The following is a 72,089-nucleotide window of genomic DNA, read 5'->3' on the forward strand; positions in this document are numbered from 1 at the left end:
GGATGAATACCTTACTACAAGACCAAAGGTCTCCTCATAGAAATCCCTTCAACCTACAAGTACCCCTTGGCCAATTTTTTTTTGTTTTAATTTTCTATGCTTCCTTCTATTGCATGCTTCACCTTGAAGATCCTTTTCAAACCCACGACTAATTTTTCTATTTGTATTGGGAACACTTCCCAAAAAATTCTATTTACAATGGATTTGTACTCCTCCACCATTGCATCAAGACATACAACTTTCTTTACTGCTGCTTCGAAAGAGGATGGATCAGTCTCTATAAGCACAGTCATTAGAGCAATGTAACCAGTGTACCGATCTAGTGAACTTCTATGTCTGCGCTCATTTGAAGGAGCACCCACCCCTTGCAGCCTAAACTAGTCTCTTAGCTTTCTTGGTCCTTTTCTTGCCTTCTCTAGATGGTTCTGCATAAGTGGTTGTCTCCACTCTCTTCTCCTCATTTTGTGGTTTCTCCACAACTTCCCGAGCTTCCTCCTTTAGAGCTAAATCTCCCTATTCTGGTGGAATTTGAAGCTCCCTTTCAAGAGAACACCACACATATTTGTCTTCATCAAATTTCACATCCCTTTTCACAGTTGTTAAAGATATACATAATATACTTTATTTTGTGTTCTTTTACAATCACGTTGCATTGCCTAAAGGACATAAACTAGATTGCAAAACATAGTATGAAAACTACATTTTTTTAATTTTGGATCAGTTTGTTATAAGAGCATGGTTTTTGTGAAGGTTTGAGAATTTGCATGGTTTTTTGAATGCTTACAATGCTTAAATTGAGAAGAGGAAAAGGATCACTTGAAGAACTAAACCCTCAAATTGGCTCAAGAGGGTCGCAAACTCCACAAGTCACACACATGAAGAAGGACAAGGACAAGAGCTCATGTCTAAGGATGAGAGAGATTTTATAACTGAGATGGTAAAAGTGTTGTATAATGAGAGAACAATAAGGTTGCAAGGAGAAGTTTCTAACAAACCAAATGGTAATGGTGGTAATGACAGAAAGCCTCTACCTCTTCCTCCTCCTTCACCTCCATCTACACCTCCATCCTCACCTCCCTCTACATATCCTTCATCCCATAGACCTACTCCTCCTACATCTTCAAGAGGACATGATAAGTCTCCTTTGATTAATCTTGACGTCAAGTTTGAATTGCCTATGTACAATGCGGGAATTAAGAGAAAAAATTGGATAACTGGGTTCATCAAATTGAGGTCTATTGCAGGATTCAAAGGATTGATGATGATGTCACAAAGATCCAATTTGCTTCTCTTCAGTTGGAAGGTGCAACTCTCATCTGGTGGGAGGCAAAATCTCAAGAAGGTTTGAAGAAAAGTGGTAAAATTATCTCTTCTTGGAATGATTTTATAGTTGCATTAAGAAGGAAATTTTATCCATTAGTTTATATGAAAAAATAAATATGGATTGGCAAAATTTTAGATACGCCAAAGGTTAGAGTGTCCAAAGTTACACACAAGAATTTAGAAGAAGAGATTTAATCTTGGGTGTTGATTTAACCTCACAAGATACTCTCCTTAAGTATATAGGTGGATTACATAGTTATTTGAGGCATACTATACTTGTGTTTAATCCCACCAATCTAGATGAAGTATGTTTTCAGTCAACTCATTTAGAATCAAGAGGCAAGAATGTTCCTCAATAGTCCAACAAAAAACCCTTTAAATCTCGAGACAAAGAAAAGGAGAAATGTAAAGGCAAATTAAATAAGAATGCTACTGTCAAGAAAGGGGGAGAGAAACCTACTTGTAAATTTTTTTCAAAAGATGGCCATGATGAAGGCTAATGTTGGAAATTGCATCTAGATTTGAGACCAAAGAGGCTCAATAGCAAGGAGAAATAAAAGAATGTTGGTACAAGTCAAGAAGATCTAGGATTTGATTCAGGTGATGAAACCAAAATCACAATCATGGGATTCAAAGGTATAGCTTCTAATGCAAGTATTAGTTCTTCTAGTAAGCCTATTGAATCTCAAAATCATAAATAAATAAGTGAGCTTTTCGATATGATGGTCATTACAAAACATACCAAGGTTGATACATTATTTGATATTTGATCTCAAGTCAATATTATCTCTGAAGCAATTGTCAAGAAACTTAATTTAGAAACTACACCTCATGCAAAACCTTACCCTTTGGGTTGGGTATGCGATGATGCCAAATTACAATTGACAAGAAAATGTAAAGTCAAATTCACGATCACTACTAATTTTATAGATGAGGTAAATCTTGATGTTGTGCCACTTAATATTTGTGGGTTTGTTTTACGGAGTCCATACTTATATGGCTGAAAATCCATATTTTATTTTCATGAGAAAAAATATCATTTTTTCAAAGACGGAGTTGAGTATATTGTTAAAGGAAGTTGCAAGAAGATGAATTTATCTCTTGTTAGTGTTGGTAAAATGAAAAGGATTATAAATGCTAGTAATAATTTTTTGTTGTTGATGATTAAAGCTAAAGATATTGTTGAATCTAAAACTTTCATGGGATGTGATTCTAAACACAAGCATGAATTGTTTGAAGCTGTTAACACTTATCACAAGTTGTTTCAGGAACCTGAAGGGTTACCTCCAAAAAGAGGAATCCAACATGAGATTCAATTGCAGTAGGATGCACCACTTCCATATATTAACATGTATAAATTGTCAGTTTTGGAGAATGTAGAAATCAAGAAGCAAATTCAAGAATTTCTTAGCAAAGGGGTCATCAGACCTAGTACATCTCCTTGTCAGTCTGTTATTATTTTGGTTCCAATGAAAGGTGGTACATGGTGCATGTGTGTAGATTTCCATTCTTTGAACAAGATCATGGTAAATAATCGCTATCCTCTTCCTCACATTGATGATTTGCTAGATTAGTTAAATGATGTTATTTATTTTACTAAGTTATATTTGAGAAGCATTGATCATTAGATAAGGGTTGTGGAAGATGATATTTGGAAAAAATATTTCAAGGAAAATCAATGTTTTTTGGAATTCTTAGTTATGTCATTTCGAATTTGCAATGCACCTTCCATGTTCATTAGAGTTATGAATGATGTATTGTGACCATTCCTTGATGATTTTTTCATAGTATACTTAGCTGATATTCTAATTTCTAGTAAGACACGTGAAGAGCATGTCAAGCATGTAAAGCAAGTTTTAGATGTATTGAAAAAGGAAAATTTGTATTTGAAGATGTCTAAATGTGAAGTTGGGAAAACCTCTTTGGTTTATTTGGGTCATATTGTAGGAGGTGGTGAATTGAAGACTGATCCATCCAAAGTTGATGTTATTGTAAATTAGCATAAACCCAACAATGTAACAAACGTTAGTCTAGAAATATGGGAATATAATTACAACTGCTCAAGAAATTTAATCTAAATCAAGAGACACAACTATACTCTACTGATATGTAGAGATTAATTTACAATTTAGAACAAAATTTGCAAACATGCAGCAATCACACACACAAGTACATGGATTTGTATAGGGGAAACCAACTAGTAAAAACCCCTTAAGCCTACTTGCATTAATCAGATGAATAGAGAATGTATTGCAATTTCTTTCTCACTCTAAGCACAACCTACAAGTGAATAACCTACATCTCTGCTCAATGAGAATCTTTGTCCCAGACTTAGTCATTTTCTACCTTTTCTTGAGCACCTATTCCCTTATGTAAATCTTGAAGAATTAGGCCCCAATGTTTTAGGATTTTTCCTCCAATTGATTGTGCAATTACCAAGGCTGATCCTCTAACTGCATGAAACACCTGTACACTCAAGACTAGTCTATAATTGGTGTTACACTACCTTGAAATCTCCACCACAGCCGGGAAACTCAAATTCTATGAATTCAATAACTATTTTTGATCAATCAGTTAACTAGATTATCACTGAGTTACATTGTTATCCCAGTGAACAACTCACCTCCAACTAGTTATATCAATAGTTAGAACAATTATAATTGAATATAACTAGAAATAAATCGATTGTATTGCTACAAATTAGAAATCACACATGCATAACTAGACTCCAAACCCTCTAACTCAAATTTACTGAGGTAACTGAGTGACAAAAGCCATGTCACCTTAGTTAACTACCTCTAAGTTGTCTGTTGATGTGGAAATTTGAATTTTCTCAATTTGACCAAGGCAAAGTCAAATTGAGACTTTCTTGCTACACTTCTTAACACTCCCTCTTGGCAAGAAAGGGATTTTCAACCACCCCTATCCAACAACAGTGGAATTTGAGCTTCCTTCTTGACAATGCCTTTGTGAATATGTCAACATCTTGTTCCTCTATCAGAATGTATTGTAGAAACATTATCCACATCTACATATAGTTTCGTAAATGATGACACCAAATATCTATATGCTTCGATAAATTGTGAAATACAAGATTCGTTGAGACCTTATTCCAACTCTGATTATCATAATAGATCACAATAGGATCCATCTCTTGACCAAAGAGTCCCACAAGTATCTTTCTCAACCAGATCACCTCACATGTTTCTTGACTTGCATCCATGTATTCTGCTTCTGCCAAGCTAAGTGCCACAGACCTCTACTTCTTGTTGTATAAAGAAACAACTACGGACCCCGCATTGAAAATTCCACCTGATGTACTCTTTCGGTTAGATGGAGTCCCTGCCCAATATGAATTTGTGAAGCCACACAGCTTCACACCCTCTGTCTATGAATACCATAATCCATACTGAGTAATTCATGTGAGGTACCATAAGACATGCTTTTCTACCTTCTGCTATAATTTGGTCGGCCTAACCATATCTTGGATCAACTGGTTTACTACATAGCACATATCTGGTCGCGTGCTCACAAGATATCTTAGCAAACCCACTAGCTACTGTAAATGGTAGCATCGACCTCTTCACCTGAAGTAGCATCCTCCTTCCTCTTATTGGTGGCTAAAAGTGCCTCGATGACCAGTCTTACAACTCTCCATGTTAAACCTCTATAGTATCTCAATGGAATACTTGCCTGGAGACACAAACAATTCCCCATCACATTGCCATACTTCTAGCCCAAGGAAGTTGTGCATGAGACCCATGTCTTTCATCTCAAATTCCCTTGCAAAGGTCCTCCTCGTAAGATTTGACCAACTACTCATGACCTATCAATATTCAATTATCAACATATAAAACAATGATAATATATTTACCTTCTACCAAAATATTATAGAGGTTCGCATCTACTTCACTTTTGGGGAAGCCTAATCCAGTGAGGTAACTGTTGATCCTCATGTACTAAGCTCAAGGTGCCTGTTTGAGACCGTACAATGCTTGCTTCAGTTTGCACACATGAGACTCCCAATAAAATGTCTCAAAACCTTCTAGTTTCTCAATGTACACTACCTCCTCAATAACCCCATTGAGAAATGTTGTTTTTACATCCACTTGATGGATCTTCCAACCCATCTGTGTAGGTAGTGTAAGAATTGATCTAACGAATGAATACATTGTTACGAGAGAAAATATTTCCTCATAGTCAATTCCCTCAACTTGAGAGAATCCTTTGGTGAAAAATATGGCCTTATACCTCTCTATGCTTTTGGATGTTGCATGCTCAACCTTGAAGATCCATCTCGAACCCACAAATGATTTATCTACCAGTCATTGGACCATTTCCCAAACATTGTTCTTCATGATGGATTTGTACTCTTCCACCGTTGCATCAACCCAAACTAGTTGCTCAACTACTTCCTCAAAATAGGATGGCTCAGTCTCTACAATATAAGTCATTAGAGCCGTGTATCAAGTCTTGTTGACAAATGGAAACAAGAAATTCTAGTTTAATTTGTCCTTGAATTAAACTGTGAATTAAATTTTAATTCTATTCTTATAGAAACTTAAAATAGTTAAATTAAGTTTATTAAACTTACCTAACTTAGGAAATTTGAGTTGGAAGTCTTTTGGAAGTTATGTATATGTTCTAACTACTTTGTAGGAGTCCAGCGTGAGATAATTGTGAGTTGTAAAATAGAAGACTCAGTTTCACAAGTCAGTTCAGTTAAGTTAGTTCTCAAACTGATTGAGAGAACTAATAGCGAGTTAACAGTCAATGCTCACACTAATGAACTCCACCAGTGCTACTCTAGTTAATTGAATATTTACCATAGCTTGGCTCAACTATTTGACTACATAGTACATATGTAGCAATGTGTTCACAAGATACATCAGTGAACCCACCAACTACCAATAAATAGTAACATCCACTTCCTCACCTGAAGTGGCATCCTGTGTAGGTTTTAACCCCATACATAAATTACCTGCATACAAATTTTAAAACATAGAAAATAAACAATGTGAGAGCATAACACATAAAACACATATACACAAAGAGCTTCCCGAGATCCCAAAACTGGGAATAACAGATTCATTTTTCATTATGTTCCTTTCAATGTTAAAATACATAATTATACATGCCGAAGCATCCAAAACCATGGACTGAAAACCATCGTGTCCAAAACCATGGACCAAAAACCATCGCGTCTAAAAGTATGTGTGCAAACCATGCACAAAACCATAGGTAGGTCCGCCCAACCTAATATAATGTCTAAAAAAATTTCCTCAGGGCACTACCACGAACCTTGTAGAGGGGGGCGGGTAGACAGGGGGGGGAATCTTCCCCCCCTCAAACCCCTAGACAGGGGGGGGAATCCTCCCCCCCTTAACCCCCTGGTTAACTACATAGGCTAGTCGTGGATGAATATAACATAACCCAACATTCTCCCACTTGTTGTTTTCTTTCCACAGGGGGCCACAGGAGAGCTTAGTCATTTATCCAGCCCTGAAATGCCCATTGTTTCTCTACACCCAGAGAACTTTTCAAAGCTCACATATTTTGTCAATTCATCTGCAGTATTCTCCAGTGTGTGCATCTTTACCAACAATGCCTTTTTGTCCTCTATCATAGCCCTCATAAAGTCATACTGAACATCAATGTGCTTTGTCTTTAAATGATGAGCAGGGTTCTTTACCAAGAAAATTGCACTTTGGCTATCACAGTCTATCCTTATAGCTCCCTGTACTAACCCCATACTTGAACACAATCTCTACAGCCAAACTGCTTCCTTGCTTGCATAAGTGGTTGCCATGTATTCTGCCTCTGTAGTTGATAATGCCACTACAGATTATTTCTTACTCATCCAGCTAACTGCACCTCCAAATAGGTTAAACACATACCCACTTGTAGATCTTCTCTGATCTAGATCTCCAGACGAGTCTACATCAACAAAGCCATGGATATCCAAAATTTTGTCCAATCATGGTCTTCCTTGATAGCACAAACCATAATCACTAGTGCCACAAAAATACCTGAAAACCCACTTCACTGTTGTCCAATGCTCCTTTCCTGGTTTTGACATAAACTTGCTCAATGCTCCCACTGGATGTGCAACGTCTAGTCTAGTACATACCATCACATACATTAGGCTACTGACTGCACTTGCATATGGAACACGGGACATGTCCTCTTCCTCTTTCTGTGTCTTGGGACACTGTTCAGCAAATAACTTTACACCTATAGGAATATGAACGTTTACCGGTTTACTGTCCTACATATTAAACCTCTACAATATTGTCTCAACATACTTTCTCTGGTTTAACAAGAGCTTCCTCTTTGCCCAATCTCTTTTAATTTCCATGCCCAAAATACAGTTTTGAGCACCAATATCTTTCATGTCGAATTTGGAGGACAATTGGGTCTTCAAATCCTAGATAATTTGTTTGTCATTTCCAACTAGCAACATATCATCCACATACGAGACTAGATAAGTAACACGGCCACCAATTAATTTAAAATAAACACAGTGATCTTCTTTGCTTCTGTTGAAGCATAGTCCCCATATAAATGTATCAAATTTCTGATACCACATCCTTGGTGACGGTTTAAACCATACAGAGACTTATTTAACTTGTTCTTACCCTTCACTGCAAAGCCTTCAGGTTGCTACATGTAGATTTCCTCTTCAAGATCCCTGTGAAGAAATGTTGTCTTCACATCCATCTATTCTACCTTAAAATAAAAAGCGGCAACAACACATAAAAGTAATCTAATAGAAGCTGCGTTGGCAATAGGAGAAAAAATATCACCAAAATCAATTCCTGGCACTTGGGAATAACCTTTTGCTACCAACTGAGCTTTATATTTCTCCACCTTTCCATTTGCATTTGTCTTCTTATTGAACACCCATTTGCTTCCAATTGGTTTCCTTCCATCCAGAAACTCCACCAGATCCCATGCCATATTTTTGTGCAAAGATGCGATTTCATCAACCATGGCCTCTTTGTAGAGTTTTCCATCTCTGAATCTACTGCTTCCTTCACAGTTCCGGGATCATCATCAGTAATAGACAAAGCAAAATTTGAACAAAAAGCCGATGGACTATACCTTTCTGGCTGCCTCCTTTCTCAAACTGATCTTCTCACACCTGAAGTTTGTGGCTTTTCATCTTCTGATTCCTCTTCTGCTGTAGAGTTTGATTCTTCCTCCTTTAGATCAAACTCTATCTTCTCAGGTTAATTTTGTTGGATTTCATGTTTAATAACATCTTTAACCTCTCTGAAAACCATGTCTCGGCTGTACACAACCTTCCTTTTTATTCATTTCCTAAGCTTATAACCCTTTAAACCATCCTTATACCCAATAAAGATGCACCTTTCAGATTTACTATCCAAATTTGTTCTTTTCTCCTTTGGAACATGTACGTATGCATCACATCCAAATACCCTTAGATGTGAAAGAGAGGACTTCTTACCAGTCCATACCTCTTGTGGAGTCTTATCCTCCGACGCTCATGAAGGTGACCTGCTGACTAGGTAACATGCAGTCTCCACCGCCTCTTCCTAGAATTCCTGTCCTAGACCGACACCAATGAGCATGCTTCTTTCCCTTTCCATCAATGTCTTGTTCATTCTTTCTGCACTCCATTTTGTTCAGGTGTATATGGAGTAGTCTTCTACTGTGTTATACCACACTTCTTACAAAATTCTTCAAATTCCTTACTACAAAACTATCCACCGTTATCTGAACTCAACACCTTTATCTTCTTCTCTATCTTGTTTTCCACTAGAGCCTTAAATTCTTTATACCTGTCAAATACTTCAGTTTTCTTCTTAAGGAAATATATCCATGTATTCCTTGAGAATTCATCTATAAATGATACATAGTACACAAACTTACCAAGTTATGGAACCTTCACATCTCCAAACACATCACTGTGCACAAGATCTAATATCTGTTTCACCCTCTTATCACCAGAGGAGAAACTCAACCGATTCTGCTTCCCATATACACAATTTTCACAGAAATCAAAATCTAGAGAGCTATTAGTTATATCTTCTACCATACCTTTACCATGAAGTATTCGAAGGCCCTTCTCTTCAATATGTCCAAGCCTTTGATGCCATATCATGGTCTTTTCTCCAGCAACCACTCGATTTTCTGCTCCACTTTTAGGAACCACAGAACTGTTGCACCCATCAACAATAGTGCTACCTTGCAGCTTGTACAAAGTTCCAATTTGAACTCCCCACATCAATACGAGTGCTCCCTAAACCATCTTCTAGGTATCCTTCTTGAACATTGTTTTTACGCCTACATCATCCAACTTACATACAGAAATCATATTTTTGTCCAATTCAGGAATATGCAGAATACCCAGAAGTGTTCTAACCCTTTCACCTTGAAACTTCGACTTTACTTTTCCGTGACCAACAATTCTAGCCATCCTATCATCCCCTGAAAGGAAATCATCACCATTGTTTTTCTCATACTCGCAGAACCACTCTCTATGGGGAGTGAAGTGAAAGGATGCATCTGAGTCAATCAACCATGCCTCATGATCTACATGTGTACTTGAAGAAGCCAAGTCAACATCCCCACCTTCATCTGAGGTGGTTTTTACCTCTGTAGAAGGAGCATCATCAGATCCCTTTCCTTTATCAAGAGCTTTAGATTTACATTCCCTTTTGTAGTGCCTTCCTTTCCGCATTTCCAATAAACTACCTTTACAGGTTTTCCCGGAGATTTAGATCTCCCTCTAGATTTATATCTCCCACTCGCTGAATTATTTTTTTTTCTATTCTGGGACTGTCCTCGTAGAGACAAGGCATCACCATTATGGCTCTCCATATTTTTCTGTCTCATCTCTTATGTCAGCAAGGATGAGACTATTTCATCAAATTGCAAGGCAGTTGCATTGCTAACTATTGCAATAACCAGACTATCCCATGAATCTAGTAGAGAACACAACAAACTGGTGCACTTATCTTCATCTTAAATTTTAATATCAATAGATAATAGCTAAGTTTCCACAGTATTAAATGCGTTTAGATGCTTTGTCACTGAGTCTCCATCTTTCATCCTCAGGTTATACATCTTTTTCTGTAGGAACAGTTTATTCACCAGAGACTTAGATTGGTACAAAGTCCCTAACTTGTCCCACAAAGCCTTAGTCGTAGCTTCCCCTGATACATTCAACAATACTGAATCTGAGACACACAATCGTATTGTGCTCTTTGCCTTCCAATCCCAATTCTCCCATTCTTCATCAGAAACTCTCGTTAGTTTAGTACCCGGATCTACTGTGATCCACTGATCTTTATCCCCCAATAGATCCTCCATCTTGAGTTTCCACAACTCAAAACTCCGACCATTAAATTTCTCGATCTCTATCTTTCCACTGCTTGCCATATTCTTTCACCACCAGAATTGATCCCACAGTTCTCCCACTGAACAGGGTCTACCACAGGCCTGAGCGAAACCCCTCAGCAATAAAGGCGTCCCCTTTAAGCCAAAACAACTCTGATACCAAATGTAGGTTTTAACCCTTTATATAAATTACCTGCATACGGATTCTAAAACACAAAAAATAAACAATGCGAGAGCATAACACATAAAACACATATACACAGATATTTTCCCCTAGATGCCAAAACTGAGACTACCAGATTGATTTTTCATTATGTTCCTTTCAATGTTACAATACATGTTTATACATGTTGAAGCATCAAATACCATGGACCGAAACCATCATGTCCAAAAGCATGGATCGAAAACCATCGCCTCCAAAACCATGTGCAAGAACCATGCACAAAACCATAGGTAGGTCCGCCCAACCTAATATAGGATCTAAAAAAAATTTCCTCGAGTTTCTCGCTAGATGTGTCTCCATGGGTTTGCATTTGTCCATGCAGAACCCCTGAAGCATCTCATTGGCATACTTTCCCTGAGAGACAATCCATTCCCCATCACCTTGTCATACTTTTAATTTGAGCAATTAGTACATGAGACCCATGTCATTCATTTAAAACTCTCTTGCATGGTCCTCCTTGTAAGATCTGATCAGTTGCTCATCACCAATCAAAATCAAGTCATCAACATATAATACAATAATCAATCTACTAAAATATGATAGAGGTTTACATCCGCTTCAAACCGATGAGATAACTATCGATCTTGGTGTGCAAAGCATGGGGTGCTTACTTGATACCATACAATGCTTGCTTGAGTTTGCACACATGAGACTCTTAATCAAAAGTCTTGAAGCCTTCTGGTTTCTTGATATACACCTCCTCCTCAGTAACTCCATTGAGTAATGTTGTTTTCGCATCCATCTGGTGGATCTTCCACCCCATTTGTACAACCATAGCAAGGATTGATACAATGGATGAGTACCTTACTACAAGAGCAAAGGTCTCCTCATAGAAATCCCTTCAACCTACAAGCACCCCTTGGCCAATTTTTTTTTGTTTTAATTTTCTATGCTTCCTTCTATTGCATGCTTCACCTTGAAGATCCTTTTCAAACCCACGACTAATTTTTCTATTTGTATTGGGACCACTTCCCAAAAAATTCTGTTTACAATGGATTTGTACTCCTCCACCATTGCATCAAGACATGCAGCTTTCTTTACTGCTTCTTCGAAAGAGGATGGATCAGTCTCTATAAGCACAGTCATTAGAGCCATGTAGCCAGTGTACCGATCTAGTGAATTTCTATGTCTGCGCTCATTTGAAGGAGCACCCACATTCTCCCTTGCAGCCTAAACTAGTCTCTTAGCTTTCTTGTTCCTTTTCTTGCCTTCTCTAGATGGCTCTACATAAGTGGTTGTATCCACACTCTTCTCCTCAATTTGCGGTTTCTCCACAACTTCCCGAGCTTCCTCCTTTAGAGCTAAAATCTCCCTATTCTAGTGGAATTTGAAGCTCCCTCTCAAGAGAACACCACACATATTTGTCTTCATCAAATTTCACATCCCTTTTCACAGCTGTCATTCTCAGGGATGGCAAGTACACATGGTAGTTGTGGGGAATTTCTGTGTAAACCCACCAATACCCCCAATTTTGTTGTTGACTCTAGCTTCTTCCTTGAGTCTTTGGAGACATGGCAGTAAACAGAGGCTCCAAAAATTTTGAAGTGTGACACATTTTACTTTCTCCCTAAGAAAGCCTCCTATGGTGTAATCATGCCCAGAATCTGATGAGGACTCTGGTTCTGTAAATAGATTTTTGTGTTGCATTCCTCAACCCACAAATGAAGAGGCATACTCATGTAATGCAACATCACCCTTTTTGCTTCCACAATGCTACAACTCTTCTTCTCATCCACTCCATCCTGTTGTAGGTTGTGAGGTGCTATCAACTGTCATTGAATGCCTTCTTTTTCATACAAATTTTTAAATTCATTTGACATGTACTCACGTCCATTATCGCTCCAAAGAGCCTTCACCTTCTTTTCTGCTTCTTTCTTGACCAGTGCCTTGAACTCTCAAAACTTGGAGAATGTATCATCCTTCTTCCGCATAAAGAAGATCCAATACTTCCCTGAGAGGTCATCAATAAAAATGACAAAATATTTGTGCCTGATAGTGGAGACTATTGAGAAAGGTCCACAAACATCAGAGTGGATCCTTTCAAGCATTGCATGTGCTTTTCTGTCTTGATCATGGAAAGTGGCTTTTGTGTACTTCCCCAAGGTACACCCTTTCCATGTATCCTTATGCTCTAGTGCTCCTTTAGGGATTCTTGTGGTTATCTACTACATAATCTTTGAACCGCGACAATGAAAATGGCCAAGTCTTCTATGCCAAATTTCACAGACATTTTGGTTCTCCACCTTCTCCACCTTTGTGCTCAATGCAACAAAATCCTCCATATCTAACTTATACAATTTCTTCACATGAACCTGTTGAAGCCCCGAAAATCGGGTCGACAACACGGGGGATACCCACCCGGTCCGGACCTTGGTTGGAAGCTCCTTATCTGTTTGGTATAGCGGGTCCGACTGGGGATAATGGGACTAGTTTCCCAATCTAAGGGGTGTGTGTGTGTGTAGAGTTGGATGATGCTGATCTAGGAGTATTTAAAGCTAATTTAATTCAAACTTCTAAACTAACTCTATGCTATTGTAATCTAATGAGAAACAACACATCTAATCTATGCTAACCCGGGGTGTATTTCTTCTATTATGCGATCTAAAGAGATTTCGAACAATAACTGGTAATAAAGATCATTCAGCTATCACAAGAATAGAAATCAATTAAGATAAACCACTTTGCATAAAAAGTTAAGCAAAACAGTTGTGAACAGCATATCGCATAGTAAGTTATTCATATATCAAACACAAATAAATGACTCCACCGTACAGAAGTGCCAAATGGTAACCCACACATTCATGCATTAACATATAAACAACTGAAAACTGTATATCACTTTAAGAATATAAGCAGAAATGGTCAAGAGATAAAAGTACCATTTATGACTGGTTCCACTCATAAGCTTCAAGCAACAACGATTTATCTCTACTTGTTCTAACATCTACTAAGAGTACAAAAGTGCAACATCAGTAGCAGATATCAAATGCAAACATTGATAAATCTTGATCCAACCATTCATCAAAAACCCCCTCCGAGGGTGCAAAAGCGCATGTTCTGAGGACAAGTTTTTTGACAAATTTCTGGACCCTTCTCCAAATGCCTGAGAAGGGTTTAAATACTGCTAACTAATTAATCTTAATTACATAAATTTAGGACACGGTTTTAAATGACCGCCCTTCTACTAAAGCAAAATTATTTCTAAAAATTGAATCTAATTCCTAACCGTTTCTATATTTGCTCCTTAGTGCTGTAAGCATGCAACATTCTCCTGGGAAGAGTCGGCTGGTCGTCTTCTCCTTTCGTTTGAGTTACGAAAATAGAAATAACAAGCGCTGGCACTGCTTTCTGGCAAACTAGAAGATATTTTCGAAAATCTTCCTCTCGCTCGGTGTACTCACTGTGTGTATACTTGGTAATAACCCAAATTTCTCTCAAACTGATTTTGCTTTTTCTATTTCGGTTTACGGCCTTGCGAATGACTGAATAAGTTAGGGACTTTGCTCTCTGAACAATTTTCTATATTGAAAACTGCCTACGTTCTTTGTTCCGGGCTTTTCTTGTGCGTTTTCCCTCTTTAGCGCCTTCTTTCTTTTTGCTTTACCGGGCATAAGCTTCAGGATCTTTTGCAAACATGCTGCTTTTGTGCGCCTTTGATTCTGAGTTTTGGATGGCCTATTGACATCAGTATCTGTTGAGTGATACTCTGGAATCTGTGGTCCTGTTGCATGCGGCATCCGTTTTTGAAGGCATCTCTTCTCTGTTCTCCGAGCATTGACGCTTTCCCCTTTTCCTTATATGTTTCCTGCACATTTCTTTATGTTATTTGCTGTCTTACAGTTTACGCAAAGGAAAAGAGTAATGATGAAAAGATTGACATGAGAGCTTTAAGCTCTAATGAATTCATAATCATGACACCCATAATGAACTGGCTCTTCGAAAAACACAACACAATCCTTCTTGGATACTTTGGCGTACAATCATTAATTTCTTTTAAGGCGCGTGCCCAATTTTGGTCTACAGACAGCTTTCCTTGAATACTGTGCCGAGGAAATTTTGCGATGGGTGATTTCTGTGACCCGCATCACAGTATCGAGGATCGCATCGTCAAGATGTATCATCACAGGAATTGATGATCGCATTCATCGCAGATCGCAACATCGCAGATCGCAACATCGCAGATCACAATATCGCAGATCGCGTTTAGTCATCCAATCATTGTGTGCTGCTTATGCGATGTTGCGATATGTGACGTCACATATCGGCCGTCGGAGATTCCTTTAGTTTTTCATTTAAGAGTGCTTCATAATATATGCGATGCGATGAATTTTGCGTCGCTTCTTTGCAGCTTATTGTGCGCATAGGAAAACGTTTCACTCTCTTCTCGCGATGCGATACAGCTTTAGGGAGTTAAAATACAAAAATTTTGATAAAATATTTTTTTGGATTTTTATTAAGGGTCCCCATTTGCTTGGTGTTATCACTAATACCAAACAAAGAGGGGGGTTGTTGGTGGCCACAACAATAGCGATTCACTGTGAAGAACCAGTTATCTCTGCTTTTCTATTGAATTTTAACTTCCAAAGCAGAAAAATTTTCATACGTCTAAATTTTGTTATGGACAGATAGAGTACATTACGCCTTATCCTATCAATGACATTTTGTCTCAACTTTTTCATATTCCAATTGTTTGTTTCCTCAAGCTTAGTCCTTGTATTCACACCAGACATTACTTGGTCTTTTAAAGATAAAATAAGGTCTTCTCTGCGTACTGGCTTTTAAAATATGCTCATTTGTCGTAGGTAGAGCCTCTGCTGCCCGCAAGCGTCCATAGCCTCGACAGGGTTACCTGTTACCCAGCAAGGATCCTTTATCCTGCTTAAGGCTATTTACAACTTTTCAGAGAAAAGACCCCTTTTGACACTTTTCCTTTTTTTATTTTTTTTTATTCTCTAAAGAACAATGTCTTGGTTTGGTGGCCAAATTATGACACAGTCATTCACTTGATTTACACTTTTGCTGAACAAGTTGGCTTGTGTTGAGACCCCTTGTCTTTTGATTGCAACAATCTTGAGTCGTTGCCCTGTTTTGGTGGATAGTATTAGCAAAGTCAGCAAGTTATAATATCTGTGATCATGATAAGCCGGCTCGTGATGAGACCTCTTATTCTTTGAGATACAGTGTTTTCTCGGATTGTTTCTCTGAATGCTACGATTTCCTTTAGCAGGGAGGAAGTCATTGTTTTTCCTTAAGAAAGCTCTGGACGACAATAATAGAGTTTGAAAACAGCAATTTTACAGAGAATATTTATTTTATTATTGATACCTTTCATTGTGTTGATATAAAACAATTTTTTACCAAAGGTTGCTTTCATCAAATTTTTTGAAGTTGAAACTAGTATCATATCTAGGCTAAGTTAACTCTACCTGTCAATAATAAAGATCAGATGTTTCGAAAAATTTTGCTACTTATACAAGCGAAAAAGCTCAAAATCTGATAGAGAATTGGTGTCTTTTTCATGAACCCCTTTAGTAACCATCTACAACTGGATTTATTTATAAGAAAGAGAAAAACAAATAAAAACTAAAACTATCCTACAAAATAGAAGAGTGATCTTCTATGGAAAATATATTTTAAGGATCTGTCCGTTAACAGGCAAAGAATCCCTTCTACCTGCTAAATCCTGCAACACAAACGTTGATGGGCCTATGACTTCTACAATCTGAAAAGGACCAAGCCACATTTTCTGAAATTTTGTATGTTTTCCCTTTTCTTCATGAGCCTTATCCCATTTCAAAACTAAATCTCCCATCTGAAAATTCTTTCTGGTCATTATGCTTGAGTCAAAAGAGGATTTTATTAGCGCTTGGTGATGAGCATGGGTTTTCTTAGCTTGTTCTCATCGTTCTTCTAATTTAATTATTTCCATTTGTCTTAGTTGTATGGAGGAAGTAGATACCTCATCGATGTGTTGTACTAAAGACAAAGAGGGGATGACTAAGTGAGTTGGAAGAACCACTTCTTTCCCATAAACTAAATTAAAGGGAGAAGTGCCGATTGAAGCTTTCTTCGTTATTCTATCTGCACATAAAGCATTTACCAACGCTTTGTACCAATTCTTTTGGTTCTGGTCAACTGTTCTTTTAATAATCCTGATCAGGTTTTTATTTGTCGATTCAGCCAATCCATTACCTTGCGGATAGTAGTTGGCCGAATATTTCAGTTTGAACCCTCTTTTAAGTGCAAACTTAGTCATTGTATTTCCAGAAAAGTATGAGGCATTATCAAACATTAAGGCCGTTGGCAATCCAAACCTAGTGATTATAAATTGATCTATGAATTCAATGATGTTTTCAGAATTAGCTGTCTTGAGAGGAACTGCTTCTACCCATTTAGTAAAATAATATGTTGCTGTGAGGATGTACCTATGCTGCTTAGAAGAGTGAGGAATGATCTCACCTATTATGTCCAAGCCCCACTGACTGAATGGTTTCTCGATGTTTACCGGCTGTAGTGGCATGGACGGTTTCTTTTGTCTCCCTGCAGCAGTCTGGCAGACTTGGCATTTCCTCACGTAACTATGTGAGTCTTTGAACAGCGTGGGCCAATAATATCCTGCACGTAAGATTTTATGTGCAGTAGCATCCCCAGCATAGTGTCCGCCTGCTGGTCCATCGTGGAGTTCCTGCAAAACCTTTTCGGCTTCAGTTTTCTCAAGACACCTAAGAAACACAGAATCGTAATTCCTTTTAAACAGAACATCATTTATGATCTGGTATTGTTTAGCTTTCAGTCTCACAGCTCTTTTCTTGGTGTGATCCAGGTGTGATGGAGCATACCCGTTCTTAAGATAATAAATGGTGTCAGCATATAATGATTCTGCATCGTTTAGGCTTACCTCATACGTATGTACCTCTTCAGATGAATTCTCAGGAATTTGCGATGCTCCAGCCAACATTTTGCAGAAGCCTTGACCTCTTACAATGCTTGCTGGTTTTATCTCAAGATCGTATTCTTGTAAAGCGGTGATCCGATTTGCTCTTTTTTCACCCACATCCTTCTGTATTAGAAGATTTCTTACCACTAGAAACGGTACTATGACCTTAGTATGGGCTTTAAGTAAGAAAGGTCTGAAATATTTGATCGCTTTGAAAACAACATATGCCTGTTTCTCCACGTCTGAATAGTTGAGTTCAGCACCTTGTAAATTCGAGCTAAAAAATGCGATTGGAGCTTCCGCTTTCTCTTGATTTTCTTGAGTTAGAATCACGGCATATGATTTCTCTAAGGCAAATGTGTATAAGATAAAAGATTCTGAAAAATTTGGGGTTGCTAAAGATGGAGCGTTAATGGTAGCTTGTTTGATCAGGTTGAATGCTTCATGCTCATCTTGACCCCATTTAAAATTTGAATTCCTTTTAATCATTTTTTGCAAAGGAGAAAGAATACATGAAAAATCTGGGACAAATCTCTTCACAAAATTGATTTGACCAAGGAAAGATTGCATGGATTTTTGGTTATGAGGCATGGATATTTCAGAAATTTCTTGGATTCTGTCAGGCTCAATGTGAATACCAGATTTTGACACTATGAATCCTAGAAGTTTTCCTTCACTTAATGCGAAAAAAAAATTCTTTGGGTTAAGTGAAATCCCATACCTTAAACATCGTTGAAAGATTTATTTCAAGTCTTTGAGATGGTCGCTTCTCTTCTTGGAGTATACTGTTATATCGTCCAGGTAAATCACTACAGATTTATTGACTAAACCCTTGAATGCGATGTCCATGGCTCTCTGAAATGTAGTGTCGGCATTGATCAAACCAAATGGCATCTTCCGATATGCGTATGTGCCCCATTTAGTTCGGAATGTGGTTTTTAACTGATCATCGGGATGTACCAGCACTTGATTGTATCCTGAAAATCCATCCAAAAAAGACATTAATTCTGAGCCTGCTACTGCCTGTAATATCTACTCCATAGGTGGGAAGGGAAAATTGTCTTTTTGACAGGCTTCGTTGAGATTCTGAAAATCGATACAGATTCTAATATCTCCGTTTTTCTTTCTAATGGGTACCATATTGGAGACCCATTTGGAATGTCTGACGGGGAAAATTATTCTGGCTCTTAATAACTTATTTAGCTCAGTTTTTATCTGATTTTTTAAATTGGGGTGGATTTTTCTGAGTTTCTGTTGGACAGGTTTTTCATTGTCAATCATAGGGATAGTATGTTGAATGATAGAAGTGTCATATGTCTTCAGCTCATCGTAATTCCAGGCAAAAAAAAATTTGTATTGTCTCAAAAGACAGATATACGCTAATTTTTCTTCAGGGGCTAGGCTGTGGCCTAGATTAACGTTTTGTGGTTTATCATCGGTTCCTAGGTTTACTAATTCGTAGTTCAGAGTTGAACTGTAGAGCTTAGAATTGGTAGACCTTTTAAACCGACTTTCCAAATCATATAAGTCTTCTAACTTAACCACCGATTTAGGTATAGCATTATCAGTGCTATTTTGTTGTATTTGTCGATCATGATGGTCTTCGTCAATTATTTGATTGGAGTAGGATCCTTCAGAAGTGAGGAAATTTACAATGTCAGGATCGTCATTGATACTCTCCAGTTTGTAATGTTGTCAGGGATGGACGGTCTAAAGATTAATTCTATTGAGAATCTATCTGGACTAAAATCTTCGGAGGGAATAAGTCTAGAGGCTACGTTAGCTAACAGGTCTGCACTCGCATTTTGGAGTCTTGGGATTGACGAAATATTGAATGCTATGAAATGTGCAGTTAGATCTTGTACTAAAGATTGATAGTGTTTCAAATTACCTGATAGGCAATGTATGGTGTTACGTACCTATTTGACGACAATCTCAGAGTCTCCGAAGACTTGAAGGTACTTAACGTTCAACCCGATTGCTTTGTATAGGCCTTGCACCAAGGCCTCATATTTCGCTGTATTGTTTGTGCAATCGAATTCAAGTCTGCACGTAAGCATGGTCTTATTTCCCTCTGGGCTAATCAGAACGCATCCTGCTCCTGCTCCCTCGTTAGATTTAGAGCCATCAAAATATAATTTCCAAACAAAGATGTATTTACAGGTTTATCTAAAAAATTAACACACTTTGAATTATCAGTTTGGGAAAAAATTTCGACTTTGGACAAAACTGAATTTTCTAAGTAAGGTGAGGTATGAGCATTGAAATTGCTGAGGAAAGAATCTACCGAGTAATTGCCTATGATACTGCTGTTGTATGCTATTGCTTCATTTTCTCCCTCCAATTCCGTTACTATGTACTTCTGGTGTAACTCTCGTTCAACCTTTATTTGATTCGGTTTACCATTGTAGGGTAACCACATGTGCGACCAGTCGGTTGAGAAGTATCCATGGAGTTTTTCGGACCAATCGCTGCTAAGAACCAAGCCATAGAATTCTGGGATATCAGCTACTAGAATGTCAATAACCTGACATACCTTCGGGTTAGACGACAATCTTATGGTCACTTGATTAAGTTCACCAATCACTTCGACTTGAGATCGATCAAGCTGAACTATGCACACTGCGGATTTTTGTGGTTGAACATTCAACTTGGCACATATTGATCTGGGTAAAATATTCGTTGAAGCACCAGAATCTACCAAATAATTGTGCACATTTTTATTGAAAATTTCATAAGTGAGAAGAAAAGGGGGAGTGTAAGACCTTGATCTTCCTCCAATCAAGGCGATGTCATTTGGGTCAACCTTATTGATTGTGTTAGTTGGAGGTCTTCCCATGTTGTGGGAAGCTACAGCTGTAGGCAAATATGTAGTAGGCACGGCATGTAATTCTTTCATCATTATCTTCTGTTGATGTTTCAATTTGCTCAATTCATGAAGAGTGATATTAGCCCTAGTCTTTTTCATGTCATCAATAATATTGTACTCCATTTCATCTGACACAATTAGTGTTCTTGATGGAGGTGTTTGATCTGATTGGATTGGGCTAGATTGAGTCGCTTTAGCGGTCGTTTTCTTTGGTGGCGACTTTATCTTTTGCTGCAGGGCTTGCGCCCTTCTGCTTAGGGGTAGTTTGGGGAGGATCAAGTTGATTTTTGCTTCGTGTGCTAACCAGAAATGCTTCTTGATCTTCTTCTTGCGGGAGGATGAAATCCCACATTCCTTGTAGTTCCACAACTTCTTCGTCATCGGTCTGCCCTTCAGTGGTATTCTCTTCTTCTTCCTCTTCTTCGGATTCGACGTTTGAGATAGCGTTGGGTGGTTTCACATCCATTGAAGGACTTCTTTTAAAAGCTCTATAGGGCTTTTTTGAAGAAGTTTCTGCTACTTGTTTTTTTTATGTCAATCATCTCATTGGACATGGTTTTTAACACTTTTTGTAATCCTTCCAAATCGAAAGGGTCTTTCGTTTGTTTCTTCTTGGGGTCTTCCTTGAAGGAGACTTTCTTAGATTTGTGTTCCTCTATCGCAGATCTTTTTTCCAGGGCTACTACGCGTTTCTCTACTGCTATCGCCTCTGTCAAGTTTTCAACTAAGGTTGTCTTATTTTCCATATCCACGAAGATTGCCAAGTTTGATGGTAAGGCTGTAATATACCATTCACATCTTACTTCTTCGCTGGGTTGGGAAGCAGCGGGAATTTTGTTGAGGATTTTATTGAACCGTAAATTGAAATCTTTGATGGGTTCTCTAGCCTCGGCTTTAAGATTGGATAGGTCATTGATTAACGTCGTCGTTGATCTGTCATCACCAAACTTGGTAAGGAATTGACTTTGAAAAATGTCCCAACTTGTGATAGACCCGGAAGGTAATGAAAAGTACCATGACCCGGCTGTTCCTTGCATTGTATAGGGAAAAAGCCGGACGACAGCATCCTCGTTGGTAACTCCGTTGAGATTGACAGAAAGCATGAAATTATTAATATGCTCTTCAGCTAGCATGCCTGCTTCTGGATTGAATTTGGGTAGCCATTTCTCAGGATGGGCCGGTATTTGGCTCAGGGGTGGAGGCATTAAAACTACCCCAGGATTGTTCCATGGAGACTGGGCCATCGTTGAGCTGCTAGTATATGGAAGTGCAGAGGATGATCCCTGATGTTGGGAAGATGAAGATATTATGATCTTCGATGATTGAAGAGGAGGGGTTGTGGAAGATGGATGAGTGGTTTGGAATGAAGATGTGGGTGGTTGACTTCGCGGTGATGGAGTTGAAATGGACAACGTAGATGAAAGAGTCTCACTGTCAGACTCTGGAGGTGTTTTCCTTGCTCTTTTCCTGGTGGGGAGAGGGAATTTAGTTGGCTGGATGCCAAATTTTTCACTCTTTAATCTGGTCAGGGGATGAGCAGGATTGTACTACAAAGTCACGCTGCTTTGAGATTTATCAGACCTCTGTGTAAAAATAGAAAATCCCCGGAGTTTGCGAATCAGAGTTTGAACTTCAGGGGGTACAATGGTAAATTGGTCTGAAATATTAGGGTATGTAGCAGCGGTTGATACTCGAGCGACTTCTGACTCTGGATTTAAACGTACTGGGGAAGTCGGGGGAGTTGATGAGGGCGATTTACTCTCAGAATGGTATCTAGATTTTGATTTAGGTGCCATTCATAGTTCAGGCCCTCCTTCTAGCGCCAAATATGTTGAAGCCCCGAAAATCGGGTCGACAACAAGGGGGATACCTACCTGGTCCGGACCTTGGTTGGCAGCTCCTTATCCATTTGGTATAGCGGGTCTGACTGGGGATAATGGGACCAGTTTCCCAATCTAAGGGGTGTGTGTATGTGTAGAGTTGGATGATGCTGATCTAGGAGTATTTAAAGCTAATTTAATTCAAACTTCTAAACTAACTCTATGCTATTGTAATCTAATGAGAAACAACACATCTAATCTACGCTAACCCGGGGTGTATTTCTTCTCTTATGCGATCTAAAGAGATTTCGAACAATAACTGGTAATAAAGATCATTCAGCTATCACAAGAATAGAAATCAATTAAGATAAACCACTTTGCATAAAAAGTTAAGCAAAACAGTTGTGAACAGCATATCGCATCATAAGTTATTCATATATCAAACACAAATAAATGACTCCACCGTACAGAAGTGCCAAATGGTAACCCACACATTCATGCATTAACATATAAACAACTGAAAACTATATATCACTTTAAGAATATAAGCAGAAATGGTCAAGAGATAAAAGTACCATTTATGACTGGTTCCACTCATAAGCTTCAAGCAACAATGATTTATCTCTACTTGTTCTAACATCTACTAAGAGTACAAAAGTGCAACATCAGTAGCAGATATCAAATGCAAACATTGATAAATCTCGATCCAACCATTCATCAAAAACCCCCTCCGAGGTGCAAAACTGCATGTTCTGAGGACAAGTTTTTTGACAAATTTCTGGACCCTTCTCCAAATGCCTGAGAAGGGTTTAAATACTGCTAACTAATTAATCTTAATTACATAAATTTAGGACACGGTTTTAAATCACCGCCCTTCTACTAAAGCAAAATTATTTCTAAAAATTGAATCTAATTCCTAACCGTTTCTGTATTTGCTCCTTAGTGCTGTAAGCATGCACCATTCGCTTGGGAAGAGTCGGCTGGTCGTCTTCTCCTCTCGTTTGAGCTACGAAAATAGAAATAACAAGCGCTGGCACCGCTTTCTAGCAAACTAGAAGATATTTTCGAAAATCTTCCTCTGGCTTGGTGTATTCACTGTGTGTATACTTGGTAATAACCCAAATTTCTCTCAAACTGATTGTGCTTTTGCTATTTCGGTTTCCGGCCTTGCGAATGACTGAATAAGTTAGGGACTTTGCTCTCTGAATAATTTTCTGTATTGAAAACTGCCTCCATTCTTTGTTCCGGGCTTTTCTGGTGCGTTTTCCCTCTTTAGCACCTTCTTTCTTTTTGCTTTACCAGGCATAAGCTTCAGGATCTTTTGCAAACATGCTGCTTTTGTGCGCCTTTGATTCTAATTTTTGGATGGCCTATTGACATCAGTATCTGTTGAGTGATACTCTGGAATCTGTGGTCCTGTTGCATGCGGCATCCGTTTGTGAAGGCATCTCTTCTCTGTTCTCCGAGCATTGACGCTTTCCCCTTTTCCTTAGATGTTTCCTGCACATTGCTTTATGTTATTTGTTGTCTTACAGTTTACGCAAAGGAAAAGAGTAATGATGAAAAGATTGACATGAAAGCTTTAAGCTCTAATGAATGCATAATCATGACACCCATAATGAACTGACTCTTCGAAAAACACAACACAATCCTTCTTGGATACTTTGGCGTACAATCATTAATTTCTTTTAAGGCGCGCGCCCAATTTTGGTCTACAGATAGCTTTCCTTGAATACTGTGCCGAGGAAATTTTGCGATGGGTGATTTCTGCGACTCGCATCACAGTATCGAGGATCGTGTCATCAAGATGTGTCATCGCAGGAATTGATGATCGCATTCATCGCAGATCGCAACATCGCAGATCGCAATATCGCAGATCGCATTTAGTCATCCAATCATTGTGTGCTGCTTATGCGATGTTGCGATATGCGACGTCGCATATCGACCGTCGGAGATTCCTTCAGTTTTTCATTTAAGAGTGCTTCATAATATATGCGATGTGATGAATTTCGCGTCGCTTCTTCGCAGCTTATTGTGCGCATAGGAAAACGTTTCACTCTCTTCTCGCGATGCGATACAACTTTAGGGAGTTAAAATACAAAAAATTTGACAAAATATTTTTTTGGATTTTTATTAAGGGTCCCCATTTGCTTGGTGTTATCGCTAATACCAAACAAAGAGGGGGGTTGTTGGTGGCCACAACAGAACCCTAATCTGCTTCACCTGTCCCATGGTTATGTGTCTTAGGAATGCCTTTCCTTTACTCAAGATCTTGTCATAACCACGGTCTTCCAAAACTGCAATGGAGACAATATTTTTCTTTAGACCCGGAACAAACATCACATATTTGAGTCTAAGAGGGGAGACAGACTCCCTCCGAAAGGTTACTGTACCAATCATGGTCACGTTGTACCTTCCATCATCTCCCATCTCGATGTGCATATGTAGATATTTCTCCTCCAAATCATTGAAATATTCTCCATCCCGCATCATATGGAGCAAGACACTTGAGTCTAAGCACCACACATTCCCTATCATTATTCTTGCCATGCATGCAATGAGGGTAAATTAAAGCTCGAACTGTGAAGTCAAGGCTTGACCCGTTTCTCCTCCTAAGGCCTTCTTTCTTGTCTTCTTTTGTGGACACTTTGTGGCATAGTGCCTGAATTCATGACAGTGAAAGCACTTGATTCTAGACAAGTCTTTCTTCTTTCTCTGTTGACTAGATTATGGCTTGTATTGTGATTTATTCCCTTTTCCCTTCTTTGCCTTTCCAACCAAGGCACAATTTTCTTCATCCTTGCCCCTGGATGAATTCTTGTCTTTGGGATTCTACCTTATTCCCTTTTGTACCAAATCGGACTATAGGCGTTCCCAATTTGGTTTTTTCTCCTCCCATTCAATAAATATTGGTAGCTGAGCCCACTATTGGGAAGACCTAGAATGGCTATGCTTACCAAATAATCTTCTACAACAATAACACTAACTTGACCAAGTTCATCATGAAATTGTGTGAACCTACTCATGTACTACATAATAGTATTGTTCTTGTTAATCTTGATATTTTGAAGTTTATCCTTGAGCGCCAACTTCCTGTGGTCACTACTATTATGGAACAAATATGTCATTGCTTGCCACATTACATACGGAGTCTCTTTACCATGTATATTTGAGATAATGTGGTCTCGTACTACCTCCAATTTAATTCTCCTCACCTTGGCTGCACACTTCTTCCACTCTTCTGGAACCTAAGTATAAGCTACCAGTCGTTTTGGGATGTCATTATTGATAAATTACTTCAATCAGTTATCTTCCAGCACTTCCTCCATGCGGTCCTTCCAAGCAACATAATTAGAGCTTCCCTCAAGGGAATACTTGAGTCTTAGTATATAGAAATTCATCCTTCTAGCTCGAAAGAACTGATCCTGCAAATCCGATCCTCCTCCTATGACAACTTTGAAATTTATACTCTACTATGAATCCTACTCTAATACCATGTAGAAATTATTATGTATATTTGAAATTTCTCACAAAATTTACTAAATCATGAGACTCGAAGGTACCCTATTGCTATGTGGAATTCAATTCACAATCTAGAACAAAAATCATAGACATGCAAAAGGAAACATCACACATGCACATAGATTTATGTAGGGGAAAGAAACTGCTCAAAACCCCTTCGTATTTGTATTGCATTAATAAAAGAATAGAGATGAATACATATGTTTTCTTAATCCTGAGCACATTCTGCAAGTGTATAGTTTATCTCTCTACCTAACTGAATAACTTTAGCCAACAATTAGCCAATTTTAAAGCTCCCCGAGCTCTTATTTCTTTGCATTGGTCCTTGAGGAAATCATCCCCTACTTTTTAGGAAATTCCCTCGATTGGATTGCGCAATTCCTCTAGGTCCTTCCTCTAACTGCATGCACCACCTGTACACATGTGAATAGTCTACAACTCATAGTACACTACCTTGGAATCTCCGTAGCAATTGGGTAACTCGAATTATCTGCATGCATAAATTATTTTCGGTTGATTTATTAGTTAACTGGTTGATGAGTGAGTGTGGTTGAAGTTCCACTTCCACAACTTGACCTCCACTAGTTCCTCTAATAGTTAGAACTAGTTTAACATGCGATAACTCAATTTAGATAAAATAGATTGCTATAATTAGTAATCAATCATACTGAACTAAACTTAAGCTTCCCCAACTTGAATTAACTGAGTTAACTAAGTGACAAGTGCCATGTTAACTCAATTAACTACCTCCAAGATTTTTGCTGAAATAAAAATTCAAATTTTCTCTAGTTTGACCAAGGAAAAGTCAAACTGGAATTTTCTTGCTACATTTTCAACAATTAAAATATATTTTCAATAACCAATATCATATCAATCACTATAACATAGAATGGGAAACAACACAAAAATGATAGGTATTAAACGTAATCCTTGCCTTTGCATTATCTCCATAGAGAGCTTTGTGTTTTCTTTAATGGGAGAGATAGAACCCCAAAATCAAATCTCCATATAGAGCTTAGTTGCATTTGTTAATCGTACATATAAATGCCAAAATTGAATCTCTTTATCAATAAATAATCAAATCTATTGTAATTAGCTAAGTGGGAAGAAACTCTTTATAGTTTGCTAATGTCACATTATCTTTTCCTCTCACAAATGTCACACAAACAAAACCATAAAACCCTAAAACTTAAAACAAGCATAGTTGATCATACAAATACTAATGAAAGTCATTTAAGAACTATTTGATCTATAGCCAATATTATTAATGTAATTTTTAATTACTGGAAATAAGAAAACCTATAAGCTTTCCATTTCTCTCGTAGCACCACGAAAACTATCTTAGAACTTGTAAACAACATTTCCTTAATCAAAGCTTTCCAAAGGTCAAGAATCCAAATTTCGTGTAGTTTGAACTAAATTTTGAAAGCCAAGTCTCTCCCTAGATATTTTATATAGACAATTTGACTAAAATTCAGTACTAATTAGAAGATGGTCCATTGCCTTTGGATATCACAACTAATGAGCACACTAGTAGTACATGTGCAAAAGTAGTTATGTGTAGGATGGAAGTGTGCAGAAGAAGTATGTGAAGGCGAGAATGTGTGCGTACATGCAGAAATTAGGATGTGTGTGGAAAGGGAATTGATGTGCAAGGGAAGTCTTTTGCAAGAGAAAGATGTGTGGAGAGAAGTGTCTCCAAACACCCTCTAACATAAATTAAAACGATGAAAGCCATTGAAAATTTCTCTAAATATAACTACTTTTAAAAAAACTCTCTTATAATATAATTTTTTCAAAAAAGATAAATATAAATACATAGAAAAGAAGTAAGATTTAAAGGTGGATAATTAAGAAGAGTGTCATCATTTTCCTTTTTTTAATATGATCTTCACATGATGTCAAGTAAAAAACTAAATTTTTGTATTTTATAAAAAAAAACATATTTTAAATATGATTATGAAAAATATACATTACTTGTCATTATAATATTCCACCTAAATTAATGCAAAAAGATACAATTATAAATAACAAAATAGTAAATTTTAACCGATATTAAACCAACATTTAAGAGAGTGATAACATTTAGCATAAAAACATTAAATATAAATTTGAAATAGCATAAGCATTCTCAAAAAGATATTAACTATAGCATAAGCTTTTATATATATATATATATATATATATATATAAAGGATTTAAAGCTCTGAGGTAGGTTGTTTTATTTAAAGGGTTTGTTGCCTCTAACCGGTTACTTCAAATAAGATACATAGGGATGAGCGGAATCCAAGTCTACATAGTGCAGAGGCTTGGTTAAAATTGTTTTATTGAAAGGGTTTGTTGCCTCTAACTAGATATTTCAAATAAGATACATAGGGATGAGAGGAATCCAAGTCTACATAGTGCAAGAGGCTTGGTCAAAATTATCAACAAATGTGGCTCAATCTTAAGATGGAATATACTATATTTGAAATATATTTTACAAATTAATCGAAGTTAAAACACAATCAATATATATTACAATTTCAACCAAGGAAAAACACGGTCAATGTATTCCATCCATAAGAGAATCTCCCTTCGAGGAAGAACTAAAATAATTCAAATAGAAAATATCTTATTGAATAGAAATGCCATATAGCACGAATTACCTCCGAACTACATGGGGAATCAAATTAACACTACAATGTTAGGCCATTACATGCAATTTTGAGCAGGACCCTCTCGTTGCAAATGTATTATATGCTTAAACTTCTTAATGAATGTTAGTTATTTTAAGAATTATAAGTCTCCATTTAAATAAAATTATTTTAATAAAATTTCACAATAATATTTAATTCTTAAATATAAAAACTAAATATCTATTTTTTATAGCTAAACAACCAATAAATCATATTAATCATGGCAACAGCAAATGAGAAACCATAAACACTTCGAAAATATTGAACCTAATCCTTTCGTTTATATTATCTCCATATATAGTTATGTGGTTTCTTTACTGGGAGAATAGTATAACAAAATAGAAGTTATGTTAGATTTTAAGCTTCTGTGGAAGTTTTTTGTAGTGTCATGATCCGGATTATCCATAGTTTCTAGTTCATTCTGCCGACGTTTCAAACCCCAAAGGGGGTCCATCATCAGGACAAATAAGAAAGAATACGAATGAAAGATTATTGAGAGAAGTGAGCCTTGCAACCTGGATATAAATAAACCAAGAACCCTAATTTTTTAGGGTTCTTGGTTTATTTATATCCAGGTTGCAAGGCTCACTTCTCTCAATAATCTTTCATTCGTATTCTTTCTTATTTGTCCTGATGATGGACCCCCTTTGGGGTTTGAAACGTCGGCAGAATGAACTAGAAACTGTGGATAATTGGGATCATGACACTACAAAATAGAAGCTCCATATAAAGCTTTGGTGCACTCTTTAATGGGATAGAAAAACACTAAAATTGAATCTCTTTATAAAACAATAATCTTATCATGTAAGTGAGCAAAAGCTTTTAATAGTTTAGGATTAATGCGACTCTCTTGATCTCTTAGAGATCCCACACCAAAAACATTGTAATCAATCTTAAAATTTTATTTTAATGTATCATTGTCCTCTAGTTAGTAAATGATGACAAAACTTGAGATGTTGATTACCTTTCTTAATATACATTCATGGGTGCAATCACCATGGCCAAGGCCGATGTAGCAATAATTGGTGTCACTGTTGCCTTTGTTGGTAATGGGGTTAAAACTAGGCAATCCAACAAAACGATGATCCTTAGTAGGACCAAATATATGGGGTAGTGTCATGAGAATTCAAAAAAAATATAAGTTATTTGTTTAAATGCATGAACTTTCACTAGCGTCTTTGAAGTTTCTAATGACGACACCTTAGTAGAAATTATTAAGCAACAAACACAAAATTATATGCTTAAGTAAATTATTCTTGAGGTAGCATGAAATAATTGCATAAAATATGCATAGGGTTCCTAGTTCAATTCCCGTGTGTTAAAAGATTATAAAGTTTAAAAAAAAATTCAAGCTATAGTAGAGTAATACATCTACCTAAGAAAGTGCCACCATGATTAATGGCCGCATCATTGCATCATTATAGTTTTCTACATGACATCAAAATCTAAAATTTTAAAAAAATAATATTAAGAATTGAACATATCTTACCTCGAACCCGGAAGGACATTAAAATATTTCTAACACCTACATACAACACAAATAAAGCCAACTTAAATAAAATTCCAAAAAAATTAAACAAATTTCCGCTAAAAACTAATCCTTTAAGAAAATATGGGGAAAAACCAAAATTAAAATTTTAAAGAACAAACTACACAACAAAGGCCATTGTTCCTCTCCTAAAAAAACCAAAGAGAGGAAAACATAGAAGTTATAACATTTGGCCTTAATATATTTTATTCCTTGGATATTAGAATTTGAAGACACTCCCTCTCTTTCAAGTCGGTGTTCGAGGAAAACATGAACTCGGAAAATATAATTTTCTTTAAATAAACGAGAATTCTGAACTTCCACAAAGATTAAATAATGTTCAATCGAAGTTGCAAGTTGCCTATCATACATTGTTTAGTAGTTTGACCAAATGTATTCTATGAAATGAGACATTCCATTTTTGTCTACATAGAAAAATGGATAATCTAACTTAGTACTCCAAATTAAAAGCAACCTAGCCACACTCAAACCTATAAATCTTTCAAAAATATTTGACAATATTTAGAAAAAATTTCAAGGTCGGATTTTTCTCTTTAAATATGGAGGTAAGTGTTATAATAAAACTTTGAACAACTTTATAATATGGTGTGAGATGTAGAAATGTGTTAGGATATTCTCAAAGATATGAAATAGTTAAGTATAACTTGGTCTAGTATAGGGTTAGGTAAAGTGTGTTTTTTTATTATGTCTTTTTGTAACTTACAATCTGACGGTCACGACATGTTCTAGACATGAAGGGATCCAACAGTTCATACTCTCCTTGGTATTACCGACATTTGATCCGTGGCATAATACTCGATTGGCCCATGATCTCTATTTAAAGAGCATGGACAGTCATTTGTAAGGTGATTGTTCAAGAGAGAAGCTTATGTAAATTTTCTTTATTTTATTAATAAATTGCCTGAAGTGGCCGTGTTGGCTCAAGTCGTGGACTGTTTCCCTCTTTGATGGTTTTAACCACGTCAGGAACACTGGTGTGTTGATCTGTGATTTATTTGTGAGCGACATCCTTTGGTGTTTTATTTGAGGAACTTACCCTATAAATTCCCACATGGTATTGGAGTTATTTGAGGGCCGCATATGTTGGTGATCCAAATCTGAAGGCAGTACAACTGCATCCGACTGTCATTTCCTAGATCTGTTGTTTCTGACTACTTTCGGGCTGAGAGCACTGCTCTTTTTTGTTAGGAGCATCTGTTCCAGTGAGGAACCCCTTTTGTCTCATGCGAAAAGGTTTCTGGTAGCCCTAGCTACGTCATTATTAAGATCTAGAAGTATACAATTTTTTTTGCAGTTTTAGTTATTCATCTCTTTGTTTATTTCGATTTATTTAGCTCTCTGTTTTTTTATTATCGGATTTATACTTTTAATTTGTGTGTATGCTCTTTGCCTCGTGACTCTGTGCGTTCTGGGAAAATCAAAAATAGAAAGGAAGGATTTTTCTCATGCGTAAGCTCTTTTCCGCCACGCCTTAGTGTAATCTCGAAAATCAGAAACATTGAGGAAAATATTTAGTTTTCGGTGAAAGCTAACTTGAAGCCATAAGGTTTGGTTTTTTTTTTGCATGTCCATGTTGGGTTGTGTGGTTTTTTGTTTTGTAGGCAAAAATAGTTTTTTCAAGTAAGCACGCACCCCAAAGCTTCCATGATGAAAAAAAACACTTCCTCTTTTCCAAAAAATACTAACCTTTTAAACTAGCTCACTTGGTCCAAAATTACTTTATGAGAATAGAGATCTTGGGTTCAAGTCTTTTTCTTTGTTGAGTTACTTTTTCAAAAATCACATGTAACTTATGTTTTAATGTCACCTTATGTAAAAGTGTTATCACCCATTATAAAATGTGAGTCACCTATAATTCTAAAGTCTCTTTATGTTTTATTTAAGTTTCAATTTAGTGGGTAGCTCATAAAGTGCCATTGTAAAAGTGACTTTCACTTATTTATAAAAGTGGGTCACATAATTTTTTTTTTAAAGTGGGCTAATTAGATTATGTTTGGAAGGGGGGAGGGAGGGATTTTTTTAAATATAACATTATCATTTATTTTCGCACATTCACACACTTCGTTGGCATCGTCAACAACTTTTCTTGAAAAAGACATAACTTCTTAATTCATAAGCCGTTTTCAGAGCCGTTTTTCTTTTAATCGACCTAATTTTTCGAGATCTTTTCATTGGAACACTTAGTTTCAATGTCTACAACTTCAGTTTCTATTAAAATGGAAAGTCCATGCCAAGTTATTCTTGACAACACCAACTACTTCCAATGGTGGTCCTACATTGTGGATTTACTTAGAAGTAAAGGTCTTTACAGAATAGCCTCAGGCCAAGAAACTAAACCTAAAGATGAAGATAACACAACCAAATGGGAAAATAGGCAAGATCAAGCATGTGGGTTGATAGAGATGTCTATTTCTACAGACCTTAGATTCCATATCACCAACTTGATACCCCTAGTGAAGCAATGAAAAAACTCACTAAAGTTTTTGGAATTAAAAATGAAATTAGAGCCCATGAACTCAAAAATGAGTTTCCTACATTGGACCCAAATAATTTTTCTTCCATTGAATATTTTTGGTCCAAGTTCAAGACCCTTAGACTTCTCTTTGAAGGTGTTAACGTTAGAAAAGAAGATGGTAGCCTTATCTATTCCATTCTTACTATGTTGGGACTAACCTACTCTGTGTTTGTTTCCACCTTCCATTCTACTAGAGAAGCCTTCATTTCTCAAGGACGAGACTACAAGTCCCCCTCTTTTGATGCCTTCTGTAATTCATTAATAAGAGAATAGGAAAAAATCTTACATCTTGGTCTTCTTAATCTTGGAAACTCTTCTAAGAAAGCATTAGCCACCCAACATCAACCAAATTGAAAGAATCCTAAGAAGCAGTATCCTAAAAATAATGGTCCTAAACCAAGCAAGGGTCCTAAGAAATTTCATTTTCAAAATGAAAAATCAATTCAACATAATGATAAGGCAAATAAAAGCAAACGAAAGAAGACTGATAGGCATTGCAACTTTTGTAATCAAGATGGCCACTTCGAATCCAAATTCTTTAAGAAGATGGAAGCCTTGAAAGCAGCAATTAAGAAGCATAACATCCATTTGGAGCACTCTTCAACTTCATCTTCAGGAATAACACTTTCTGTATGTGGTTATCAAGCATCTCGGTCTGGTTATGCACTAAATGTATCTTCTTCTTCTCATTCTCATGAGTGTGTCATTGATTCTGGAGCTTCTTATCACATGGCCAAAAACAAAACCATGTTTTCTTCTTTAAATGAGTGTAACACCAAAAATATATATGTTGGTGATGATAGATCTCTTAGTGTTGTAGGGACTAGAATTGTTCATCTAGACAATGGTCAATTTAATGATGTATTATGTGTTCCAACGTTATCCTGCAAACTTCTATATGTATATCAAATAACTCATTCAGGTGAAGGTAAAACCGTTGAATTTTCACCTCACGATGTTGTAATTAAGGACCTAAGAGATCCTAGATATATTTTAGCTATTGGCATTGATGATGATTCTGCAAGGTTGTATAAGTTTAACAACTTTGGGTCATCAACTCTTCCCTCAGTATTTGTTGCTCATAATAATGAAGTGAGCAAATTTTGGCATGAGTGATTCGATCACTTAAACTATTGCTCCCTTCAAAATCTATGTAAAGAAAATATGGTGATAGATCTTCCTATCTTGCAGAGATGGTGTTATGAAACCAGCTCACAAAAGGATAGAAAACAGAGATCCACACCTTAGAATTCAGCCTCTTCGAGGGGGCAACCTCCTTTACATTACATAAATGAGCAATTCTTGAATGATACAAATGAAAAAACCTCCTTTCTATATATAGGAGTCTAAGGAGTCACAATATAACCCAACCGACCTAACAATAATACTATAAAGCCACAAAAATAACAATAGAGGGTTTCTATGGGGCACAATAATAACAATATGGGGGAAATAGGGGCACAACAATATTAATAAGGGATACAACTACAATAGTAATGGGGTAATCACTAGTATTATAGGGATCTAACATGCCCCTCTCTTTCAAAAAAGTGTTGTCCTCAACGCTTGAGTAGTTCTGGATGCTTCTGTATAAAATTCTCACCCTCCCATGTGGAATCTTCAGTGGATAAGTTCTTCCACTTGATGAGATACTCTAAAATTAATCGATTTCGTAGCGGTCTAGTTCTTGTCTCTGTGACTACTTCCAGTTCCAATATAATTTTTCCTTCCTCGTCAAGTTCTGGCAATATTGTTTGAACGAGGATCTTGTCACCTATAACCTTCTCTAAACATGAAACATGGAAAACTGGGTGCACTCGAGAAGCTGCAGGAAGCTCCAATTTGTATGCCATAGTACCAATCTTTTGCAACACCTTGTACGGACCATAATACTTTGGTGATAATTTATTATCCTTCTGTTGAGGGCCCAGAAATCGGGTCAACAACAAGGGGGATACCCACCCGGTCCGGAACCTGGTTGGTGGCTCCTTGCCCGTTTGGTGTAGCGGGTCCGACTGGGGATAATGGGACCAGCTTCCCAATATAAAAGGGTATGTGTGTGTGTGTAGAGTTTGATTATGCTGATTCTAGAAGTATTTTAGAGCTAATTTAAATCTAACTTGTAAACTGACTCTATTCTAGTGTAATCTAATGAAAACAACACATCTAATCTACGCTAACTCGAGATATAACTCTTTTATCATGCGATCTAAAAAGATTTCGAACAATAACTGGTAATAAAGATCATTCAGCTATCATAAGAATATAAATCAATTAAGATAAACCATTCTGCATAAGAAGTTAGGCAAAACAGTTGTGAACAGCATATCGCATAATAAGTTATTCATATGTCAAGCACAAATAAATGGCTCCACCGTACAAAAGTGCCAAATGGTAACCCAGACATTCATATATTAACATATAAACAACTAAAACTGCATATCACTCTAAGAATATAAGCAGAAATTGGTCAAGAGATAAAAGTACCATTTATGACTGATTTCACTCACAAACTTCAAGCAATAACGATTTATCTCTACTTACTTCTAACATCTATCAAGAGTACAGAAGTGCAACATCAGTAACAGACATTAAAATGCAAACATAAATAAATCTCGATCCTTCCATTCATCAATACCTCCTCTGAGGGTGCAGAAGTGCATGTTCCGAGGACAAGTTTTTGGCAAATTTCTGGACCCTTCTCCAATGCAATGAGAAGGGTTAAAATACTACTTCCTAATTCTAATAATAGTATCATTACAAAATTTTTAGGATACGGTTTTCAAATGGCCGTCCTTTTTCTAATCTAGTTAAAAGAGAAAAAACAACATTCTAAATGAAATCACTTATGAACTTGGTCTTTAAAGTTGCAAGTGTCCAGCATAGGCTTGAGAAGAGTCGGCTGACTGATTTCTGTGCTGAGCTGGGCTGCGAAAACGACATCTACAAGAGCTGGCGCTAACTTCTCGGCTGCGTTTGTAATGCATTTCACCGTCATCCATTGGCTGTGTGGTTTAACCAAATACGTCCAGTAACATTCCCAATTCAGCCTGGCCAATGCTTGGATTGCCTTCCCTTTTGCCTGCGCTTTCTGCCTCCATTCTGTTTCCAGTTGCAACTTGTTTGGTAGGTACCCCGGGGTGGTCTCTGCAATTAAATTTTCCCTGTGTAAATTCTCATTTACACAGTCGATAAGAGTGCTTGCATGTGTCGCTGCTGTCTCTGCTGCTTGCTCCACCCGCGTGATTTGATCGTCCCATTTATTAAAGAGCAACTCTTTATGATTTTCATTAATCCTGGGTGCACCTGCTCTTTTCCCTTCCTCATCATCTTGCCAAGTCAAATATGATGTCACCCTCTTGTCGTTCTGATCATAGTCACTCTGCAAATCCACCACTTGACTGGTGATTTTGTCGCTCAGCGCACAATAGTGACTCCACTATGATATTTTACGTCCCAACTCTTCCTGTTGCTGTAGTAGTTGCTCGTTCAAGCCGATAGATTCTGAGATAAACTCTGCCAGCTTAGGCTCATCTTTATGCGTTTCTTGCAAAGTCTGCAATTGTTTTTCTTTTTCTTCGAGACTCCTTTGATAGCCTATCTGCATCCGTTGAAAGTCTTCTTGTAGCTTTTCAAGCTGTCTAGAAGCTTCAGTGTTCGCGTTGGCTTGTTGCAACTGTTGTTGTAGCAGCTGTATATGATTTTCTTGTTCCTTTAATAGTTGCTGAACTTCAGAGGCCTTATCAATAGTTGCAGAAGCATACACTCCTGCAATCTGAGACAGCTTCGTAAGATTTTCAGTCAGATTATTATTGGGGTCTTTCCATAAGACGTCCAAATGTTCAGCCTCTTGAGACAGTGTATTTTCAAGTTTTCTTTTCTTTCTCTGTCTCCTTACAACTGCTTTGTGTTGGGGACTATAGAATACATCTAGTGGGGGAATTTCTTCTACGTTAAGTAGAAGTTCTGAGGTTGGAGCGATAGGAAGGTGTTCAGCTTCTGTGGCACTACTGACCATGGTCGAAACGACTTCTTGCACCACCTGTGTATTATTCACAGGTGTTTTCGGGACTTGCCCTTCAAGATTGATCAATTCATTGAAGGTTTCCCACTCTTTATCTAGCTTTGTCATGACAAGTGGTGCTTCGATGACAGGAGGGGGGACATCTCTTGGTGGTGAGGCGATAACTTGCTGTTGAGACATTGCACTTGACTGAGCTGTGCCTTTGGTTGTTTCTTCGTTTTTTCCTTGGTCGTGAAGAGACTCTTCAGGATGCTCAGATACTTCTTGCGCGGCGTTGGACTTAGATCTGGAAGTGCTGGAGTTTTCACTGAAGCTGATGCTTGGAGTTGGTTCTCTAGTAGGTAGTCGCAGCCTCTCTAGTGGAATATTGGCCAGCCTTCTTTCTCTGTATAACGTGAATTTTTGGAGGTCATCTGGAGACAACCTCGACTGAGCTTCCCGAAAAAAAATTTTGAGCGAACTTTTACTCTGAAACAGATCATCAAACGGATCTTTCTTTCCAGAGAACACTCTTATCTTGACGTTCGTTGTGAATTCTTGGGCCACATCATTTGGGTCGAATGGCCTCGCTGGGAACTTAAATAATTGAAGACACGTCACATTCTCCACTTCGCCAAAAGCGTGTCCTACATCGAACAAAGAGAAGGCCCCACAAGTTACGGGAAATTGAGGCCATATGGCCTTCTTCTTGCCCTTTAGGTCTTTGGTCAGGCCGCCTTCAGAACAGGTTTGATAACCGATTTCCTGGGCCAAAAGTTTATCAGGGACATATAGGGGTAGGACATGTGGAGGTACAGTGCTTCCAAAAACTCTAATGTAAGTAAACCATTCTTCCCCAAACCATCTCGCGACAGGGATGATGTCAATTTGGGCCTCGGGAGAGCACCTTGGGGGGTCCTTATCATATATCATTCTATATAGGGGCAAAATAAGCCCATGGCAAATCTGGTAATTTAAGTGAGGGGTAAACTGGGAATCCCATAAGACCTTATGATAAACATGGATGGGCAATGGGTCTTGGGTAGTCCATTTCCAACCCATAATAGGGAATTCAGATACAACACAAACAGAATCCATAATATAGGCAGACAGATAAAAAGGAGGACAGACCCTTTGAGACAAGGATCTCTTAGACCGGTAATTGAGAACAGTTGTGTATAGAGTATCAGAAAGGATTTTGGCCCAATCTAGGATGTTGGCGTTAGTGGCAGCATCAATCAATGGCAGCCATTCAGATGAAAACTTGTTGATATCCGGCATCCCAAATAACCTACAGAGCATGGCCACAGCAAAACAATATGGAGAGGTGAGGGAACCAGTGCTGTACATACCGTTTTTATCCTTTTTTAGTGGCTCGTCTCTTCTAGACCATTCTTTAGTGGTGTCTGATAGATCTGGATTCTCTGCCGCAAACTTCTTAACAAATTGCGCATTATAGGTCGCTTGCGGTTCAGGAAGATGATACATAAGTTTCAAATCTTGCGCAGCAAAAGATCCCACGAGCCCATGTCCATGAACTTTGAATTGTCTGTTTTTCAATTCTGCATCATCCAGTATCCACTTGATCATATTTGTGTATGGTAGAATTTTGGGTCTTGCCACTATTCTGTGAAGGAACGAACATGCTAGGTCCTCCAAGGACGCCTCAGAAGAGCGTGGTGCACCCGCAACAGTAGTCACCTTCATTATTCTAAGCTTTTCTTCCTCTAGCAGCCTGTACATGCCTTCCCATGTTGATATCCCTGCGTCTTTGTTACAGGCTGTGTCTGTGTACAGGGGCGCCATCTCCTTGGTCTTCTCCCTCGCTTCAGAGCTTTGAGCTTTATTTTTCTTTCCCATTTCTCTTTGCGTTTCTGTCTGAGACGTCTTAGCGTTTTGTTCCTGCAGATTACGAGTGAAATGGAAATGACTGATCCAGAAAGGTGATGGGAGAGTTTTAAATGCAAGGGATAAATCAAATATTCCACCTTACGTGAAGCAAATCTCTACCAAGGCACGTGTCTTTAATCCATTTAATAACTGACAACTAATTCATTTACTATCATTAAAAGCGCATGATTTCGGGTCAGATTATAGTAAGTGGCTTTTCTTTGAATGGCGCGCCCGAAGGATTCGTACCGAAGTGATTTATGATTTGATGACGTAACCTCGCATGTCGCGCGATCGCTAATCGCATCATCGTAAATCGCATGGATGTGGCATCGCAGCGATCGCAATATTGCAGATCGCAGAAATTTGATGTTTACCAAATCTTGCCTGGCTCATTTCTGCGATATGCGATCTAGTGATCGGCGTTATCGCAGATCAGCGAATCTTTAAGTTTTTCTTTATGAACATTACTATTTTGCGATGCGATGTCATTATTAATACGAGGGTGGTGCGCATAAAAAGGGAAATGAAGGTGTTTCCTATCCTTTTGCAATGCGACCTTAAAGGTTTTCTCTTTTATCATAGACTTAGGCTTAAAATATCCAAGAGGCTTTTTCTAAGCGTATGATTGTGACTTCAAAAAGAAACTCTTGCTTTTCCTAAAAATTAACTAAGGGTCCCCATTCATTCAGTATCATGGTTGATACTTAATTGAATAAGGGGGGGTGTTGCTGGCCACAACAATTGGCGATTCACTTGGGAGAACCAGTTATCTCTGCTTTTATATTGACGCTTTCAAACCCCTGAAAAAAAAAATTCTTAAAGAAAAACTTGAACTTTATTATAAAAAGATAAAGCAAATGATACTTTAAACTGTCAATGATGTTTTGTTTCAACCTCTTTCTATTTCAATTACTTGCGTCTTCAGTTTGTCTTTGCACTTAAATCAGTCATTACTTGGTCTTGTAAAACATAAAATAAAGTCTTCCCTATGTATCAGCCCTTTTTAAATATGCTCCTTTGTCGTAGGTAGAGCCTCTGCTGCCAGCAGGCGTCCATAGCCTCGACAGGGTTACCTATTACCCAGCAATGATCCTTTATCCTGCTTAAGGTTATTTACAACTTTTTCAGAGAAAATCCCTTTTTTGACACTTTTTCCTTTTTATTCTCTAAAGAACAATGTCTTGGTTTGGTGGCCAAATTATGACACAGTCATTCACTTGATTTACACTTTTGCTGAACAAGCTGGCTCGTGATGAGACCCCTTGTCTTTTGATTGCAACAATCTTGAGTCATTGCCCTGTTTTGGTAGACAGTTTTGGCAAAGTCAGCAAGTTATAATATCTGTGATCATGATAAGCCAGCTCGCGATGAGACCTCTTATTCTTCGAGATATTGTGTCTTTTTGGATTATTCCTCTGAATGCTGCGTTTTCCTTTAGCAGGGAGGAAGTCAAATTTTCTTTCCTTAAGAAAGTTCTGGACGACAATGATAGGGCTGTTTTGGTAATGGTTGTTTCTACAGAGAATCTTTATTTTAATATTGATACCTTTCATTGTGCTGACCTAAAACAAATTATCCACTGAGATAGGTTTATTTAAATTTTTTGGCAGTTGAAACTATCATCATATCTGGGTTAAAGTTCTATTGATAATAAAGATCAAATTCCTAAAATATTTGTTGTTCATAGAAGCAGAAGTTTCAAAAAATCTTTAACAGAGAAAAGGTGTCTTCGCCAAATGCTGTTAACCAAAGCAAACATTATTATGGAGAAAAATATTTCACGCAATGAGAGGCAAGCATTCCCTAGGGTTATGTACAGAATCACTTTGCCTATCAATTATTAAAAGCAAACCTAATAACCTAGCTAAATTGCTCCTACTCCTATTCTAACTATATACAGAAAATCAACTATGTGAAATGATATTTCCAATGGAACCATCTATTCATTTTTATTCCTAGCCGTATGAAACTTTCAAACATCAGTGTAAAGAACCAAACTTTCCTTGGATCATAAATATTGGCTGTGGAATAAGAACATACAACCTCAATTGGAATTCTGTCTGATTTTCCTTTCTCATGAGAACTTTTTTCCAACTGGATACCTATTGGATCATAAAAATTAGGATGAATTTCTGTTATGAATTGATGATCTCGCAATAGGAAGGATAACAAGTCAGATTGTGAAAATGATTTTTTAGTTTCAATGGCTTGTAACCTGTTTTTTGTTAACATTGGGCTTTTAGCAATTTCGTTTGAAACGAAAGTTCTCATATATAAATCGCTAAAACACAATCTATCAAAAGCTTGAAAATTTAAAAAAAATCCGATTTTGTACAAAATGAGTTCAGGTGATAAAGAAATGAATGATTATTTGTACAAATATTGTTACGGCACAACTGGGATTTACTTGTAACATCTTGCTCCTCACAAGAACTGGCCAGATCTTATGAATCAGGGAATAAGTTATGATTGCGAACAGGAGTGGAGTTTTCCTCATGATATGAATCATAGATCGGGGTATTGTCTTGGATAGTAAAATCATCCAAATGATTTTTTACTTTGAAATGAGGGTCGTTTGATATGGTTTCTGATTCAAGCTGTTTCTCATTATCTGAACCTAGTTGAGTTACTTGGGATAACTCAACAACATCATCGTTGTCAAAGTAACTATCACTAAAGACTCTACAGATTTCCCTAGGTTCCTCTTTTTCATTATATATTTTCAGACAAGGGAGGCCAAGAAGCTCTTGTTTGACATTAATCAAAGGATGTGCTAAAGCTGTCTCTTTATCTTGAAGACCTAATGATGAGTCGTTTGAATAAACCTCTGTGTTTTTTGAAATATCTTTAATGTTGAGAGGGGAAAAATTATCATCACTAAAAACATCGGGATAAAGAGAAAAATGTGAATCTGGAATAATGCATTTGAAAACATCATAAAAAAAACTTTGTTCATCAGATCCATCATAAAGATCGGGCTTTAGATCATACCTTTGTGCGCTGATACTTTTCGAAAGAGAAATAGTTCGCTGTTCTAAACTTGGCATCTGAATTCGTTGATTCGTAATTATATTGTCTGACTTTGTGTCAGAGTCATCTTTTGGTTCCAAGGTATCTTCTCTTTCAGTATTTTCATTTTTGTTCTCTGGCATTAGAGCATGCATGACTCCTAGGCTTTGCAGATTTTCTTCATTACGGATGATTTGTGTATTTGACTTGAAATGCTCATTCATATTAGAAGAAAATGAAACAAAGGTTGAACTAATTTCTGCTTGATCAGACATAGGAGGTAGGGAATACTCATCATAATCTGAAGATTCTTCATCCGTGAGCTCACTCTCAAGATCATACTTTAGGCATTTAAGATGAAATCACATATTAAAATCCCTTACTGGTTCATCTTGCTTCCGTAGATAGTCAATTTCATCATATACCTGGTCGTAGTCATAACAATCAAATTCCAAAATGAAAGTCTTGACGAATTGGTCCCAGCTGTGGATTGATGCAACTGGGAGGGTTTTGCACCATTTTCTAGCTTCCGTTGTGAATGTAAGAGTAAAAATTCTGCACAAAACGCCTTCATCAATTCTCTGAATATCAGAACTTGAAACTTTCTGAATGAACTGAAGGGCATGATTAAATGCAGAAGAATTATTCTTACCGTTGAATTTTACCTGAGACAAGAGCCTTACCACATCTGGTGGAGTGTTGGAAGAGGTAGGAACATGGATGCAACTCCAAATAGGAATTCTATGAGCAGCCATCCTGTTTCAAGCTTTATAATTTGGAAAACATTCCAACAGACACTATGCTCAGGCCCTCCTTCTAGCGCCAAATATGTTGAGGGCCCAGAAATCGTGTCAACAACAAGGGGGATACCCACCCGGTCCGGAACCTGGTTGGCAGCTCCTTGCCCGTTTGGTGTAGCGGGTCCGACTGGGGATAATGGGACCAGCTTCCCAATCTAAAAGGGTATGTGTGTGTGTGTAGAGTTTGATTATGCTGATTCTAGAAGTATTTTAGAGCTAATTTAAATCTAACTTGTAAACTGACTCTATGCTAGTGTAATCTAATGAAAACAACACATCTAATCTACGCTAACCCAGGATATAACTCTTCTATCATGCGATCTAAAAAGATTTCGAACAATAACTGGTAATAAAGATCATTCAGCTATCATAAGAATATAAATCAATTAAGATAAACCATTCTGCATAAGAAGTTAGGCAAAATAGTTGTGAACAACATATCACATAATAAGTTATTCATATGTCAAGCACAAATAAATGGCTCCACCGTACAAAAGTGCCAAATGGTAACCCAGACATTCATATATTAACATATAAACAACTAAAACTGCATATCACTCTAAGAATATAAGCAGAAATTGGTCAAGAGATAAAAGTACCATTTATGACTGATTCCACTCACAAACTTCAAGCAATAACGATTTATCTCTACTTACTTCTAACATCTATCAAGAGTACAGAAGTGCAACATCAGTAACAGACATTAAAATGCAAACATAAATAAATCTTGATCCTTCCATTCATCAAAACCTCCTCTGAGGGTGTAGAAGTGCATGTTCCGAGGACAAGTTTTTGACAAATTTCTGGACCCTTCTCCAATGCAATGAGAAGGGTTAAAATACTACTTCCTAATTCTAATAATAGTATCATTACAAAAATTTTAGGATACGGTTTTCAAATGGCCGTCCTTTTTCTAATCTAGTTAAAAGAGAAAAAACAACATTCTAAATGGAATCACTTATGAACTTGGTCTTTAAAGTTGCAAGTGTCCAGCATAGGCTTGAGAAGAGTCGGCTAACTGATTTCTGCGTTGAGCTGGGCTGCGAAAACGACATCTACAAGAGCTGGCACTAACTTCTCGGCTGCGTTTGTAATGCATTTCACCGTCATCCATTGGCTGTGTGGTTTAACCAAATACGTCCAGTAACATTCCCAATTCAACCTAGCCAATGCTTGGATTGCCTTCCCTTTTGCCTGCGCTTTCTGCCTCCATTCTGTTTCCAGTTGTAACTTGTTTGGTAGGTACCCCGGGGTGGTCTCTGCAATTAAATTTGCCCTGTGTAAATTCTCATTTACACAGTCGATAAGAGTGCTTGCCTGTGTCGCTGCTGTCTCTGCTGCTTGCTCCGCCCGCGTGATTTGATCGTCCCATTTATTAAAGAGCAACTCTTTATGATTTTCATTAATCCTGGGTGCACCTGCTCTTTTCCCTTCCTCATCATCTTGCCAAGTCAAATATTCTGTCACCCTCTTGTCGTTCTGATCATAGTCGCTCCGCAAATCCACCACTTGACTGGTGATTTTGTCGCTCAGCGCACAATAGTGACTCCACTGTGATATTTTACGTCCCAACTCTTCCTGTTGCTGCAGTAGTTGCTCGTTCAAGCCGATAGATTCTGAGAGAAACTCTGCCAGCTTAGGCTCATATTTATGCGTTTCTTGCAAAGTCTGCAATTGTTTTTCTTTTTCTTCGAGACTCCTTTGATAGCCTATTTGCATCCGTTGAAAGTCTTCCTGTAGCTTTTCAAGCTATCTGGAAGCTTCAGTGTTCGTGTTGGCTTGTTGCAACTGTTGTTGTAACAGTTGTATATGATTTTCTTGTTCCTTTAATAGTTGCTGAACTTCAGAGGCCTTATCAATAGTTGCAGAAGTATACGCTCCTGCAATCTGAGACAGCTTCGTAAGATTTTCAGTTGGATTATTATCGGGGTCTTTCCATAAGACGTCCAAATGTTCAGCCTCTTGAGACAGTGTATTTTCAAGCTTTCTTTTCTTTCTCTGTCTCCTTACAACTGCTTTGTGTTGGGGACTATAGAATACATCCAGTGGGGGAATTTTTTCTACGTTAAGTAGAAGTTCTGAGGTTGGAGCGATAGGAAGGTGTTCAACTTCTGTGGCACTACTGACCATGGTCGAAACGACTTCTTGCACCACCTGTGTATTATTCACAGGTGTTTTCGGGACTTGCCCTTCAAGATTGATCAATTCATTGAAGGTTTCCCACTCTTTATCTAGCTCTGTCGTGACAAGTGGTGCCTTGATGACAGGAGGGGGGACATCTCTTGGTGGTGAGGCGATAACTTGTTGCTGAGACATTGCACTTGACTGAGCTGTGTCTTTGGTTGTTTCTTCGTTTTTTCCTTGGTCGTGAACAAACTCTTCAGGATGCTCAGATACTTCTTGCGCGGCATTGGACTTAGATCTGGAAGTGCTGGAATTTTCACTGAGGCTGATGCTTGGAGTTGGTTCTCTAGTAGGTAGTCGCAGCCTCTCTAGTGGAATACTGGCCAGCCTTCTTTCTCTGTATAACGTGAATTTTTGGAAGTCATCTGGAGACAACCTCGACTGAGCTTCCCGCAAAATTTCTTTGAGCGAACTTTTACTCTGAAACAGATCATCAAACGGATCTTTCTTTCCAGAGAACACTCTTATCTTGACGTTCGTTGTGAATTCTTGGGCCACATCATTTGGGTCAAATGGCCTCGCTGGGAACTTAAATAATTGAAGACACGTCACATTCTCCACTTCGCCAAAAGCGTGTCCTACATCAAACAAAGAGAAGGCCCCACAAGTTACGGGAAATTGAGGCCATATGGCCTTCTTCTTTTCCTTTAGGTCTTTGGTCAGGCCGCCTTCAGAACAGGTTTGATAAGCAATTTCCCGGGCCAAAAGTTTATCAGGGACATATAGGGGTAGGACATGTGGAGGTACAGTGCTTCCAAAAACTCTAATGTAAGTAAACCATTCTTTCCCAAACCATCTCGCGACGGGGATGATGTCAATTTGGGCCTCGGGAGAGCACCTTGGGGGGTCCTTATCATATATCATTCTATATAGGGGCAAAATAAGCCCATGGAAAATCTGGTAAAAGTGAGGGGTAAACTGGGAATCCCATAAGACCTTATGATAAACATGGATGGGCAATGGGTCTTGGGTAGTCCATTTCCAACCCATAATAGGGAATTCAGATACAAGACAAACGGAATCCATAATATAGGCAGACAGATAAAAAGGAGGATAGACCCTTTGAGACAAGGATCTCTTAGACTGGTAATTGAGAACAGCCGTGTATAGAGTATCAGAAAGGATTTTGGCCCAATCTAGGATGTCGGCGTTAGTGGCAGCATCAATTAATGGCAGCCATTCAGATGAAAACTTGTTGATATCCGGCATCCGAAATAACCTACAGAGCATGGCTGCAGCAAAACAATATGGAGAGGTGAGGGAACCAGTGTTGTACATACCGTTTTTATCCCTTTTTAGCAGCTCATCTCTTCTAGACCATTCTTTAGTGGTGTCTGATAGATCTGGATTCTCCGCCGCGAACTTCTTAACAAATTGCGCATTATAGGTCTCTTGCGGTTCATGAAGATGATACATAAGTTTCAAATCTTGCGCAACAAACGATCCCACGAGCCCATGTCCATGAACTTTGAATTTTCTGTTTTTCAATTCTGCATCATCTAGTATCCACTTGATCATATCTGTGTATGGTAGAATTTTGGGTCTTGCTGCTATTCTGTGAAAGAACGAACATGATAGGTCCTCCAAGGATGCCTCAGAAGAGCGTGGTGCATCCGCGACAGCAGTCACCTTCATTATTCTAGGCTTTTCTTCCTCTAGCAGCCTGTACATGCCTTCCCATGTTGATATCCTTGCGTCTTTGTTACAAGCTGTGTCTGTGTACAGGGGCGCCATCTCCTTGGTCTTCTCCCTCGCTTCGGAGCTTTGAGCTTTATTTTTCTTTCCCATTTCTCTTTGCGTTTCTGTCTGAGACGTCTTAGCGTTTTGTTCCTGTAGATTACGAGTGAAATGGAAATGACTGATCTAGAAAGGTGATGGGAGAGTTTTAAATGCAAGGGATAAATCAAATATGCCACCTTACGTGAAGCAAATCTCTACCAAGGCACGCGTCTTTAATCCATTTAATATCTAACAACTAATTCATTTACTATCATTAAAAGCGCATGATTTTGGGTCAGATTATAGTAAGTGGCTTTTCTTTGAATGGCGCGCCCGAAGGATTCGTACCGAAGTGATTTATGATTTGATGACGTAACCTCGCATGTCGCGTGATCGCTAATCGCATCATCGCAAATCGCATGGATGTGGCATCGCAGCGATCGCAATATCGCAGATCGCAGAAATTTGATGTTTACCAAATCTTGCCTGGCTCATTTCTGCGATATGCGATCTAGTGATCGGCGTTATCGCAGATCGACGAATCTTTAAGTTTTTCTTTATGAAAATTACTATTTTGTGATGCGATGTCATTATTAACACGAGGGTGGTGTGCATAAAAAGGGAAATGAAGGTGTTTCCTATCCTTTTGCAATCCGACCTTAAAGTTTTTCTCTTTTATCATAGACTTAGGCTCAAAATATCCAAGAGGCTTTTTCTAAGCGTATGATTGTGACTTCAAAAAGAAACTCTTTCTTTTCCTAAAAATTAACTAAGGGTCCCCATTCATTCAGTATCATGGTTGATACTTAATTGAATAAGGGGGGGTGTTGCTGGCCACAACACCTTCTTAGCTTGCTTCAGGGACATTTGTTTATATGGTTGTAGCCGTAGGAATACCCAATCACCTACATCAAAACTTCTTTCATTATGATGTTGATCTGCCTGTTGTTTCATTCTATTATGTGCCAACACGAGCTTATCCTTTAAGAGTTGGAGGACTTGTTGTTAATGTTCGATGTGATGTTCCACTGCTTGAACCTTATAATTTTCTCTTAAATATGATGTGATGGATGGTGGCTAATATCCATAAAGTGCCATAAATGGGGTCATTTTTATTGTCGTATGGAAGGATGTGTTATACCACCATTCAGCTAGAGGCAACCATTTGACCCATTGTGTTTGTTTATCAGAGACAAAGCAACGAAGATATCCTTCGAGACATTTGTTTACTATCTCAGTTTGCCCATCAGATTGAGGATGATAAGATGAGCTATGAGCTAACTGAGTACCAAGACAAGAAAATAATTCTGTCCAAAAATTTCCAGTAAAGATGGGATCTCTGTCACTTACAATAACCTTTGGATTTCCATGTAGCTTTTGAATTGTTTCCATAAATGTAGTAGAAACTGTACTGGCTTTAAATGGATGTGATAATGCGCAAAAGTGTGCATACTTGCTAAGTCTGTCAACTACCACCATGATGACATTCTTTCCCTCAAACTTGGGTAAACCTGTGATAAAATCCATTGAAACCTCCTCCAAATGTTGGCTTGGAATGGATAAAGGTTGTAATAGACCTGGGGTCTTAATTGTTTCAACTTTATTTTGTTGGAAAACCAAACATTCCACCACAAACTTTTGAATATCTGATTTAAGGCCATCCCAAAAAAATTCCTTCTTAACCCTGTGGTAAGTTTTTAAAAATCTTGAGTGCCCTCCTAAGGGAGAAGTGTGCAATTCCATAAGAATATTTTGTTTGAGTTTGGAATTCTTACAGAGGTATAAGCGATCTATGTACCATAACGAATCATTTTGCTAGCTAAATGTATCAGATGTATTGGAATCTTGTTGTAACTTTCGAATAAGTGCCCACACTTCTTCATCATTCTTCCATTCCTCCCTTGCTTCGTTTATCCAATTGGGTTGGATAATATAAATGGCACACAACAATGCTTCCACATCCTCATCCTTTCTTGAGAGTGCATCTGCCACCACATTTTGCTTCCCTTTTTATCTGATGATTTCAAAGTCATAACCCAACATCTTTTTGACCCACTTTTGTTTCTCTTCAGAGGATAATCTTTGTTCTAAAAAGTATTTAAGGCTATCATGATCCGTTTTTACCTTGAAGTGTCTTCCCATTAGGTAGGGTCACCATTTCATAAGTGCATGTAGTATTGCCAACATTTCCTTCTCATAAATAGCTTTGTGTAAAAACTTTCCCTTGATTGGACGACTTTCAAAAGCAATGGGTATTTCATCTTGCATTAAAACAGCACCAATTCCATTTCCTGAAGCATCACATTCCACAATAAAGGTTTTTGTGAAGTCCGGTGTAGCTAAGACCGATGCTTGGCACATTGCCTCTTTAAGATGTTCGAAGGCCTTTGTTGCTCCTGGAGTCCATGAAAATGCATCTTTCTTCAATAATGTTGTTAGAGGTGCTGCTATTCTCCCATAATTCTTAACAAACTTGCAATAATACCCTATCAACCTAAGAAATCCTCGCAGATGCTTTATGGATGTGGGGATTTTCCATTCCTTAATGGATTTAATTTTGCTAGGGTCTACCTTAACTCCTTCATGAGATACAATATGACCCAGATATTCCACCACTTGTACTCCAAAGAAACATTTGGATATTTTTGCATATAATTGTTTCTCCTCCAATAGTTGTAGCACCCTGTCAACATGTTCAACATGATCCTTCCAAGGCTTGCTATAGATTAGTATATCATCAAAAAGTACTAACACAAATTTTCTAAGGAAGGGTTTGAAAATGGAATTCATCAAACCTTGAAATGTAGAAGGTGCATTGGTAAGGCCAAAAGGCATGACCAAAAATTCATAATGACCCTCATGATTTCTAAATGTTGTTTTCGGAATGTCTTCAGTCTTCATTCTGATTTGATGATATCCTGAACGAAGATCCAACTTGGTGAAGTAAATTGATCCATGCAATTCATCCAGTAATTCATCAATGACAGGAATGGGAAACTTATCTCTAATAGTGAGCTTATTGAGCTCCCTATAATCCGGACACATGTGCCATGATCCATCCTTCTTGTGCACCAATACTACTGGAGCAGAGAAATAACTTTGACTAGCTTGAATTATACCAGCCTCTAGCATTTCTGCAACCATACGTTCAATTTCACTCTTTTGGGCATAGGGATATCTGTAGGGACTGATGTTTGGAGGAACACTTCTTGGAATCAGATGAATAGCATGATCATGATCACGAATAGGTGGGAGACCTTTGGGAGTCTCAAATACCTTGGAATGATTTTCCAAGACTTTTTGGAGATCTGGAGAAATATATGATTCCGATGTGGAAACATCTAGCGAACATAATTGTGTAATTACACCTCTTTGTTCCTTTTTTAGAAGCTTAGTCATATCGTTAGAGCTGATTATCTTTCCCGGTTTCCTTGCAATACCCCTTAATTCAACTTCCTTTCCTTCTACATAAAATTTCATGAAAAGTTCTTGAAAATTAAAAGATATTGTACCCAAGGATTGTAGCCATTGGACTCCTAGTACAACATCAACACCTCCCATTGGAATGGAAAGCATTGAGCTAGTTAATACATATTCTCCCATGGATAGCTTGATATTATGGCACTTTCCTGAGCAATTTATTGTTCCTCCTTTTGCAACCATCACTTGACACTCTGGTGCTGGATATAAGAAGCAATTCAATTCTTTTGCTACCTTACAATGAATAAAATTGTGGGTAGTTCGTGAATCAATCAACACTATTACCTTTTTCTTCTTGATTTGTCCTTCTATATTGATTGTTTGAGGAGTGGTAATTCCCGCCAATGCATTACAAGATATGGTCAGATTCATTTATTCTTTATCTAAGCTTTGTTCCTGGAGTATATCCTCGTCTCTTGACATTTCTTGCTCCTTTTCTTCTGTAGAAACTTTGAATAATTTAGCACATATTTGAATAATTTAACACATATTCAATGGAGATTATCATGATCGTGTACTATTGCAGAATACATACACAATACATAAGCTCCTCTACGTTGATCATCAATATAGCAGCATCAATAACAATAAAACATCAAGAGCATTCACACATTAACACAGTATGTAACCTGGGGAAAACATCCCGCTAAAAACCCCAACTATCTGTATATTAATGATTGAGACCATGTAACATTACAAAGTACAATGCTTATCACAAGCAATCCAGTACCAACTCCACCTGTTACACACAATACAGCTAAGATCTAATCTCCAAATCTATTCCACTGCTTGCCTGCCTCCACTGCTCAATACCTGCTCAAGAATGAATGAGAATGGTTTACCAAACTCGTATTTCACCTCCAAAGAATCACTCACACTGTGTAAGATGTGAGGAGAGGCTATAATACTGGGAAAATACATGAGCAAACTCATTGGCATACTCAATCCCTTGATTGTGCAAATCCTCATGCACAACTATAGTCACAACTGATAGCAATCTGATCCTCTAACATATGTCCCTGTTGAACTGAACATGCACTGACATGAAACTAAGTTAACTGATGTATTCTATAGTTGTATTATGAGTTAATAATTATTTTAACAACTCATCATTAGTCTATTTGCAGTTAGACTAATTACAACTAGTTTAACCAAGTCAAACTGAACACAACTCCATCAACTCCACAATCAATTCTACCAAACTCAACTGATTGAGTTCTAACTGAAGTCATGCATGCAACAACTCAACTGACTCATAAGAAAAGCGTACTTCCTTCTGACAGTTGCATGGGCCACATCTGTAGCTCAAACTGAAGTGCTCCAAGAGAATAAAATCAATTTTATAGTCCAAATATTATTATGAGACAATAATATTTGACTTTTCTATTTTGGACAACCAGTCTAAAAATATACTTTGATCACTCCTGTTGTGATCACTCCTACTGTGGTCACTCCTACTATGATCACTCCTCCCGTGGTCACTCCTACTGTGATCATCCCTGCTGTGGTCATTCCTGCTGTGATCATCCCTGCTAGGATCCAAAAATAGAACTTGTGCCATAATTTGCTTGCGGGCCCACTTAGTGAAGGCAACTCTTTTCACTAAGCTCCATCATCTTGTTGCAATCTCAACACTCCCTCTCGACAAGATATGGATTATCAGCAACCGCTATCCTGCCTTGGTGGTATTCGAATTTGCTCCTGGTGAGAGCCTTCGTCAGAATATCAGCATCCTGATCCTCTGTTGGAATGTATGAAAGCAACATGATCCTCTGCTACACACAATCTCTGATATGATGGTACCTGATGTCCTTGCTGCCATATACTAGGCCTCTTGAGCTCCCTGCCCAATCTGCATCCTCCTGTCTACACCAAGATCCATATCCCGATGTGCCTCTCAAATAACGCAATACATTCTTGCTCGCCTTCCAGAAGAGCTTGGTAGGCTTAACCATAGCTTGTGAAAGCTGGTTAACTGCATAGCATATATCGGGTCGTGTATTGACCAAATACATCAGCGACCCCACCAACTGTCGATAAACAGTGGCATCCACTTCTTCTCCCAAAGTGGCATCCTCCTTCCTCCAACCTCCAGGAAGAGGAGTATCAATAGGCTTGCAGCCATGCATGTTGAACTTCTCCAGTATCTCCCGAGCATACTTGCCCTGAGAAACAAACAGTCCACCACTGCGCTGCCATATTTCCAATCCTAGGAAATAGTGAAGGAGGCCCAAGTCCTTCATCTCAAACTCTGTAGCAAGATCCTTCTTGCATGACAGTATCAACAGCTCATCAATCATCAACATACAGTACAATGATAAGCAACTTACCCTCCACCACAATCTGGTATAGGTTAGGATCCACCTCGCTCCTAGAGAATCCAAGTCCTGTGAAATAGTTTTCTATCCGTGTGTACCAAGCACGTGGTGCTTGCTTCAACCCATACAGCTCTCTCTTGAGCCTGCATAGATGCGACTCGCTACTGAAGACCTCAAAGCCTTCGGGCTGCTCAATGTACACCTCCTCAATGACTCCATTGAGGAATGCAGTCTTCACATCCATCTGATGAATGTCCCATCCCATCTACGCTGAGAGAGCAAGAATCGTCCGTATGGAAGAATACCTTGCGACAGGTGAAAAGGTCTCCTCATAATCGATCCCCTCTATCTGTGAAAAGCCTCGGGCAATAAATCTTGCCTTGTACTTCTCCACACTCCCGTCAGCTGCCTGCTTAACTTTGTAGATCCATCTCGAACCCACCACTGATTTCCCTTCCGATCTAGGAACAATCTCCCATGCACTGTTTCTGACAATAGAATCATAATCTTCCACCATGGCATCTACCCATGCGGGATCCTCCATAGCTTCCTCGAAAGAGGATGGCTCAGTCACAACACACTTGCTCATAAGAGCCATGTATCCAGTGTACCAATCAGGTGACTGTCTCTGCCTGCATTGGGTTGTAGGTGGTCCTACAACTTTCTCTGCATCTTGAGCCAGTTGCTCAGCTTCTGTCAAGTGCTTTCTCCCTCTGATGGTTGGTTCTGCATGAGTGGTCTCTTCCACTCCATGAACCTCGTCCTGTGGCTGATCCACGTCCTGAAGCTCATCCTTAGGAACTAATAGCTACTCATCTGCATGCAAGTGTAGCTCCCTCTCAAGAGAACACTTCATGGCTTTCTCCTCCTGAAATTTTATATCCCGTCGCACGACAGTTTTACCACTGTCTTGCAAATACACACGATAGTTGTGGGGCATATCAGTGTACCCCACAAATATCCCAACCTCTGCGGTCGGCTCCAACTTCTTCTTGGCATCCTTCATCACATGCATGTAAACGCTAGCACCAAAAATCCTCAAATGAGAAAGATCAGGCTTCTTACCGGAATAAGCCTCCTCGGGTGTACTCATGCCATGTATCCTATGAGGACAACGGTTCTGCACATAAACTATTGTATTGCATGCTTCCGCCCACAAGTGAAGGGGTAGGCCCTGATCATGCAACATTGCCCGTGCAGCACCCACAATCATTTTGTTCTTCCGCTCAGCTACCCCGTTCTACTGTGGGTTATGAGGAGCTATGAGCTCTCTTCGAGTCCCTTCTTCCTTGCAGAAATCCTTGAACTCATCCGAGATGTATTCACCACCATTATCTCTCCTAAGAGCCTTCACCTTCTTCCCCAACTCCTTCTCGACCAGTGCTTTGAATTCACAGAACTTTGAATATGTCTTGCTCTTCTTTTGCATGAAGAAGATCCAGCACTTACGAGAGAAATCATCAACAAAAATCACATAATACCTGTGTTTTGATGTCGAAGCAACTTAGAAAGGTCCACACACGTCTGTGTGAATTTTCTCTAGGATTGTCGTGGCGCGACTATCCTTCTCGTGAAAGGTGGCTTTCACAAACTTCCCCAAAGTACACCCCTTGCACTAATCTGACTGTGCAAGTGTGCCTTTAGTAAGCCCTGTAGTGATCTGCTGCAGTATGTTTAAGGCTCCATGGTGAAGGTGACCCAATCTCCTGTGCCGCAACTTGCCATCATCCCGGCTCATCAATCCTTCTGCCTTGCCTGCCATTGTTGCGCATCCATCTACATGCAACTGATAAAGGTTCCTCACTAGAACCCCTATCTTCCGGGTCTCACCAGTTGTCTTGCTGCACAGGAAAGATTTTCCCTCGCTGAAAACAACATCATACCCCTTGTCTTCTAACATCGCCACTGAGATAAGATTCTTCTTCAATCCTGGAACATGCATGACTTCCTTCAATTTGAAGGGTTTACCAGACTCCCTCTCAAAGGAAATGGTACCAATACTGGTCGCATTGTATCTACCATCATCGCCCATCTCGATGTGCACTCCAAGATCTTTGTCCTCCAGATCAGAAAACAAATCTCTATCTCTCGTCATGTGAAAAGACGCACCACTGTCCAAGAACCACACCGATCCCATCACACTTGAAACGAAGCATGCGATCAATGAAAAATCAAGCTCAAACTACGAGGCTAGAGCCTCTCCTGCTGCCGATCCAGCAACCTGCTTGTTCTTCTTCTTCTGCGGACAATTAGTGGCATAGTGTCTGTGCTGGTGACAGTGAAAACACTTCACCTTGGACATATCCTGCTTCTTGCCTTTCGCACCAGACTGAGAAGTTTTCTTGCTCTTCCCTTTCTTTGCTTTGGCAACCAAAGTGAAATTCTCTTCATCAGCTCCCTTTGACGAAGATCCGTCCCTAGTACTCCACCTGATCTCCTCTTGCACAAGATCTGACCATAGTCTTTCCCATCCTGGCAATTTCTCCCAACCATTGACAGAGTCCTGATAGGAATGCCAACTCTTTGGAAGATCAAGGAAAGCTAAGATCACCAAGTCCTCATCATCGACAGTAACCCCCACACTTCCCAGCGCATCTCGACACTGAGTGAACTTTGTGAGATACTTGGGCATACTGTCACCCTTCTCGCATTTGATGTTTCTGAGTTTATGATCGAGCACCAGCTTCCTTTGATCACTCTTGCTTTGGAATAGATCTGTTAAAGCCTTCCACATTATATATGGAGAAGTCTTTCCATGTAGGCTGGACATAATGTGATCCTTCACACCCTCCAACATAATCCTTCGACATTTTACGGTCTTCTTTTGCCAAAATTCCGCTTTAGCAGCATCAGTGGTATTTTGGACATCCGTATCTATGAACTCCTTCAGCCCATTATCATCCAATACTGTCTCCATCCTGTTCTTCCATGCAATATAGTTGAGTTGCCCTCAAGGGCATACTCCAATCGCAATCCGTTGAAAGACATTGCTGCGTTGCCACCAAGAAAACACTGGTACAAATTCGAATTTCCACCAGCTCCAACTCAACCGCCTCGGATTTATGATTTGTGAGAACAAAATATTTCTCGTACAGAGATTGACTGTATGGGCATTCACCGGATATCTCACCTTCCAAAGGAAGGATGAATGCAGAGGCTACCTGGCCCGATTACAGACTCGGCCTGAAGAAATAGAATGTAAACACTTCCTGAATAGTAGATCTGATGATCAACAGCTCTAATACCATGTAGAAATTTTGAATAATTTAACACATATTCAATGGAGATTATCCTGATCATGTATTATTGCAGAATACATACACAATACATAAGCTCCTCTACGTTGATCATCAATATAGCAGCATTAATAACAATAGAAAATCAAGAGCATTCACACATTAACACAGTATGTAACCCGGGGAAAGCATCTTGCTAAAAACCCCAACTATCTGTATATTAATGATTGAGACCATGTAACATTACAAAGTACAATGCTTATCACAAGCAATCCAGTACCAGCTCCACTTGTTACACACAATACAGCTAAGATCTGATCTCCAAATCTATTCCACTGCTTGCCTACCTCCACTGCTCAATACCTGCTCAAGAATGAATGAGAATGGTTTACCAAACTCGTATTTCACCTCCAAATAATCGCTCACACTATGTAAGACGTGAGCAGAGGCTATAATACTGGGAAAATACATGAGCAAACTCATTGGCATACTCAATCCCTTGATTGTGCAAATCCTCATGCACAACTATAGTCACAATTGATAGCAATCTGATCCTCTAACACCTATCCCTATTGAACTGAAAATGCATTGACATGCAACTAAGTTAACTGATGTATTCTATAGTTGTATTATGAGTTAATAATTAGTTTAACAACTCATCATTAGTCTATTTGCAGTTAGACTAATTACAACTAGTTTAACCAAGTCAAACTGAACACAACTCCATCAACTCCACAATCAACTCCACCAAACTCAACTGATTGAGTTCTAACTGAAGTCATGCATGCAACAACTCAACTGACTCATAAGAAAAGCGTAATTCCTTCTGACAGCTGCATGGGCCACAACTGTAGCTCAAACTGAAGTGCTCCAAGAGAATAAGATCAAGTTTATAGTCCAAATATTATTATGAGATAATAATATTTGACTTTTCTATTTTGGACAGCCAGTCTAAAAATAGGCTTTGATCACTCCTGCTGTGATCACTCCTGCTATGGTCACTCCTACTGTGATCACTCCTGCTATGGTCATTCCTGCTATGATCATCCCTGATGTGGTCCTCCTGCTATGATCATCCCTGGTGGGATCCTAAAATAGAACTTGCGCCATAATTTTCCTGTGGGCCCACTTAGTGAAGGCAACTCTTTTCACTAAGTTCCATCATCTTCTTGCAATCTCAACATCTTCTTCCTCTTCACAATCTATGTAGAATAATTTCTTCTCAGCACACTTATGACCTTTAGTGTATTTACTATCACAACTGTGACAAAGCCCTTTTGCTCTTTTTTCTTCCAATTGTTGTGGTGTCAACCTTATAGGTTGTGGAAGACTAGGGGCAACAACACTTCCATCTTTATAGTTGTGAGTGGTATGCTTCCTGGTTGCCATAATTTTGCTTTCCATTTTTCTTGCTAACCTAAATGCCTTCTCTAATGAATCAGGTTCCCAAAGGTGAACATCATGTTGGATATTATCCTTTAAAGTCCCTATGAACACATCAATCCTATGCTCCTCTAGAATATTTTTTACCCTTATGTTTAATTTTTGTAACTCCTCAATGTGCTCCATTATTGAACCCTTTTGTTTAAGACTTATCAATTGGCTAAAAAAAATGTTGCTTTTTGTATCCTCATAATGTGCTGTCAATTCTTCTGTAAAAATTGCCCAAGCGATAATTTTTTTACGAGAGAAAAGCCATTGATACCATACAAACTGATTTGGTTCCAAATATAAAGTTGCAATACGTACCTTTTGTGTGTTTTGCACATTATTGAGATCAAAAAATTGCTCCATTTGTAATATCCATTTTGCGGGATCCTTGCCATAAAACTTCCTCATATCGATTTTTGGAATATGGTGGGTCTTCGATCCAACATTAGAGTCTATGAAATCATGCATAACATTTCTTTTGTTCTCATCACGAGTTTCCTTCACTACCCTTTCACCATTAGTAAGCATTTCTTCTAGAAACTTTGTCAAATCTGTCTTCAAATCTGTCTTCAAATCTTCCATGCCTATCTTCAAATCTTCCATGCTTGTATTTAAACAATCCATCTTAGCTTCTACGCCTTTCTTTAAGCCATCCATCTTAGCTTCTACATCATTCTTTAAACCATCCATCTTAGATTCTATTGCTTTTTGTGCAAGTGACACTTGTTGCACTTGGTCTCGTAATTTTGATATATCATGTTGCATTTCTTCCTCTTCTTCATGAGTCATGCTAGAGCTTTCAGGTTGCCTACTAGGTGTTTGCATTTTCTTCCCTCGGGTCATCAATTACCGATAATAATGCTTTACTATGCCCTTTGAATTCCTTCAAACTAATTTTTCAAACCAAGCTTATGCAAAAATTTAAAAAAACTACACACATTTTTTCACTTTGTAGGAGCTTGATATTGAAACTGATGTATCTCTGTAATTTCGAATCATTTAGTTCTAAAATTGCAACCTCCGAGATCCCTCTGTGTCCTCTTTCCAATGCCACCAGTCTGATCCAAATTGGATTCTCCACGGAATAGTTATGCCAAATCTCCCACAATGACCTGATTATAGACTAGTTCAGTAGAGCAAACTTGTATGACGTGCCACGAGTCACTGTTTCGACCTTTGGCTCTGAAAAATATATAAAATAAAACTACAGTCCATCCTCTTTCTGTGCCTTCTTACGAAATTTCAATCTGATGCTCAGAGCGAAAGTTATGATGATTTCCCCGGGTCACCTGTTTGGAATGTAATTCAGGAGTCTGCAAAAAGACCAACTTCCTCAAATCGTATCTCCACAAATATAAAGAGAAAAGCTTTGAAATTTGGACCCAAGATTTAGCGTGATGTCTTCTCAAATGGGTTTTTTTTAGCTTCTGAAACGTCGCAGAAAAAAAGTTACAGCGAATATTCCACGATGACCTGTTTGGAGCAGTGAAACCCTAGAATCCAAAGATCTAACACCAAATGTTATGAAACTAGCTCACAAAAAGATAGAAAAAAGAGATCCACACCTTAGAATTCAGCCTCTTCGAGGGGGGAACCTCCTTTACATTACATAAATGAGCAATTCTTGAATGATACAAATGAAAAAACTTCCTTTCTATATATAGGAGTCTAAGGAGTCATAATATAACCCAGCCGACCTAACAATAATACTATAAAGCCACAAAAATAATAATAGAGGATTTCTATGGGGCACAATAATAACAATATGGGGGCAATAGGGGCACAACAATATTAATAAGGGATACAACTACAATAGTAATAGGGTAATCACTAGTATTATAGGGATCTAATAGATGGTGTCTATTCCGGATGTGTACTCGGAAAACATCATCGGGATAGTTTTGAAAAACGTGCCTCTTAGCATGCCTCAGCCCCTTTACAGCTTGTGCATAGTGATTTATGTGGTCCACTTCCAGTTGTTTCATTCTCTGGCTACAAGTATTTCTTAGTTTTCATTGATCATTTCTCCAGACACAATTGGGTATACTTCTTAACACTCAAGCGTGAAGTATTTAAGATTTTCTTGGCCTTTAAGGCTTTTGTTCAGAAACAATCTGGACATCAAATTCTTAAGCTAAGATCTGATAATGGCGGCGAACATGTTAACAAAAAATTCATCAAATTTTGCACTGACCATGGAATTCAAATGCAACATATTGTTCCATATACTCCAGAACAAAATGGTGTAGCTGAAAGGAAGAATGACACCTTAAATGAAATGGCTAATTATATGCTTCAATCTAAAGGACTTAGTCTTAATTTTTGGGCAGAAGCAATTAACTACGCAAATTACATAGTAAACCACGCTCCTACTAAAATTTCAAAGAATATCACTCCAGAAGAAGCATGGAGCTCAATTAAACCAGATGTAAGTCACTTTTGTATTTTTGGAAGTGAAGCATAGGCCCATATTGCAGATGACAAACATAAATCTTTAGAACCTAAGAGTGAAAATGGTATTTTTGTTTGATATTCTGAAGATGTCAAAGGATATAGACTTATTCCACTTAAGTCCAAAAATGTTATCAATAGAAGAGATGTAAAGTTTTCCAAAAATATATCGGCCTATGAGCCTAGTTCGGTGGATGTGCCACCTCTCTCTATCCCTTCTATTTCCTCACCTTCTCAGGGTCCTCCTTCAGCTCCTTAGCTTCCAAAATGGTTTCGTTCTACTCAGGATGCTGTGGGTGCTCTTGTAGGTGATCCTACAGATCAGCGACATGCACGTTCTCAATTCGATAGAGCCTCTTCTTTACTGGCTCAAGCTTTAGTGAATCATGATCTTGACACCTTTGTAGAAGCTTCAGGTCATCCAAATTGGGACAGCTATGAATGAAGAATATCCTTCATTATTAGAAAATGATACATGGCATCTTGTCCCTCTTCCAAAGGGAAGAAAACTTAATAGATGTAAACGGGTTTACAGAACCAAGTTTAGACCAAATGGAAAAGTTGATAAACATAAAGCTCGTCTTGTTGCTAAGGGTTTTTCACAAGTTAATGGAATTGACTATACTGAAGCCTTCTCCCGTGTTGCCAAAATGAACTCTATCCGCCTTGATCTTTCCCTTGCCGCCTGTTTCAAATGGGAAGTCCATCAAATGGATGTTAAGTCTACCTTTTTGCATGGGAACTTTCATGAAGAAATCTATATGGAACAGCCTCATGGCTTTATACAACTAGACTCCAGCCTTGTATATTGGCTTAAGAAATCCCTTTATGGTCTTAAGCAAGCCCCTCAGGCTTGGTATGCCAAAATGGATAGCTTGCTTTTAGATATTGGATTATCTAGGTATCATTCTGACAATACTGTCTACACCAAGAAAGTGGGTAAGTCTCTTATCATTCTTGTTCTTTATGTTGATGATCTTATCCTTACTGGTAGTGATCCCAACCTTATAAACCATGTGAAGTCTAGCCTTAGAAAGGAGTTTGAAATGACAGACATAGGACACTTGCATTATTTTCTTGGTCTTCAAGTCTTGCAATCCAAGGAAGGTATTTCCCTTTCCCAGTCCAAGTATGCATGTGATATTCTATGCCACTTTCACATGTAACACTATAAGCCAACCCCTTCTCCCTTTTAGTGTGGAGCCAAAATTTTAGTCACTTGTACTTCCCCTGAAGTTGATGCTACCTTATATCTCAGCTTGTAGAAAAACTTTTGTATCTGACCCATACTCGTCCTAACCTTTCCTTTGTTGTTGGCCTTATTGCTTGGTTTATGCAAAACCCACATGAAATTCATTAGAAAGCAGCTAAAAGAATACTTCATTATGTTCGAGGTACAGTTCAATTTGGGATTCATTACAATGCTGAAGCATCTTCTCTATTGGTTGGTTTCACTCATTTCGATTGGGCTGGTGACCCTGATGATTGGAAGTTTTTCGTAGGTTATGTCTTCACTCTTGGTTCTAGACCTATTTGATCTGATAATCACCCTAAGAGTGACCTTAGTTGAAGATTTATTAAACAAAAGGTATTACAGACCCATGTGCTGGTGTGTGTGTTCTATGTTATTGAAACAATGGGTCGATCAAATTGCCAATACACGGAAAATAAATGGAAAGACAGCAGGAAAATATAGTAAGCAACACAAAGACACAAACACTTTTTAATAAGGAGTTCACCCTATTCTCCAGGGCTACGTCTCTGATCCACCTTCAGTGATGGCCTTGTTTTATTGTGTCTTTTAGAAGAGAAATTACATTACAAGGACTTAATACGAGTTTTCCTGAAGCAGATTTTGCTTGGCAGGGTGGTTCTTGGATTCCCCAAGCCACTCAGAGTACACAAACTCTTGTTCTTGCTACCATCTCTGTGACCCTTGGTCTACAGTGGAAAGAGCCAACTGTGATGCTCAATCCGGATAGATTCCTATATGGGAAGGCTTGATTCTTCAAGCTCTCTGGTTCTTGATGCTACTTGTGGTCAGCTCGGCCCTCTGTCTCCTCTGCTTGGCTTTACTATTCTCTGTGCTCAGTCCTCCTCTCAAGGTTCACTGTTCACTATCTCTCTTGGTTGCTTGGAATCTTCGCTCTCTCTCTTTCTGAATCTCTATTCAACTGTCTCTGTTCATGGCTTTATCTATTCGATCTCCATGACTGTTCGGTTCCTCTCCCGCCTACATCGATTCGCCTACCACCTGTGTGCTTAGAGTTCCCTGTTTGGTGTCAGCATGAATGCTTGAGAAGTAGCCACGCATCCCCATCGGAACTACGCTAGCCTGCTCATCATTTCATTTCTTTCTCCACCGTGGCGGTCAACGGATTCCAAATCCCCTTAAATCACGGCTTAATTCCCTGCCGATTCTGCTTCTGTCTATCGGGCGCAATCTCAGCCATCCGATTTGGGCTCCTCCAAATCCAACGTCGTAAGAACATCGAGCACGATTGACTTGCTCAACCGATAACACGTGATCATGGGGATTTTTCTCTCACCTCCCCTGCCACACGTCAATCATTGAGTGGGATCGCTCCGCTCTCCTCCAAAACCTCTTACTGTTCAAGGGCGCCCCAATCAAACCACCAGTTTCCAGGTCGTGGGTCCCACCTTCATACAATGGCGCTTTTCGTTTCTCCGCCCATGGTCCTCTGGCTCCCAACATGACCGAGTGCTTAAGGCTCTTCCATTCCAGCCCTGTTCACCCAACAATGTGCGATTAGTGCCAAGCACTAATCGCACATTGAAAATCAGCGCCTTTTCCCATTCTAGGGCTCCCATGGGCTACATCAAACTCCTGCCCAGTCTCCATGGGCCTCAGTCAGCGCACTTTGACCGAGGTCCTCGTCGTTCCACGCCAACTACCATGGCCACTGGTTCAGGGTGTTTTCGATTATTGTTTTGGATTTCGTTCAAGATTTGTTCAACTTGATTTAGTCACGGTTCTTTGACAGTCATTTATGGATCCGATTCGGATCACGGCCTCCCTACTGAAAAGCTTTTGGACCACCAAAATTTGGGTTTTTTTTTCAAGCATCGACTAAGTGAGGAAACTGTTGTCTCACTTGTCCAATCTCAATCCACTTCGCACTGCTCGGCTTCGAACCTTTAAGCCCAATCCTAAGGTATTCCATCTGTCCACGGCGCGTCGTCCTTACCTTTTTGTCCAGCACTATATCTTCCTGCAACTCATTAAGATATTCAGGTAGAAGGTCATCAACAGAAGGCAATTGACTCTGCTCTTCAAGGTCCTCAATCATTGAAGGTTCAAACAACCTCAAGCAATCTGCGTTTACGACTGAGTAGATGTGCATGTAAGCTGGCAGATCAAGGTGAAAATCATTTTCACCAATCTTCTCAAGTATCCTGAAGGGTCCACACCTGATAGGTTTTAGCTTCTTGCCTTCACCTTGCATCCTGTCCTTGCTGATATACAACCAGCCTTGGTCTCCAACTTGAAAACTATGCTCCATCCGATGCTTATCATGCCTAGCCTTGTACTTGGCCTGGCTCTTTTCCAGTTGTTCCTATACTGCCTGGTGGATCTCCTGGATCTGTTCAATGAACCTAGTTGCCCTATCCACATCACTGTGTCCATCAACCATGGTATCTTTACCAAAGACAAAATCCAAGGGAGACCTTGGTATGAAACCAAAGAAGGTCTCAAAAGGAGATCTCTGGGTAGAAGAGTTTTTGGCTATATTGTAAGCATGCTGCACATAACACAAGTGTTCATCCCAAAGCTTAGGGTGTTTGCTACAATATCCTCTCAGTAACTGGATCACTGTCCTGTTAACTACTTCTATTTGGCCATCTTTTTGTGGATGAAAAGCTGTGCTTTTCTTTAATTTGGTGTTCAATAGTTCCCATAGACTGGACCAAAATTTTCCCACAAATTGGGTGTCTCGATCAGATATAATAGAAGTGGGTAATCCAAAATGAACCCATACATGTTCAAAGAATAGTTTTGCAATTTGTTCAGCTGTAATCTATTTACTACAGGGTATCAAAATACACTTTTTCTTTAACCTATCCACAACAACATATAGATAATCATGACCTTTCTTAGATTCAGGCAGTCCTCCAACAAAATCCATGGAAATGCTTTCCCAAGGGTGAGAAGGAACTCACAATGGAGTGTACAAGCCTAGTTTTCTGTTGCTAGGCTTGCTTTTAGCACACATAGCACACCCCTTTACATATCTAAAAACTGTCTCACTCATTCTTGGCCAATAACAGAACCTTTGCAGCTGTGCAACTGTTTTACTTACCCCAAAGTGACCTGATATCAGAGAAGTGTGTGCTTCCCTAATTATCTTTGCTCTCTCAGTTTGTGGAATGCAGAGTTTCCCACAATGATATAAGAGTTGGTCCTTCACATGATAGTCCAATTCTTCTACTCTTTTGCCTTGACTCAAAGTTGCATATACATCCTTAAAGTCCATATCCTGAGCATACTGTTCTATGTAGCTTTCATGCAGCACAGAATTATGCTTAAGTATGGTAGATGCATTTATAATGGGTCTAGATAACATGTCTGCAACCTTGTTATGTATGCCCTTTTAATATCTGATGACTAAATGAAACTGTTGTAGAAAACCCATCCATCTGTAATGTCTTGATTGTTGCAACTTAGTTTGGGAGTATAGGTATTGAAGTGGTTGATGATCAGTATGTATTACTGTTTCTTTGCCCATTAAGTAATGTTTCCACTTTTTCACACTCTGAACTAATGCATACAATTCCTCATCATATGTAGGATAGTTGACTACTGTAGGATTAAAAGTCTCAGAATGATAACATATGGGTTTACCGTGCTGTGTCAACACTGCTCCCATGGCATAGTCACTAGCATCAGTTTGGATCTCAAATGGTCTTTGTAGATCTGGCAGTGCTAGTACAGGTGTTGTACTAATTTTTTCTTTCAAGGTGTCAAAGGCTTTCTGCTATTTGCCTCCCCACTGAAACACCTTGTTCAATCCTGTCAAAGAATGTGAGGGAGCTACAATTGAGGAAAAATTTGAAATGAACTTCCTCCAATACTGTGCTGCTCCTAAGAAGCTTCTCACTTCTATAACAGACTTGGGTTTAGGCCAGTTTACAATGACTGCCACTTTAGAGGGATCTATTTTCAATTCACCTCCCCCTACTATATGACCCAAATAATTTAGAGAGGTTTTGCCAAATTCACATTTCGAGAGTTTAACATAAAGTTTTCCTCTTTTCAAAACATCTAATTTCTTCTTAACATGCTTTAAATGTTCTTCCCACATTTTACTAAAAATCAGAATGTCATCTAGATACACAATAACAAATCATCAAGAAAAGGTTTGAGTACATCATTCATTAATCTCATGAAAGTAGCAGGGGCATTGGTCAAGCCAAAAGGCATAACCAACCATTCATACAATCCCTGCTTTGTTTTGAAAGAAGTCTTCCATGCATCTTGCTCTGCAACTTTGACCTGATGGTATCCATTGTGCAAATCCAGCTTGGTGAAATAAACAACTTCCTGCAGTTGATCTAAAAGATCATCTATGCGTGGAAGGGGATAATGATTTTTTTATTATTATCTTATTCAGTGCTCAGTAATCAATGCACATTCTCTGTTATCACTCAGGTTGTCCTTAAAGCTCCTTAAAGGATACGGCCGAGGTAACCACAAACCAATCTTTGGACTGCAGGTCCTAGCCTACCTGCAATCAGAGAGGGCTCTCTCTTTATAATTTAGCTTTGTTGAAGATGATATTAGGCTAGCTAATGAGTTCAAGGGGGTTTTGTTTATGTTTGGTGGGATGGGGGATTCTTTCAAACAGAGTTGGGATGCATAGTGTGAGAAGTTCAAACCATTGGGCATGGAGTCATGGATTAGGCTTGCTGTTGCGTTTTCTTGGTCACAGGAGGAATACAGAGTAGGATAACTACACATACAACAATATCAAGCTGGAATAAGGATGGAATGAAGGTCAGTGAATGAAAGGCAACTAAGTAGCTCTCATTATGCTAACAGAGGGAAGGTGAATGAACATTTATATAGGAGCAATCAAGGATTTCTAAACAACATTCATATATGAAGGAACTAGTGTAAATATGAGCCAATCAGTATTCATATTCAGGACTAATTCAGAGGAAAACATAGATAAATCACAGAAATTGAGAACATAATACAACTAAGTGAGCTCTGAACTATTCTTTCTTTCTGCTATTTAGATAGTGAAACAATGATGGCATAAAACATATAAACTGTAAACAGAGATAAGAAACACTTATTGGGCTATGTAGAAGCGTTAGGATTCCATAGTCACTCTTTAGTCATTAAAATACAACAGCCAGTTCATCTCCCAAACATTCCAGCGATCTTTGATTATAGAGACTCTCAGAAAATACAGTGCAAGTCTAGAGAGGAAGTTATCGACCAACCAACCCTTAAAACAGTGCAGAGGGTGGCTTAAATAGAAAATATTTACAAACATCCCTTGAACAGGTGTTAAGGGAGAAAATATCTCAAAATATCTATCAAAACAGATTCAAAAAGAAATCTGTGCAATAACTGCTTCGAATGCTAAGTTGTGCTGGAAATAAATGCAATAAAATATCTAAAACAGCTGCACATGAGGGAGCAGCCTCATCAAAATGGCTCTTTAGGGCTGCACAGGGTCCTGCAGCTTCAAAAATGGACTGAAAGAGTGCCTTGAGCCACGCGCTATCCTCTGCGTGATAACTGCGCAATTAAGGAAGCAGTGCTGCTCCAAAAATATGACTGGGAACAATGTCTCTACAATAACTCTGCCTTGAAAGCCTTCATCTATGCCTTTAGGTGGCTTTAAGGCAACAAAAGAAGTGTTGGTGAGCCTTAATGGCTGAATGATGCTTTGTTGACTTTGCTGGGCTTGCTTTGCTTTCATCTGCTTTGAAAAACTGGACTGATACTCTTTGCCGCATCCTGATACATTTTGGCACTGAATCTGGGCCTTTTCTCACCGCTGATACTCTTTAAACTATCCCATCGCCCCCTTCTGTCTTTTAATGCAAAAATAACTGCTGCAAAGACTTCCGTGGCCTTTGGGATGCTATCGGCGCTGGCCGATCCAAAATAGTATTAAACTTCTGAAGAAATTCCGCAAAAAGGAGGAATTGCATGCTGCTGATCGTGCTTAGGCCGAGACTAGCTTCTGGAGCTAAACAGGGCTTTGGAGCAATCCATAATAGCTTAAGGATGCATGAATTTCTTTAACTGGAGCCGGGCACGGGTGCTAGAAGAAACCCTGTGAAAAATGGTCGTTTTCCTTTTATGAGGTAAAAATGCCTTAAAACATGAAATTTTACCAAAACTAGGGCGGGAGCGATCACTGTTCATTAGATTAAATCATAGCCGTTGGATTCGGCGCGGGCTGATCCAACGGCTGGCGCTAACTCACATCGGGGCGGACCATTGGTCCCAACACATAAAACCTCCGAACTGCCGCGGACCCGAAATGCTTTGAGGCTGCCCTTTATAACTTTTCGGCTCCGCCATATCGGAGCCTTCCCTTTTCGTTGTACAAAGGATCCTTACAGACCCGAAATCCTTATTGTGCCACGCTATAATTTATTTCGGCTCCACCAGTAGGACATGGGGAGAGCCGCGAACAGATCATGACCATTGATCTGGGAGGGCGATCCGACGGCCGGCGCTAAATCTCATCGGGGAGGACCATTGGTCCCAACATATAAAACCTCCGATGAGCGAAATAGATGGCAGACCCGATCTGATTATAGGCCCTTCTTTATTGCATTTCGGGTCCGGCCCATCGGCGAACCCAAATCGGCAGATTTACAATGGAACGGGTCCGCGGACCCGAAATCCTTTAAACTCTGTTGCATTTGTTATTTCGGCTCCGCCATATCGGAGCAATCCCTCTTCGCTGTGTGACGGGCTCCTTTCGGACCCGAAATCCTTATGCGCCGCGCCTATATTACTTTTCGGCTCCGCTGGTCGGAGCCATATATGGGGTTGCTGCGAATCAATATGAGCCGTTGATCAGCGGGCCCGAATGGGCGGCTGAGATTAAATCGGCACTTCGGCAATCGGCGGGGCAGCGGGTATACACATATGTGCGATCGCCGAAATGGGCGATCGCCGAAACGATGTGGACCGTTGATCTGGGCGGGACGATGGACGGTTATGATTTGGTCACTGCTTTACCGTCGGCAATATCGCGATAAGGCTTGCGATAGGTGAAAATGTGGGTTTTTTGCGATAAACTTAAGTTTTATGAAAAACTTAGGTTTATGCGGTAAAACGTGAAATTGCGATGCGGAGAGCTCCCGATAGCGATATCGCATCGGCGGAGGGGTCGGGGGCATATATATGTGCACATATGAGTTGCGATACGCCGATTGCAAAATCGCATCGGCGAGGGATGGATCAGAGGTATAAAAAGGGGACCTACAATGATCGCTGCGACCTCCGACAGCGATATCACGTCGGAGGGGGGCAAATGAATTCGGAGGAGGGTTTTAACAATAAAGGGAGGGTTTTGTGGAATCGGAGGGGCCCTTTTAATATTTTGAAGGGATTCTAAGGCATCGGAAGGGGTCCGATAGCTTTAAAAGATGGGTTTTAATGCTTGGAAGGAGACCGAAAGCATTTAAGAGGAATTTTATATACTTTGAGAAGGGTTTAAGGCCAGAAAGGGGTTTATGCCTTGGAAAAGGTAAAACAAGACCAAAAGATGGATTTTATACATTTGGAGGGGGATTTTATGCTTAGGAATGAGTCCTAATGCATTTGGAAGATGATTAAGGAGGAAAATGAGGGTTCTTACTAAGTTTCAGGCAAACTTAGTAATTCCCAAGTGTACTTATGGTTATTTTTCAACCAAGGGGAGGGGATAAGCATATAGGGGAGTTATTAACATAGTTTTAGTAGGGGAAGGGGAAATAGATAGGGAGCTACATAGTAAAGTTAATAGTTAACATGACAAATGATCAGAGAGCGCTAAGAATGATGTCTTAGGCTATCAATGGGGGGAAATTACTTGATAGAAGAAGTTTGAATATTCCTTGAGTGAAGCAGATCTTCACCAAGGCAAATGGTATGGAGAATGATGAATTTAAGAGGTATCAAGCAGATCTTGACCTCTTTTAGGGGAAGTTAATGAGTGATTTGGGGAAAGAGGAAGAAGGGGAAGTTAGACATGCCTCGCTTGAAGTCCTTCAAATGGAAAACTACCTCAAACTTGTGATATGATAGATATAGCACTTGACAATATGAAATGGATCACAAGACATGATTCTGCAACCACAAAGCTACCTACCCGGCCTATTCACCTAGCATTTTCTCTTCTTTTTGGTTTGGGTGCACTTGAACTAGCATACCCAGCTTTTTGTTCTTTTCTTCTTGCTGTCCTCCTATCTAAATCTACACCTATTGCATCCAGGGGCTCAGATTAGGCTGTTGAGCACCCTTGTTTCTCTACCTATTTACAGATCTGCCAAGATTAAACAGTTTGGACAGATGTTCATTCTCTATATTCTACAACAGGAAATTGAAACCTAGGGAGACCAAGATTAAGCTGTTTGGACCTCCCTTAGCTGAAAACTCATCAAAATGGATCAACCATAAAAAATGGAACACAGCAGTGGCACTTAGACTAGCACACTCTCAAGGACACTTCTCTGGCCATCTGTAGCAAATATGGAGCATTGCAGCAAGCAAAGTATGACATATTTGGCATGTAAAAATGTCAATCATGAAAGATGATTAACCTACTGCAACAGGAGGCTAACAGTGACTCCACTTGGGGATGGCTTTTCCTTGTGACAAGCCAAGAACAGCAGGTCAGAATGCCTTGATCTTCCGTAGTTGCTGTTATTTGAAAGTTTCTTCTGTGCTAACTGCTGAATGACTAGAACTTTAACTTCTAAATGCAACACTCCTCCTTATCTGAAACACTATGAAAAATAAAGCATCGCCTGCTTTCTTCTGCGTGCTTGATATTGCATACGCTTTTGCTTGAGCACTGCCTTGTGAAATAAACACAAAAAGGGAATAAAACTGGAGCTCTTCTTTTCTTGTCTTTGAAAGGGTGCTGAAGTAACTGAAAATCCTCCTTTCTTTTTGATACTATTGACTTGAAGACTACAAGCTGCAAACAGCTTCTCTTTAACATAAATCACTGTGATATGACAGCGCTGCTCTTGTTGTTTTGCTGAGATTACTGCAGAGACAGAGATTTAAAAATAGAGGACTTGCATTGGCTGTGTCTTCACAAACTTTGTTGCTGCTCCTCTAACAATCGGACTGTTTATAAAAATAAAGACAAAAGTGCTGATATATACAAATATCAATGTACAAAGAGATATATACAAAGTTGCGTTATGTTCAACAAAAGGGATCATGATAATGCTTCAGCATACGGCCATTTACAGGGCCTTCTTCAGCAGTGCTGCCCTCTACAGATTTGAGGAAATATGTGTTATTTCCCTGAACAACAGAAATAAAAAATGGCCCTCTCCAAAGGAAATCGAATTTTGCATGTTTTCCCTTGTCTTCTCTTCGTGAGTCCCACCTTAGAACTTTGTTGCCAACACAGAAATTCTCAGCCTTAGTTCTCTTATCAAACATCCTTTTGAGTTTTTCTTGCATAATTTGAGCTCTGTCATAGACCTGCTCTCTTGTCTGCTGCAAATGGATTGTTTGGTTTATCCTCCTTTGTATATCATTTGGCTCAGCTTGAATCTCTTGCAGCAGCTTGATTATAGGAATGCCCAGTGATGAAGGAAATCTAGCCTCCATGCCATATACTAGCTCATAAGGGCTCATCCCAATGGATTTCTTGGTTGATAATCTGTCTGCCCATAGGGAATTTGTGAGCTTTCTATGCCAGTTCTTCTTGCTTTCTTCCAAGGTCTTCGTAATGATACTGATCAGGCTCTTATTAGATGACTCGGCTAAGGCATTACCTTGAGGGTAATAGGCTGTGGAATGGCCTAAAGTGATATGGAATTTATGGCAAAAATTGATCATCTTTTTGGATTTGAAAGCAGTGGCATTGTCAGTGATGATCTTCTCAGGGTAGCCAAATCTAGACAGGATATTGCACTCAAGGAATTGGATAATGGTGGTGTCATTGGCCTGCCTGCATGGAATGGCTTCAATCCACTTGGTGAAATAGTCGGTGGCAGCTAGAATCCACTTATGCTGGCCTGAGGAAGAGGGATGGATTTCTCCAATGAAGTCAAGACCCCATTGTTGAAAAGGCTTTTCGGTTGAGATGGGCTTAAGAGGCAAGGGCAACAGCTTTTTTTTTGCCCTCAAAGATTTGGAATTTGTGACATGAAATAGCAAACTTCTTTACATCTGCAAACAAAGAGGGCCAATAGAAACCAGCCCTTAAAATTTTATCAGCAGTGGACTTCCAATATAGATGTCCTCCATAGTCCCCTGCATGGAATTCTTTCATGACATTATTAGTTTCATTCATGGTCAAACAATTAAGCAATATGCCTTCATGATTCTTCCAAAATAAAGCACCATCTAAGACACAAAATTTCAAAGCCTTCATTCTTAAAAATCTCTTCTTGGTCCTGGACAATCCTGGGGGAGCAAACAGGTTTAACAATACAAAGCATATATCAGCATACCATGGGGATTGCAGAAAGGTGTCACTGATATGTGGAGTCGCCAGCTCCTGTTCATTGTCCAATTGGTTGATGTCTAAGGCTTGGAAGTTTGTTTCGGACATCAGTTTGGCTAAACCTTTTCCCTTTATTAGCTTGGCTGGTTTTATTTCTATGTCATACTCAAGAATGTTAGCAATCCACTTGCCTCTTTTGCCTTCTAACCCTTCTTGAGTTAATATGTCTTTTACAACAGCATTTGGGACATAGGCAATCATGTGTGAATATAAAATGTAAATTCTGAAGTCTTTGATTGCTTTAACAAGGGCATAGGCCTGCTTCTCCATGATTTGGTACTTCAGGGGTGCATCTCTTAAGGCTCGGCTGAAAAAAGAAATTGGATTTTCATTTCCTTGGTCATCCTTTTGCAATAGGACAACAGCTATGGTATTATCAGATGCAAATGAAAATATGATAAAGTCCCTATCAAATTGAGGACTTGTGAGGACTGGGGCTTGAGTTAAGGCAACTTTGATACGCTCAAATGCTTGCTTGGTTTCAAGAGACCATTTTACCTTGGTATCCTTCTTTAACATGTTGCTCAACAGTCTTATCAGCTCGGCTAGATTTGGGATAAATCTCCTTCGGAAATTGATCTTTCCTAGGAATGCTTGCAGCTCTTTTATGTTTCTTGGATATGGGATTTGCAATATGGCTTGGATCCTTTCCGGATCAATTCTAATCCCGTCTTTTGAAATGATATGTCCAAGTAATTTGCCTTCTTCAAGGCCAAATAAAGACTTCTTGGGGTTCAAGGAAATGCCATATTTCCTACATGTCAAGAACACTTGTCTCAAATGTCTTAGGTGCTCTTGATCAGATTTAGAGAAAGGGGTAATATCATCAAGATAGACAACCAAGAAATCATGGATTTCCTTGGCAAATGCAATGTCCATGGCCCTTTGAAAGGTGGCACCTGCGTTCTTTAGGCCGAAAGGCATTTTCACATATTTAAATGTTCCCCAAGGTGTTGCAAAGGCTGTTTTGTCTTGATCATCTGGGTGAACCAGTATTTGATTAAAACCTGAAAAGCCATCTAGCAAAGAGA

This window comes from Pinus tabuliformis, chromosome 7 (assembly GCF_031772625.1).
Source record: "Pinus tabuliformis cultivar Carrire ecotype Pingquan chromosome 7, CPIR1, whole genome shotgun sequence".
Lineage (NCBI taxonomy): Eukaryota > Viridiplantae > Streptophyta > Pinopsida > Pinales > Pinaceae > Pinus > Pinus tabuliformis.